The 72,089-nt window shown below is 36.3% G+C and overlaps 1 protein-coding gene and 1 pseudogene across 1 annotated transcript; one reads left to right on the top strand and one right to left on the bottom strand.

Annotated features, from left to right (window-relative positions):
- The first annotated feature begins 4,880 nt into the window (after window positions 1-4,880).
- On the top strand, window positions 4,881-8,927 carry LOC133871156 (probable LRR receptor-like serine/threonine-protein kinase At4g31250). Its single transcript, XM_062308536.1, has 3 exons — window positions 4,881-5,692; window positions 6,742-7,329; window positions 8,103-8,927. The coding sequence occupies exons 1-3, from the start codon at window positions 5,023-5,025 to the stop codon at window positions 8,768-8,770; spliced, it is 1,926 nt and encodes a 641-aa protein (XP_062164520.1). The 5' UTR covers window positions 4,881-5,022; the 3' UTR covers window positions 8,771-8,927.
- Window positions 8,928-30,970: 22,043 nt separating this feature from the next.
- On the bottom strand, window positions 30,971-63,630 carry LOC133871502 (mechanosensitive ion channel protein 6-like; annotated as a pseudogene).
- Between the last annotated feature and the right edge of the window lie 8,459 nt (window positions 63,631-72,089).

Here is a 72,089-nt window from a genome sequence, read left to right as displayed (position 1 = left end):
TTTCAATAAGTATCATAAATAGTACATTGGTTTTCTATTTTAAGGCTTTTTTCCCTTTTTTTTTTTTTTAAAAAAAGAATTTTAAAAAAATAAAATTGTAAAGCCACCCCCGTTTGGTGTGGGGGTGGTTCGGCCACCCCCATGAGCGAAAACCTAATTTTTTATGGGGGTGGCTGGCCAAAAGCCACCCCTAGAATTTTATTTTATTTTATTTTTAAAGTCCTTAAAAAACTATAGTAGGCACATCAGCCCATGAAAGTCCTTAAAAAACTATAGTAGGCACATCAGTCTTGACATGGCGCTGACATTGCATCTGGGGACATGTATCGCACAGGGACGCTGACACGTGTCCGATGACATGGCCAGACGTTAGCACAGGTACCTCCTATGGCACTATTTCCATATTTTTCATAGCACAGGTACCTCTTAAGAAAAAAAATGAATACTCATGGAGTAAAAAATAAAGTTTTGAAACCATATAGGTGTGTAAGGTATTTAACCTTCTTTTTTTTTGTTTTTTTTTTTTTCTTTTTTGAAATAAAAAAATTAAAAGAAAAGAAAATAAGAGTTTTTATTTTTTTTTAGTATATTTCCATTAGAATAGCTATTCCTCTAATTCTTTAGAAGAATCGATATTTCTCTTGGTAAGAAAATAGTTATTCCAATGGGAATAATTATTTCAAGAAATAGACCACTACCAAACAAAAGAATAATTATTATATAGGAATAGTCATTCCATTCTAGGGGTTTATTCTGCGAATTAAACGAGGCATACCATTTTGATTATGAGTGTGGGGGAAAGTTTGCCTACAGAAGATACCTGATGAGCTTAAATGTCTTTGAAAGGGGGCATAAATTCTCCTCCACCATTGGTTTGAACCAATTTAATAGGAAGCCCAAAAACTTTCTTAACAAGGATTTGGAATTTCATAAAACTGGAGAGAACATCAGATTTTAAGTTAGAGGAAAGAGCCATGAATAGCGACTGAAATCATTTACAATGCATAAATAATATCGTTTATTATTCAATGATAAGAGAGGGGTAGGGTCCATACATCAAGAAACAGTAATTGCAAAGGGAAGTGGACGCTGAAGAAGAAGCACCAAAGTGAAGTTGGTGCATTTTGCCTTGCTGACAAGCGGGACACACTTGAGCAGGTTTATTGGACAGCACAGGAAGAGAGTGCTTGGATAAGACATGACGAACAATATTGAGAGCAGGATGACCAAGGCAGACATGCCAAGAATCCATGGAGACCCGTTCACCCAAACAAGCGGAGGGAGGAGAAGACATGATGGAGGATGGCGGCCATGGATAGAGACCGTTTTTACTCGGGTCGTGCGATCCTTCACACGAAAATCATAAGGTTGAAACTCAATAAAAACTTGATTGTCCTGGGTAAATGGTTTGCAGAAATTAATTTTTCTTAATAGCAGGAACAAGAAGCAAAGATTTAAGAGGCAAATATATTTTGGCAGTTGGTAAAGAGGTTAAACCAATGTTAAGAATGTCCAAACCTTGATCATTTCCGACACGAATCTGCTCGGTGCCTGGATACTCCTAAGCTTGAAGGTTGATATTGGAGAGGTTATGGGTCAAGTGGTTGGTGAAGCCCGTATCCGGGTACCAATTCATGTCAGGAGGGTTGGAGGTGGTAGCAAGAAAAGCTGAGAGAGGAGGAGACATATATACATTGATAGGAATGATCCAACCTGTGAAAACAACGAGCAGCAGTGTGCCCTGGCTTGAGACAAACCTGACAATTGGGGCGGTTGGTAGAGCCCGAAGTGTGGGAAAACTGAGAGCCACGTCCACGACCACGGCCACACCCTCTGCCACTAGAGGGTCCATGATGGTGATACCGTTGCTTTTGTTTACCAAAGAAGCTGGGCTGACATTGGGCAACATTCATAGAGGACAAAGTCAAATGAGGGATTGAGTGATGGATGAGGGATTGAGTGATGGTGTTCAAGGCATTGCTCATACGTGAGCAGATGGGAGTAAAGGTCCTCCAAAGTAATGGGTTCCATACGAGTGGTGATGGAAGTCACTAAAGAGTCATATTCTGCACTGAGTCCTACAAGAATATAAGATATTAGCTCTGAATCCTTTAAAGGTTCAGCAGCAGAGGCTAAAATATGGGACATGTGTTGAGCCTTTTGGAAATAGTGAGCCATGGAGAGGCTACCTTTCTTCATGGTAGCCAGTTGGTAACGAGTCTACATGATCATGCGGGCTTGAGACTGAGAAGCAAACATCTTCTCAAGGAGAACCCATAGTTCATGGGAGGTGGAGATTCCAACAACGTGTGCCAAGACTCCTTCCGTGAGGGTGGAGATGATGGCACTAAGAATAAGCTTGTCTTGATGAAACCAAACCATATAGGCTGGATTGGGGACTAAAGCAGAGGTTGATGCAGAAGCTTTAGTGGTTGGGGTGGGGATGAATTGATGTGGGCCTGGTATTTCAACAGTAACATAGCTAAATAGGGAGTTGCCTTCAAGATATGGGACAGCTTGTGTGCGCCATACAATGTAGTTTTCTGTGGCAAGTTTGACATAGATAGTGTGATTGGGGGACTGCATAGAGATAAGGGGGCCTTAGGGGCTGAGGACAAAGAGGAGAGGGGAATTGGTAGCACTACAAATAAAAAGGAAATTCTGGACGGTTTTAAACCGTCCAGAAATGCAAAAAAAAACCGTCTGGAATCAATTCCAGACTATTTTTTTTGGACGGTTTAAAACCGTCTAGAATATAACGTCGTTAAATAAATTTCTGAACGGTTTGGGCCAAACCGTCCGTAATTCTAAACGGTTTTGCCAAAACCGTCCAGAAAAATTATGGACGGTTTTGCCCAAAACCATCCACAATTTGTTATTTTTTTTTTTTAAAAAAAATAATTTGTTATTTGTTATTTTTTTATTTTGTCCAGTGGTCAAAGCTTAAGCTTCTACGCGCGTTCTACCGGGAAATCCACCTGAAAATTCATCGGAGAATCAAGCTTCTTCGGTTCAGCTGCACCATATCTCCTAGCTCCCTCATTGCACAACCCAACAATTACAGCCACGGCTAAACACCCCCCCTTTCACAAATCAACCAAAAAATATACCAGCCCAAAACGACCCAGAGCTGGTTTCGGTCGGATCTGGCCAGAAACCCCAACGGCCTCGCCAGATCGGCCAGAAACCCATGCACCGATCTCTCTTTCAGAAATGAGGATGATTATTCTTGTGATGTGGGCAACCCATTCGACTCTGTAATAGACGCAGTAATTAGGGGAGAAAATATACCGATCCCTAATCGCTTTGATGGCAGAGGCGTGACTCTAGGTATTTATGGCGTGCTAGGCGGACGCAACGATCTTTCCTTCATAAACGAGGATGTTTCTTTGCGTGATTTGGGCAACAATTTCAACTCTGTAAACGGCCGCAATACGTAGGGGAGATGATATGCAGGTTTATGGCAAAGGCGTGATTGAGGGGATTTTTGAGGGAGGTAGCGTGAAGACAAGGATAGACGCAGATAGAGGGTTTAATGGGCCGGAGGAAGAAGAAGAACGAGAGAGAGAGAGAGAGAGAGCTAGAGAGAGAGAAGAGATCGATGGTTTTAAGAATACAGTGTGCGTGAAGGTTTTCAATACATCTAGTGTGCGTGAAGGTTTTAATCGGACGGTTGTATTTTGGTTAAGAAAGAAATCGGATGGATGTGGTGAAATGAGGGGTATCACGCGGATCGATGACATGGCATGTGAAAAAAAATTTCCAGACGGTTTGGTAAAAACCGTCTAAAAATTTATAGACGATTTTTATAAAACCGTTTGGAAATGAAAATTTCCAGACGGTTTAGTTAAAACCGTCTGTAATTTTATGGACGGTTTAATCAAACCGTCCATAATAAATTTTTTACAGATGGTTTTGCAAATTTGGTTTTCTAGACGGTTTTAGAAACCGTCTAAAAAAAACCGTCCATAAATGCCCTTTTTTTTAGTAGTGTAGAGGTGGTGGACAAAGAGGCCAGGGGGATCTGACGTAGGTCTTAAAAAAGCTCTGATACCATGTAATAAAATGACTACCCAAGTATTACAGTAATCAACCCACCGAATACGTTGGGCATTAGGTTCTATTTATATTGTATATTGAGGATTACATGTAAGGAAATTATACAATACGAGAAGGAAACAAATCATTCGTATTCTAGCAAATACAATCAATATGGAAGACAAAGTACACATAAGGAAGTAAGGAAGTAATGAAACATGAAAGGCAAGGAGCCGTCGGAGCCTAGCAGATTTTCGTGCAAGTCTTGGATAGCACGTAGACCTTGGACAGCGGGAGGATCTTCAGGCTTGGAGCCTTCAATAGTTTCCTTAGGTTTGACTTGATTATCTCCAATAATACAATCTGATGAACGGATCATTGAAAATGGGGTGTACTAATGATAATTGTGATGAGGCGATCAAATGGATCAATGGTGATCACCTTTACCGCTTCTTTGGACCCAAAAAAAAAAAAAAAAAAAAAAACTTTTAATTACAAGTTTCGGGAAAAAGAAAAAAAGAAAAAAAAAGAACCATTCCCGCTTCATTAAAGTTGGTGGCGATGGGGCAGCTCTTTATTATAAGAAGATCTGAAACTGGGGTTATAGAAGGAAGGCTGTTGGAGTGTATTTTTGTATGTTACGTTTTTTCCTGGCATACAATTTTTTTATAAAATGGTTTTTGTTTGAAGGCTGAGGCAACGACAAACATCATAGTCACTAATAATTTTATTTTCTTAATTAAATCTATTTGGTAGGCATATAATCAACAAGAAAGCAACTTTACCAGCACATACCAAGCTAGCTAGAAAATAATAAACAAAAACATCAACGGCAATGAAATCCAAAAACATTCTCTTCCAAGGCCGGCCTTCCATCACCAGCTCACCCTTGTTTGCAATGACTTCGTCAATTTCACCCAATCCCTACTAATATTCGTCCCCTTCCTTCCATCTTCTTCAATTCATTCTCATTTTCGCTTTTCAATGGCTCCTCCTCGCCAACTCCATTGGGCGCCTTTCATGCTGCTCATGTTACTGCTCGTCGCCGCACCGTCTGGCGGCGGCGCTACCGACGCCGACGTCCTCCTCAAGTTCAAGAGTTCCTTGTCTAATGCCGATGCTCCGCTAAACAATTGGAATGCGTCGATCCGCCCCCCTTGCAACGGTAGCTTCAGCAACTGGGCAGGTATAATATGTGACGACGGTGGGAATGTGTTCGGACTGCGGCTAGAGAACATGAGTCTCGCCGGGATCATTGACGTGGACACGCTGGTGGGGTTACGAACTCTCCGGAGTTTAAGCTTCATGAATAACAGCTTCGAAGGTCCAATGCCTAAGGTAAACGAACTTGGTGCAATCAGGGTGCTGTATTTGTCTCTCAACCGATTCTCCGGTGAGATTCTGGATGACGCTTTTCAAGGCATGAATTCTTTGAGGAAAGTTCATTTGGCACGAAACCAATTTACGGGAAAAATTCCCAGCTCCCTTGTTGCGTTGACTAGGCTTATGGAGTTGAGCCTGGAGGGTAATCAGTTTGAGGGAAATATACCGGATTTTCCACAAAGGAAATGGACACTATTCAATCTAGCAAACAACCACCTTGACGGTCGGATTCCAACAACTCTAAGCAACTTGAATTCAAGCTCTTTTTTGGGTAACTTCAATTTATTTATTTTCTTCGATCATCAACTTTAATCACAATGCTATTTTTTCTATTCCATTATTTTTATTTTTAAAATCTTGCCACTCACATTTCACATTAGGCATGCACTAAATCAAACGCTAATAGTATTTCCACTAGGTATAGAATATATAATATCTAATAAGAAGTTGAGAAATGTTATTTTGTATTATTCCATCCATCTTTTTTAAAAATCAATAATTGAATATATAGGATTTACATGGGTTAAGGTGTAACTCGTACAAGTTTAATCGTTGATTTTTATATTAAACTTGATTTATATACATATGTGTGTGTGAATACAAAAAAGCAAGTCCCAAAGAAGTTATCTTTTGGAGTTACATTCCATATATGTAGAATGGAAAGACTAAAAATTAAGATGTAGAAGTCTTTGTAAATTCCAAAACATACGAAATTAATTAGCAGATTCGATTTGTGTTGAGGCATGAGAATAAGGTTCCATATATAGGTCAATCCTAACACTACTCATTTAATTAAACGGGTCGAACCCCTTAAACTTACAAATTTCATATTAAGTTTGTGTTCGTGGATAAAGTGTAAATCCACTTGAAGATAACTTGGGTGAATTATATAACTGCTGTAATATGCTTAATTGCAACACACAAGATTTTTTGGATGATAATCACTTTATTTTTATATGTTTGAATCGATAAAAGCAGTAACCGGCCTGGTCAACTTGGAAGGATTAGGTGGGGGAATAAAATTGTAAACGACTAGAAAATATTCTTAATTAGTACGTATTTGAAATAGATCTATACATATAGAATCCATTTGATAATATTAAATTGCCGATCGAATTATATATTATATGCTTCTCTTCTGTGACCATATCTGAACCCCCAACAGAACACATTGTAAATGGCACGCACGTTGATACCAATGCTTAAAAAAAATTAAATCTCTTAATTAATCCCCACCATTTCTTTTCTTTTGAACTTTTTTTATTTGCCAGATCTTTGTTAATTTGGTCAGTAAAACCCTTTATTTATTTATTTGAGCAGGCAATAAAGACCTATGTGGAAAGCCTCTGGGCCCATGCAAGAATTCGAAGATGAAGGGGTACATTGTCATAATCGCTATCTTAGTTGTTGCCGTTGCTGCATTAGGCGCCATAGGTGCATGTTTGTTCATACGTGGCCGCCGGACCCAAACTTACGAATATGGAATGGCCGGCGAGAAAGAAGGCCGGCCCCACAAGAACTTTGCAGCCAATACTGTTGCGGGGCAAAAGAAGGGCCAATCAACGGACGAGTACAGAAAAGGTGAAAATGGGAAGCTCTACTTTGTGAGAAACGACAGAGATACGTTTGATTTACAAGATCTGCTCAGAGCCGGCGCTGAAGTTTTGGGGAGTGGGAGTTTTGGGTCTTCTTACAAGGCTGTTCTTTTGAGCGGGCCAGCCGTAGTTGTGAAGAGGTTTAGGCAAATGAACAACATGGGGAAGGAACAGTTTTATGATCACATGACAAGGCTAGGAAGGTTGTCGCATCCTAATTTGCTTCCTCTCGTGGCCTTCTACTTTACCAAAGAAGAGAAGCTTTTGATCTCCGACTTTGCCGAAAATGGCAGCCTCGCTAGTCATCTTCATGGTATGTTCTCTTTTCATCTCATCATACTTCTTCCCTTTTCTTTGACCCATCAGTTTGATTACACTTAAGTTTTGTGGAACACTCGGGATTGTAATATATCATCACGCTTTGAAATATGAAATTTACGATAGTCCACTCTATGTCTCTATTTCATAAATTGCCCTCTCCGTGATTCAAACTAACTGTGACATGATGCCTAACTTTGATACCATGTTAAATTATCATACATCCTGAAAGCTTTTAGAATGAGTACTAGTTATTTAATATGATATTAAAGCAAAAGTCATGTGTTCGAACATTGTCTCTATCATTCACATCTCATTTCAATTAAATAATTCACGTGTTGGACTTATTTATTAAAGAGAATTTGGGCCTACACTTGAGGGAGAGTGTTGGAATATTCATGAAAGAATAAATCCATTATTCACGCTCATTTTATCACATCCACTTCACACCGAATTAATAAGGTTAATTACATGAGTTGATTAATAGCCAGGTGTAAAAAAAAAAAAAAAAAAATTCTATTTCCATTCAGCTCATGCCACGTCAACAAGTACGAAGTGAGTATGATAAAATGAGTGTAAAGTATAGTATTACTCTTTATTAAATAATTAAATCCATCAATTTCTATAAGTTTAAATTTTTGAAATAAATTATGATTTAACGCTATGAACTCTCTCCATTGTTGTTTATGTAATAAAAAGTGCTCGCGGCTTTAATTACCATTTAAGCAAATTACTAAAACCTTGTTTTGGCTTTTGACTCTTTTTCAGCAAATCGTACTCCCGGGCAGCCAGGGCTTGACTGGCCAACTCGCCTGAAGATCATCAAAGGAGTAGCCAGGGGCTTAGCTTGCCTCTACAGAGAGTTCCCTGGCCTAACCCTACCCCACGGACACCTAAAGTCCTCCAACGTGCTTCTAGACCACACCTTTAGGCCACTCTTGTCAGAGTATGCTCTTGTCCCGGCGGTGAACAAAGAGCATGCTCAGCAATACATGGCGGCATACAAGTCCCCGGAGCTGGCACAACTTGACCGGACTACAAAAAAGACCGACGTATGGTGCCTGGGGATACTCATTCTTGAACTGCTGACGGGAAGATTCCCTGCAAACTATCTAAGGCACGGCAGGGGAGAAAACGAGGATTTGGCGACGTGGGTGAATTCAGTTGTGAGGGAAGAGTGGACGGGTGAGGTGTTTGACATTGACATGAAGGGAATAAAGGACAGCGAGGAAGAAATGCTGAAGCTCTTGAAGATTGGAATGTGTTGCTGTGAGTGTAATGTGGGGAGGAGGTGGGAGCTGAGGGAGGCTCTGGAGAAGATTGAAGAGTTGAAGGAGAGGGACCCTGAGGAAGGCTACTATTCATCCTGTGCTAGTGAAGGAGATATATATTCTTCTAGGGCAATGACTGAGGAAGACTTCTCCTTTCTCAGTTAATGCTGTGAATGAGTTTATATTTACAGTATATATATATAATTGAGATGACGTGGTGTATAAACTGATTTTCATTACTATGTTATTTCAATTATATGATGAGAAATGATCTTTTTATATTTCTTATAAATTTCTTTTTTTTTTTTTTTTTAAATTAATCATTGAATCTGAATAACCTATATGTAAGTTCTACAGAATTACTGGTTAATTTAAAAAATAGATGTACATAAGATATATGTATCATGTCTCATTGAGTGACAATTATATATATAACAGTTTATTAAATAACATTACTCTAATATTTATGGTGAGCATTGAAATTTGAAGAATCTGCGTATGCATTGGATTCTGAAGTTCGTTGGGATGGGTGGTAGGTTTGAGGTAGAAAATTGTTGGCCTTAAGGTCATTATTTTTTGCCATTAATTACTATGCCTTTCAATTTTATTTTTTATTTGTACATTATTTATCCTTGTCCGCAGTAATAATTTTGATAAGCCGAAAATATCTCCTGTAATTTACAGAGAGAAATAGATCTAAAAACAAAAAAAACAAAAAAAAAAACAAAAAACAAAAAGAAAAAGAGAAATAGAGGAAAAAGAGAGATTGATATTTTCATTAATGGTCAGAAATAAAACAAGGAAAGACAAAAAGGAAGAGACATACGTACAGTACTGCCCGTTGCCTGCGGCGGAGGGATTATGTATGTAGTTCACGTGTTGGAATCTTTTTTTTTTTTTTTGAAATGATCTTGTAATCAGATAAAGCAATCAAGAATACATCTCAGAGTTCACTAGATCCGACAAAACAGAAGGAAAAGAACCAAGCCAAACTCGGTTCTGCAACTGCGAAATCGCCAGCTTAGCTAAGGAATGGGCAATCTTGTTCCCTTCATGTCGAACATGCTTGATAGTCCACCGATCAAAGTTTTCCAGCAGTACGCGAGTCTCAGCTATGAGGTTAGTGGCAATACCCTCATCAACAACAACTTGGTTCAGGGCAGAGACAACCCCCACAGCATCTCCCTCAATAACCACCGACTTGAAACCCAGTGAAATCCCGAACTCAACACACAATTTAGCTCCAAAAGTCTCAGCCACCAGGGGGTTTGAAATATAACAGTGGCAAGAGCACTTAGACGCAATCACCTTTCCATAAGAGTCACGAGAAACAATTCCCACACCCATCCACTTCTGATTTCTATCCAAGGCAGCATCCCAGTTTAGTTTGAAAAAACCATGAGGAGGCTTAAACCAATGAGCTGGAGATGAAATAGGACTAGGAGAAGAGAAAAGATACATGGAATCAAGAGCCTTCCTGTACTCCTCCAAAGCCTCCTTAGCACTTTTGATTAAAAAACTGGGTTGTGTGACTATACCATCAAAAACGTACCTGTTCCGACTAAACCATATTCTTTGGGCAACCATGGCAACAAACTCTAACTCCTCCCTCTCCAACCTCCCTTTCAGTAAGCCAAAAAGAGCCAGGAAATCTGTAGCATCTGAGACGCATTTTTGAATCTGGGGTGAACATTCTGACCAAACACTTTTGGCAACCCCACAAAGCCACACAGCATGGATACTTGATTCTACTTCTATGCCACAGAACGGGCAGAGTGGATTGTCTACAATCCGTCTCTTCCATAGTTTTTCTTTGGTAGGGAGAATGTCATTACAAACGCGCCAAAGAAATAACTGCACCGATCTGGGAATCTTTAGCTGCCATAGAAGCTTCCAACGGTCTCTGGAAGAAGAAAAGGAAGAAGTACATCCCTGGTCCCTGGCTAATCGTTCTGTTTCGAGATTATAAGCACTTTGAACCGAGAAGAGGCCATTGTTAGTTCCTGCCCACACCAGCCTGTCCCTCATGTATCTGGGGCTAATAGGAATGTTACAAATTTGCTCCACTACATCTACCGGGAATGTTTGTTCAAGCAGAGGAATATTCCACCAATTTATCTCAAAATCTATCAATTCACAAACCCTAGCTTCCCGATTCAATCTCTGCACATGTGCTTGGATCTTGTGAGTTTGAGTAGAAGGGATCCATTTGTCTTCAAAAATCTTGATACTCGATCCATCACCGACTCTCCAAATGATGCCCTCACTAAGCACCGGTTTTGCTCCACAAAGACTCCTCCACACATAAGAAGGACAATATCCCAAAGAGGAGCCCAGAAAATCCCCTGAAGGAAAGTATTTCTCTTGAAAAATTCTACTAACCAAGGCTTCCGGGTGTTTTATGAGTCTCCAACCCTGTTTAGCTAATAGGGCAGTATTAAAGTTAACCAGATCCCTATAGCCTAAGCCTCTGTCCAGCTTATTTCTCCCTAAACCACTCCATGCCATCCAGGCCACTTTTGATCCATTCTCCTTGTTCCCCCACCAGAATCTACCCAACATAGAATTAATATCTCGACATAGGGTTTTGGGGAGTCTAAAGACACTCATAGTATACGTAGGCATAGCCTGAAGGACAGATTTAATCAAAATCTCTTTACCCGCATGAGACAAGAATTTCTCTTTCCACCCGTTCATACGTTTCCAAATCCTTTCCTTAATGACATTAAAAGTGGCTATCCTCGATCTACCTATGAGAGCTGGAAGACCAAGGTATCTTTTGAATTGGGAAGTGCAACTATAACTCGTGCCCTGAATAATAGAGTTCCTGATAGCTTCCTTGGTGTTTCGACTAAAGAAAACAGCAGTTTTCTCCCGGTTGATCTGCTGCCCCGATGCCTCCTCATATCTACGGAGAAGAGTATGAATATAGCCCCACTCAGAAAGGTTAGCACGACAAAACAAGAGGCAATCATCTGCAAACGGGAGATGCTGAATCCTTGTGCCTCCACGAGAAATAGGAACTCCCGAGATAAGACCCTCCCTGCCTAACTGCTTCAGCATGGAACTCAACACCTCCGCACAGAGAACAAAAATATAGGGTGAAAGTGGATCACCTTGATGAATTCCTCTGGAGGGTTGGATATCGCCCTGGGGCTGACCATTAATTAAAAGGGAATAAGTCACCGTCCAAATGCTAGACATGATGAGCTCAACCCACCTATCCCCAAAACCCAATTTCCGAAATGCCCCTTCCACAAAATCCCACTCAAGCCTATCATAGGCCTTGCTCATATCAAGCTTCAAAGCCATATACCCTTCCTTCCCCTTAAGCCGGGTAGCCATGGTGTGGAAAGTTTCAAAGGCTATCAAAATGTTGTCAGTAATGAGCCTGCCAGGGATGAAGACACTTTGTTCTGAGGAAATAATAAAAGGAGGCACTTGTTTAAGACGGTTAGCAAGCACCTTCGAAATTATTTTATAAAACACATTGCAAAGGCTGATTGATCTAAAATCAGATACCTTTGAGGGCGAATTAATCTTAGGGACAAGGCAGATATAAGTAGAATTGATCCCCCCTTCTATAAGACCCCCATTAAGTACGTTAAGAACAGTCCTAGTGACATCTGAGCCCACCACTCCCCAGGACTGTTGGAAAAAACTGGCAGAGAAGCCATCGGGACCAGGGGATTTAAAGGGATGCATTTGGAAGAGGGCACACTGAACCTCATCCCCTGTGAAAGGTCTAAGGAGTTTATAATGCCCGAAGGGGCTTGGGAATTAAACAAATGGGTATAAAACTCAATGAAAGTTCTACTAACCTCTTCTTTCCTCCTCCAGACTAGCCCTTCAGTATCTGAAATGCTGCGGATGGTGTTAGTTTTTCTTCTTTGGTTGGCCCATGAGTGAAAAAAATTTGGTGTTCCTGTCTCCGAACCGGTACCAGTGCTGCTTCACTCTTTGTTTCCACCTCAAGTCTTCCCGCTCAAGAATCTCATTTATTTCCGTTTGCATGGCCTTAATTTCTCAAACAGAATTTCCGTTTGCCCGATCCTGAAGAGCCCTAAGTTCTTCCTTCTTTCTCCTCAGTAAATCGTCTGCCTTCCCAAATTTACTTATACTCCACTGACCAAGTTCCTTTTGACACAAAGCTAATTTCGCTTGAAACCCTAAGATGGAATCTCCTTCTAAAGCATTCTGATCCCAAACAGAATGAACCACTCCCTGGTACTCGGCATCCCAAGTCCAAGCTGCTTCAAATTTGAATCCCCTATCAACATAGTTGCTATTCTCTCGGTGCTCCTTGAGGCTAATCAGGATAGGATTATGGTCGGAATACAAAGCCTCCAAGACAGAGACTGAAGCATTTGGGAAGAGCTGGCACCAATCTTCGTCCCCCAACGCTCTGTCCAATCTTTCCTGAACAAAAGAGTGATCAGAGTGATGGTTTCTCCACGTAAATCTAGCACCGTTGAACCCCAAATCACTCAAACCACATTCCTCCAATGTATTCCTAAAACCTGCCATCTGTGAATCACGTCTAGGACCCAGACCTTCTTTCTCTGATTGCTCCAATATTTCATTAAAATCCCCAAAACAACACCACGGCAGACAAGGACCAGTCTTCAAATGTTTGAGTAAACACCATGATTCCCCCCTTCTGGCCCGATTAGGGTGCCCATAAAAACCTGTTAGTTTCCATAGGTCTTTGCCTTCGTTATTCTTCACAACTGCCTGGATATGGAACCGAGAATAATTGTAGATCTCTAGCCTTGTAGAATTCCTCCAGAACAAAGCCAAACCCCCACTTCTCCCAACAGGATCAACCACAAACAGGGATTCAAAGCCCAGTCTACATCTAATCTTCTCCATATAACTTTTAGAGCAAAAGGTTTCCATAAGAAAAACAAAAGATGGGTTCTTTTCCTTCACCAAATGATGGAGGACTCGAACTGTCCGAGGGTTCCCAAGCCCTCAACAGTTCCAGCTGAGAATACTCATTGCGGCTGGCGGGGCTGTTGGCCAGCCTCCGCCACTGCCACGCTGATGGTTTTTGATTTCTTCTTCTCCACTCCATGAGCTCCCAATTCCAGAGGAAGACTTTCTGATCTCTTCCTTTTACCTTCCTGTACAGTGGTGAACTCCTGAGTTAATTCACGATCTCTTCTCGACCACGTGGAAGTTGCACGCTTAGCCACTTTATGTTCTTTAGCATCTATCTGCATGTTGTGGAAAACAGTATCTTTTGGGTTTTGGTGAGCATAGCCCATCTTAGTAACATCAACTGGGCCCTCTTCCAGATCTACATTGGCCGTAATATGGACCCCTTCGTGACCCACTAGAAAGGCCCTGGAAGAATAGTGCCTACAGCATGGTTCTCCCCCTGCCCCTGACAACTTTGAACACCAATATCCCTCCCAACCTTCGAGAAGCACTCTTCTATACCTTTCGTATAACCCTGTTCCTTACTAGAGTCCAGCAAAGCACCTTGCATCTCCTGTTCCGATTCCACTGCAATAAATGAGCCTTTTCCCATCAAGCTCTCCATCCCTTCCTTACGCCCCACGTCTGTCCCGTCAACACTGCTTTCCAAGCCTGGATTCTCAGCACAGTTTGACGCTATCTTCTCCCGAGAACTTGGCTTTGAAGGTTGAAAATGATTCTCAACCACTACTCTTTCTCCTTCCCCAACGTACTTCTTTGCCATCGTTCTGCCTGGGCTTTCCCCTCCCGAGCTTCCATCGTTCTGAGCTCCCTTTAGTGAATTGTTTCTCCGGAATCTGGAATCTTCCACTCTGAGCCATGGACCCCATGGTTTAATAGAAGAAGCAGCATTCAGACGAAATCCCCCTCCACTTTGGCAACTGTTCTGCCCATGAACGATTCTACCACAGTTATAGCAGAAATGAGGAAGTTTTTCGTATTTAAGAGAAACCCAGATAGTCTTTCCGTCAACATGGAGGGCTCGACCTCTTTCCAATGGTTTGGTGAGATCAATATATGTTCTAATACGTAAACATCTGCCCCAGCCCACTCCATCACCTGTTACATCTACCTCTTCCACTTTTCCAATAGACTCCCCAATTCTGTAACCTATCTCCCTTTTCATACATAACAAGGGCATATCATGAACTTGCACCCAAAATAGTGCATGGGAGAAATCCATTTGTGAGAGGGGAACATTCTCGTCCATCTCTTTTAAAACCAGCACGCTCCTATCAAAAATCCATGGTCGCCCTTCCTTTATTTTGCGCTTATCCGACTCATTTCCGAACTCCAGTAACCAGACATTATCATGAAGCTCCTTGAAGTTCACTGACTCTACCGTTCTCCATAACCTGGACATCATAGACTGGAGCGCTTCTTTGTAAACCCGTCTCTTCGTCATTAATTTTCCAATTAAACACAATCCACTCTTTACTCGGAGATCTACCGTTTCATCCTCAGTGATGATTAAGCCTTGCCTTTCCCCCTCCGTCAGAGAAATAGATTCCCCCAAAGACCTTATCAAGTCCTCCATCACGGGCCTCAGGAACAAGACTATAAACAGAGACTGAGAAAAAACTAGCAAAGGAAAGGGACAAACTCAAAAACTCCCAATTGTGAGACCATAGTAGGAGACTACTAACTCTCAACCTCTACGGTTCCAGAGAAGGCACCCTAGAGAGAGGAAACTTGCCCACACGTGTTGGAATCCTAATACTAAGTAATTCTTGTGTTCCAATTGTAATAAAAATATATTTTATTTACTTTTTTTTTTTGAGAAACTGGAGAGATATTAGAATTGGCGTTCGATTTTGCACCCAAACCTCTTTAGATATTTACATGGTAATCAAATTAATTGATTTGATTGTAACCAGATTTGATGATAATTAAAATTTATTTATTTAAATTTTTTTTTATAAATAAGAGTTTAGTGTATAGTGAAAATATTAAGAGAAATAAGAATATAATGTAATCCTTTGAATTTTACCTTATAGATGTAGGTCATCTCGAACCATATATGTAAAATCTCTTATTCATATTTTCTATTATTCTACTATTGGTTTTATATTTCTATATCATTATGATTTATTTTCTTCACTTGGCATATGTGCAATTTTCTAACATTGAATCTTTTCCTCTTTTGTTTTGTTTTATGTTTTTTTTTTTTTTTTTTTTTTTTTTTTTTTTTTTTTTATAGTTTTTTTTAGTTTTGTTTTTTTTTTTAGTTTTTTTTTTTGTTTTTCATATGTCGTTTACAAGCTCCGGTCATGGGGAAGGCTAATTAAGGAGAAAGCTCCAGATAGATGAACTAATATATATGTTTTTCCTTTTGTTTTTTGGATGAGTGAACTAATATGTTTATCTTCTCATCAACTAAAATAGACATATATATTAGTTACACTAAAAAAGAAAATAAATAGATTCATTTGTGAACAAATTAAATAGATTTAATACCCTCAAAATAATTAACATTTGGTTTAGATGATGTGGAGGACAAAGCAGAAAGCATTTCAATTTTCTTTTCAAGGAGCAAGGAGCAAGGCACATGTCATAATTTTCCTGTAGACGGTTTTTCCCTTTTTTTTTTGCAATTTCACTTAAAATAATACCATTTTATTTCAATGTTCCTGTAAAATACTAAAACATCAAAATTAGCCAAAAATATTAGAAAATAACAAAACTAAAGGCTTAACGAATGTAAATTAAGAGGCTCAATTATGCAATATTTTTGGACTCATCAACATGTCAAAGTCGCAGACCGCCATTACATTATGTGTGCAGTCATATTTTTTACCATGATAGAGGCGTTAGTGCTCAGCAGGAACCCATGCCTGTGTGTTCCATCGATTGCACCAATATAGTCCTATAAGTAATGTGATCATAATTCTTAGTCCATTGTTTACAAGTTTTATGCAATAAGATGAGGCAATGTGTTCAAGGTGAGCATACCTTGAACCATGGATAATATTTGGGATTGCCCTATACATGTGGGTGCACACCATTCCTGTGTCTCACCCTGATGTAGGTCTTCCCCAGATGGACCAATACTCACATTGCCCTCTTAAAGTGCCAATTTATTGTCTCTGTAAAGTGTTGGAAGCGATCTGCCGTTACCCATTGCCCTTGGCAATGTCCAACAATCAAGACAAAAATAGCGACGGATTCATCAACACTAACTTCTCGAATATTACTCATGAGACTGCCCGCCCTCAACTCACCGCATAAAGTGATAAATTCCACTAGCTCCATACGGAACATTTCGTAACACGGCCCTGGGTGACCGTTCAACATGTGCGTGATATATGCGTCCCTGCGTAATGGCAAGGTGCATGTAGGCATTTTGGTGTATTGCATTTGTTCACTTTCTTCAAGTGCAATCATTATCATAAACAGCTCATCAAACACGTCGTCGTCCTCTTCCCTCGTGAATACGAAATTTTGGTTAGTTCCATCCATCCTATCAATTGAATTAGTTTTCTTGTCAGAAGATACATATAAACAAAAAAAAAAAAAAAAAAAAAGAAAAAAAAGAAGAAGAAGGTTTACTGCAAAGTGGAAATGTAGAATGTGAGATTGTTGGTAGCTACTTCAATTCTCACCATGATTACAACTTAACTAAATCAAATGAAATTCTATATCTTATTCATTTTTTTTTTTTCAATTTCAATAATCCATTATAATTTTTCATTAAATCCTATATTTCCTTCAGAAAATACCCTGCGTTAATTTTGTTAAAAAAATTATAAAAAATTTCAAAGTTTTAGGCATGGGTATTTTTACAAATTTCGCTAGGTTTTAGGAGAAAAATCCTTCAAAGTTTGACAGCTTCTTGGGATGGATTTCTCTCTGGCAAAGACGATTTTCAGCTACTCCATGAGCGGCTAATTCATTCGTAGGGTATTGATGTTGCTCTTTCCAAGTAATTATGGTGTAATTGTGTTTTTCTTTAGAAATTTTATGAACATGAGTGATAGTTGTTTAATCTTGAGATTATGCTTTAATGTTTATATTCAATTTTAATAAACCTCTTATCTTCTCTAAGAAAGTTGTTTATTTCTATTGAACTCAACCTTCATATTTTCTGTAGTTATGTGAATGATGGTTTTACAACGGTATTAATGGAGACAAAATCAAGAGGCTTTGATAGATCATGCCTAGGAAGGATGAATTGTTCTACATCCTAGTTAGTTTAATTTAGGTAGAACAATTCATGCCTTGCCGAAAGATGAGTTATGATTATCCCTTTATTACGTGTATGTTAATTAAGAAATTTGATAGTTCATACCTAGGGGAGATGAATCATACCATATCTTAGTAGTTAAGTGGACGATCCATGCCAACCAAAGATGTGCTATTCTTATTTCTTAATAAAAGAAATTTCTTGACGACATCGTTGGGTGCTTGACAAACACGCACGAGTCATATCATTCATGTAAGTGAAGTTCTCATGTTAAATGCAATTTACCATTATTATGAGGTTAGTGGTGAAATCAATTCCCTATATCTTCTCCATACAATCTTACTTTTACTTTTATGCTCCCATTGCCCTTTACTCCCATCAACAGTGTTGATTATGGGATCCCACCCAAATCCGGTTTCATTAGTCAAGAGTTCTGAAAACTATTTATGATCAGTTCTAAGCCTATTGTATTTGAACTGCAATTGGTCCAAAGTCCAGTCTCTCTCCGTCATCGCTATCATAGCATTGTAAAGCTCGAAGCAAGTACCCTTGTCTATAGAGCCCCTGACAATGGAACCACCGTTCACACATTGGATAAGCAGCTAGACAAAAATGTCCTCCTCATTAGGGGCCCAGTTGTCTCCCTTTCTTCCTCCCATTGTCTCTTGTTTTCTCTAGATTGATCATAACAAGAAGGGGTATCACCTAAGTAATGAGAATATGATGTATGGAGTTCAACTATCTTATTCCAACCCAATAATTAATCATATTACATACACCGAGGAATTTCACATTTTTTTTAGAAGCTCTCAAGTGATGGGTTGGGAGTAATACCTTTCAAGTATAGTGTAGCTGAGACAAGTCCAAGAGCTGATGCTTGCTGCTTCTAAGATAATAGGGCTACAGATCAGGTATCCTAAATTAGTTAGCATTCCAAAATTGAACTATTGAAGAAATGTCTAAATAAAATTCCCTTTTTTTTAAAAAAAAAAAAATTGAAAGGATACCCGACTATGATTCCACAAGAGTAACGTGTAATTCAAAAATTATAAAAATATTTCCACGGGTCAAAAGAAATTCCATCGTTGCGGCCAGAATGGGTGTTATATATGGCATAAATTAATTTTATTAAGATAACAATTTGTTTTGGTAGAAATAAAAAGTAATAAATGCGATGCATCCACTTATGAGTTGGAAGAGCATGTGTATCCGTCCTATTATATCTTTCCTATGAAATGAAAAAGAATTTCATAAACAAAGTAGCTAGTTTCTACTTTTTTTAAAGTTAACCGCACCCACCAGATCCTTCTCCTTCCTATGATTTCATATAATAATTCTTTTATTCAAAGATTTCAATATAATCGTCCATGTTATTTGTCCCTTTATTTATTTCTCTCATCTTTTTCTTTTATAAAATTATTTGTTCCCAAATTGACTATGATTCGGGTAATAAACCCAAAGCACACCCCAGATAACAACCCATCTCACTTATTTTGTTATGCACGCATGTGTAAGAATTAATCTAGACAACAACAACGTGTGGTTGCTCTTGGCTAGATGATATCATGGGTACAAAGCTGAGCATATATGAAGTTGTTACACATATATCTTTTGTCCATCTATTGTCCATATCTTTTGCAAATTCACTGTTGAATCTGTTGAACTCAAATGTTGTCCATCTCTTATACGAATATGAACAAGAGATGGGTAAAAGTTGGAAACTAAGCATCTCTCTCTCTTTCTCTCTCTCTCTCTCTCCATGTGTGTGTGTGTGTGCGCGCGCGCGCGTGTGTGTTAATGCAGAACACTGTTTCAGATTTGACTATTCTTTGGAATTTTACCATATATGAAATCTTATGTAAAATCTCGTGTTCAAGTTTGTAACATTTCAAGTAAATAAACATCATGAATGAGTTTTATTAACCACCTACAAAAATATTCTAAAAGTGTTATGGCACTTCAAGATTTTCTAATTGATATTTATTGGTTGACTATCAATTGCATATCATATATTTGTGGCTCTTTTCTCATAAATGTATGACATTTAATTTCTTAAAATTTTGGGAGAGTATCCTTAATTCTTTAGGCACTTTTAAGATTGCCTATCAATTTAGAACCATCAACTTGGGAATAAACATGGTCTTCAGTATGCAAGTAAATACATGTTTATGTTGGGTTTCATGTTCTGAAATGTTGTTACTCATTTGGTGATCTAGGATGTTTTTGGAGTTCTGTTGTGGCTACTTACTACAACATGCTTCAAAATTGGAAGGCCTCAAGTTGCAAAGCGGGTAATTGAGCTAGTAGAAGAATGTCTTTTCATGGATAGCTGGCCTATGTATTGTTATAAAGACCGACCCACATTAAATCTCATGCTAAAGGATAACCAAATTAAAGGAATGCACCAAGCTCATCTTGACGCGTAATAAAAAGGGCCCACCATGGCTATCTTTCAATGAATGCGTTCACGATGGATAGATATGCGTCATTATTAAAGTGTTTAGTGAGTAACCAGGACATCACCAATGCATAGGCCTTTTTTTTTCGAAAATCAAATAAAGAAAAATTTGCACCAAACAAGCTCAAATGGTACATAACCCAAAGATTACATTTATCCTAATGATCATATTAGATCACATTTATAACATATATTGTCATAAATAAAAAATTAAAAAAAAAGTGTTTAGTGACAACTCCATATTTGTCTAATTCCAGTTGTTATGACAAATTTTGTCATACCACTTGACAAGTTTTTGTAAGAGATTTTATTTCTATTGGTTTAACATGCCTCATGCAAAACCCTGCATAATTTGAGATTGTTGTAAATTTCCTTCGACCCTTCACCTGTAAGTTTCAAGTTTTTTATTGACTCACATCATCATAACAATAGTTTGGTGGTAGATTTCGGGCAAGAGCTTATCACCACATAGATCTCAATAAGAGCTCATCACCAACGACATCTGAAGAAGAGCAATGCTCATCAGATCAAGATTTGAGCAATGGTAAAAGATCTAAATCTACATTAGATATGGTGATTGGCTTGTACATAAATTGTTCGATGCTGTAACACATCAATTGGGAGAAGCTGGAGCTGGAGTGTTAAGATATCTGGTCTGTTAGAAGGCAGCTAAGAATTAGTTAGTAGTTGTGGCCATTAGAAGTAGTTATGATAGTTGCTTCTTGTATTGTATAAATAGGAGGGAAAGGGATGGGTTTGGGATGCTGAATGTAATGGGTTCTTTGGAACTTTGGAGGCTCTCGACACCTCGAATGCCAAGCTTGTGGAGACTAGCCATCTCGAATCGGCTCTTTCAATAAAAGTTCATTCACCTTCTTCATCTCTTCTTCTTCATTTCTTCATCTTTCCCATTTTCTTGTTCCATTTCATTCTAGTATTTCCTTCGGTGGTAATAAAAGTGTTACAAGTGGTATCAGAGCCCACGGTCAACACACTTATGAAAACTCGATCCGCAAATATGGCAGAAGAGTCACAGTTGGCAAAGGACGTGAAAGAATTGGGCAATCATATCTCTCAACTGCAGGAGGTTTGGAAGACCGACAAGGTTGAAAGGAAGTCAGAAATGGAATCTTTGGTAATTGGTATGCAAGAAATGATTCAAGAAAACAACAGACAACTGGCGCAATTGTTCGGAATTCAGAATCAGCAAGGAAATTTGGTGGCGCAGCCCCACCCACAACAAGGTTTTAGCGCTATTCACGGTGTTAATGGTGGTGCTCCAAGAATTGACTCCATCAGGTTTGAGGGGCTGCATCCAGTTCCTGAGATAGTTGAAGCGGAGCGTGGCAGGGAAATCAAAGAAAGCAAGAAGGATAGCAGAGATAATTCATGTCCATTAAAAGAAGGAGAAAAACTTCAACCAGTAGAAGGAGCGAAACTTCAACAACCATTAGGAGTTCTTCCAAGAGAAATCAAGACCGTAGAAGTTCTTCCGAGAAAAATCAAGATTCAAAGTATGGGAACCAAAGAAGGACGAGTAAAGCTATCGGGAATGACACTCTGCAGGCCCATAACAGTCGCTCTTACCTACTATCCGTTTGCTGAAATTTCTCAATCAGGTCAGGTGGAGTTGCTTAGTCCAAAATCTATAAACATGCTTAATGGTGATTTTTTCCTTGGGTACTTGGGCTTTTGATCCAAGCAAAGAATGAGCTCTACAAGAACAAGGGAGAAGAAATGGGTCGTGCTGCCTGCGTGGTGTAGCTCCTGTGTGCCTCGCGAATCATGTATTTGAGAAGCTGCCTTGCCTTCATGGTCATGTTGCTAAAGTGTACAAGGTAGACGACTACTGGGTTTTGATCCCGGAGGAAAACAAACACTACAAAGTAGTTGTTTCAAAGTTCAAGTGGTTTGCAAATTAAAAAAGCTGCTTCACGTTAGCAAGGGGAGTGTCTTCCGTGCGTTTGTTAGTCAGCTCACAATTAGACACATGCTCACCATGCATGTGTGCCACACATGCAAGGTTTTTCATTCTGTCACGATTATGTTGGTGGGTTGGTGTGCATGTACATGTTCAACAGCTCACAATCAAGAAAATACCTTCACGTGTGTTGCAGAAGATTCCACTACTAGTTCAACGTACCTTTGGGTTACTCTTGGGCTTTGGGCTGCAATTGTGTGTTAATAATTTGGGTTCCCTTATAATGAGTATCTCTCTCACTTACCCGCACCTTGTGGGCAAGGTGCTCTAAAGGAGGGAGTATTGTAACACATCAATTGGGAGAAGCTGGAGCTGGAGTGTTAAGATATCTGGTCTGTTAGAAGGCAGCTGAGAATTAGTTAGTAGTTGTGGCAATTAGAAGTAGTTATGATAGTTGCTTCTTGTATTGTATAAATAGGAGGGAAAGGGATGGGTTTAGGATGTTGAATGTAATGGGTTCTTTGGAACTTTGGAGGCTCTCGGCACCTCGAATGCCAAGCTTGTAACACTCTTGTTACCACCGAAGGAAATACTTGAATGAAATGGAACAAGAAAATGGGAAAGATGAAGAAATGAAGAAGGTGAATGAACTTCTATTGAAAGAGCCGATTCGAGATGGCTAGTCTCCACAAGCTTGGCATTCAAGGTGTCGAGAGCCTCCAAAGTTCCAAAGAACCCATTACATTCAGCTTCCCAAACCCATCCCTTTCCCTCCTATTTATACAATACAAGAAGCAACTATTATAACTACTTCTAACTGCCACAACTACTAACTAATTCTCAGCTGCCTTCTAACAGACCAAATATCTGAACACTCCAGCTCCAACTTCTCCCAATTGATGTGTTACAGATGCATTTGTCAATATGTTCCATGAAAATATCAATATTTACTTTATGTCAATCAATAATATATCGAGATAGAGATTTCATTAGAAGTACAAAACAATCATCAATATAGCACATATTGTCATTAATACAACAAAGTGTTTATGAGTGCACCTTCTGTGGCTCCATTATCCTAATGCTCCTATCAATTCATATTTAGAACATAAATTCATTTTCTCCCAATTGCAGATCTTTGGCTTGTCTTATCACTGCTCACACCAAGCAGATGCAAAAGAGTTTGATGGTGACAAGGCAAGGCAAGCCAAAGATTTGCAATTGGGATAAAATGAATATATGTTATAAATGTAATTGATAGGAGCATTGGCATAATTGAGTTGGAAAAGGTGCACTCATAAACACATTTTTGTATTTATGACAATATGTGTTATATTGATGATTATTTGTACTTCTATTGAGATCTCTATCTCGATATATTATTGATTGACATTTTTATGGAACATATTGACAAATGCGTCTGTAACACATCAATTGGGAGAAGCTGGAGCTAGAGTGTTAAGATATCTAGTCTGTTAGAAGGCGATAAGCTTTTGCCCAAAATCCGTAACGAAACTATTGATGTGAGTCAATAAAAACTTAGAAACTTCCAGAGATCATGCATTTTTTCAAGACTTGTATATCAAAGGTGGATGGTCGTTAAAATGAAATTACTGACATTATCAAATTTTGCATGGCTTTGCATCAGACGAGTAAAATTATTAAGAATAAAATCTCTTACGAAAATCTGCCAAGTGGTGTGACAAATATTTCATTATAATTGGTATTAAAAACATATTGAATTATCACTAAACGATTTGTTTTATTCATGACAATATATGTTATAAATGTAATTTGATTGGAGCATTAGGATAATAGAGCTGCAGAAGGTGCACTCAAACATATTTTTTCTATTTTTGACATTATACGTTATATTGATAATTGTTTTCTGCTTCTATTGAGATCTCGATCTCGGTATATTATAGATTGACATAAAGTAAATATTGACATTTTCATGGAACATATTGACAAATGAATCGCACAATTTTTGTACAAGCTAATAATCATATGCAATGTAGGTTTAGTTCTTTTACTCTTGCTCAAATTTTGATCTGATGAGCATTGCTCTTTCATTAGATATCGTCGGTGAAAATGTCATATTGAAATCTCGAAGGTGATAAGCTTTTGCCCAAAATTCGCCACGAAACTATTAATGTGATTCAATAAAAATCTTGAAACTTGTAGGGATCATGCATTTTTCAAGACTTGTATTTCTAAGGTGGATGATCGTTAAAAGGAAATTTCTTACAATCTCAAATTCTGCATGGCGTTGCATCAGACGAGTAAAATTATTTAGAATAAAATCTCTTACGAAAATCTGCCAAGTGGTGTGACAAATATTTTATTATAATTGGTATTAAAAATATATTGAATTATCACTAAACACTTTGTTTTATTCATGATAATATATGTTATAAATGTGATTTGATTGGAGCATTAGGATGATAGAGCTGCAGAAGGTGTACTCAAACATATTTTTTCTATTTATGACATTATACGTTATATATATTATTGTTTTCTGCTTCTATTGAGATCTCGATCTCGATATATTATTAATTAACATAAAGTAAATATTGACATTTTCATGGAACATATTGACAAATGAATCGCACAATTTTTGTATAAGCTAATCATCATATCTAATGTAAGTTTAGATCTTTTACTTTTACTCAAATCTTGATCTGATGAGCATTGCTCTTTCATTAGATTTCGTCGGTGAAAATGTCTTATTGAGATCTCAAAGGTGATAAGCTTTTGCCCAAAATCCGTCATGAAACTATTGATGTGAGTCAATAAAAACTTATAAACTTGCAGAGATCATGCATTTTTCAAGACTCGTATACCTAAAGTGGATGGTCATTAGAATGAAATTATTGACATTCTCAAAGGCTGCATGGCTTTGCATTAGACGAGTAAAATTATTAAGAATAAAATCTCTTATGAAAATCTGCCAAGTGGTGTGTGACGACCCCTTTTTTTTTTTTTTTTTTATACAAAACATTTCATAAACATTAATCTCTTAAAATACAAATGGATCCTCACAGTGGCACGACGATGTGTCGCAAAGCCAACATATGGTACATACCCCATAATATGTACTTGGTAAATCAGAGTACAACATCTAACTACCATGAAGCGGAAAACATAAACCTAATAGCGGAAATCACATCTTAAACATCTATCATAAATTAATATCAACAAGAGCCATTTAACATATATGTGCTTAAGTCTTTCCTCAATATAAATACATAACAGAAATGACTTTTATACAATAACAAGTGACACAGGTGTCACAAGCTATCAAAAAAACTTATAAAATAGAGTACACCCATGGTCTTACAATTACGACCATCACGGCGAGCTTCTGTCATAATATCCCACGTTCACATCTATAACACCATCACTACGACCGGAGTACCTGCAGCCAAAGGAACATCATCTACACGGTTGTGGGGGTTTGCCACATCCGTATAGGTGAAAGAGTGAGTTCACTGTCTCTGTACACAATACTGAGACCTCAGTGATATTAAACTGAGTTTTCACAATGAACCAACTTTTCTTTTAGTCTCGCGTACACTATAACAGCTACCAATTTATAAAATTTTGTTTGAAAACCCCCATAGCTGATATAGCAAACACCAACTATCAGAAAACATTTAAAACATACTATGTAGTTGGATCCATACGTAGGAGTTCCATTGGCTTGGAAAGCAACTACGTACACACCCATCTACAATAATACTTTTATGTTGGTAGCTCAAATGCGCAAAGATCTAATGTTATTAACTGTGATATCACCGTGCCTCAGGGCATTACAACTTTATGTCTATGGCACATAGTTATCCATGCAGTTACTAGAATAAAACTCAGATATCCAAGCACTTCTTACTGATGTACCACGACAATCCATCTACCTACTCCCAAGTCACACTGATATCCCAACCAATAGCGTCATATCCAAGTACACCAAGCTTAAAACATGCCATCTCGCTCTTTAGTACGAGATTACTATCATTTTCCGAATATGGTTAACACCAAATCCTAGGGCATTACAACTTCATGTCTATGGCACATAGTTGTCCATGCGGTTACTAGAGTGAAACTCTGATATCCAGGCACTTCTTACTGATGTACCACGACAACCCATCTACCTACTCCTAGGACACTGTATTACTCATACCGAAGCAAGACAATACCCTTGCACCTCCAAGCTCAATGTTCTTAAATCATGCAACTAGATGATAGAAGTATACATAAGTTCTTTGCCAGTAAAACTCTTAGGCATACAAATATGTCTAGCATAAAAATCACAATATTCTATATCATGAAAACATTACACAATTTAAACAATGATATGCATGCTCATGATTGTCTGATCATTCCTTGTGAGGCTTACCCTCCCTTTCATTCTTATGTTCATGCTTTATGCTTTACAATTCAAACTCTATACTCCTATTCTTTGCAAATCATGCATTCTTCAAATACGATAAACCAATCAACATGTAATTTTATTATTTTACTTTGCATAATTTAAATCTCAACCGCATCTCATATTCAAACACTTTAAATCATTTCAACACATTTCATCCATACATCATCATTTCATAACATCATTGATATTATTTGAACATAATTGAAACTACTCAAATCAATCAAAATAGATATATTCAACATACAATTGGTTCGGATTTATAAAACACATATTTTGCAATTCTAATATACATAAAAATAATAGTTTCTCAGTGAGTAAAGTATCACCTGACTGCATTAGACTCTTGACTTGAACATCCCGTCGGATTCTAGTCACTTGGACTCTACATTGGAGAATCAATTGAAGTCTCCAATCTAGACACTATCCTGCAAACATTATAACGTTAGGCTATGCTATGAGACTCATTCTATGACACTAAAACTACCTGCGTGTTCACCCATTGCGTTACCCGTGTTTAAGTCTAGTTAAGTATCCTAAACTATTATTATGTTATCATTTAGGTTTAGGTTCATATTTTATTTCGCTTATTGACCTTAGGATGCGTTTACTATTTACTTGCCTACTCTTTATTATTACATCATATTATCATTGATAATCCTATTAATGGCCTGTTGATTATTTACTAACTTATTTTTACAAACTTAAGGTTAATTGAGTAATTTATAGCTCTTTAACATTCGATACCCATTCATAACCAATTTCCTTAATTAGAGCACCATTCAGTGCTCAATTTCACACCAAACCCCTACATATAATAAATCACAGCTCATAGATATAATCAAGTGATCTTGCTAACACACTAAACCACATGGCCATGTTCACAAGTTAATACAAATCTATAAATAAGTCTCTTACTAAATTTGAGCCTCGAAGCATACTTATAACATTCAAACAATTTCATCCCACTTAAACTTTTCTCAAATTAATAATTAACAACCAACATCATCAATCACTAACCCAAAACCAGATTTGGGTTCCACCAAAAACTCCCATCAAAATCACTCATCAACTCGTTCAAAGCCCATAACCATAAACTCCAAAACATCTCCTCATTCGCAACTAAAATCTCATCAACAAACCTCAGGAAAACATCATCAAATTATCATAACATAAACCATCTCTAGTAAACCTCCAAGTCTAACTGTCCTTAAGCATCAACCACCATGAAAACCACCCAAAATTCCAACAACAATACCCATTCGTTCAAGCTTTATAGAACCTAATCGAAATTCCGACATCACTAAAACTCCATAACTTAACCAATCAACCAATGTCCAATACCAATTTATCAATATTCAATGAAAACCAATTTACCAAAACACCACAAAATCACCATTCAAACACAATACCATGCAGCCATACTTTTAGGAATTGTTCCACGAATCCATCAAAACTCAAACCCAACCGGTTGTTATAAAAACTTCAAGAAACAACAACAACAACGGGTTCCAAAATCAGTCAAAAAAATACTAATTAAAAGAAATTAATCCATAATAACAAATCATATAAAACATCACCACATATTCCTCAACCCAATCGTCCATAGCCAACAAAAGCCACCAAAATCAACATCACCAATGCAAATCAACCAACTAAAGCTACCAAAACCGAAATCCATTTAAGAAAAAAACATCATTTCTCCTCCATTATCGGTTAGTATTAACCCTAAAACACAAGTCCAAATAATAACCAAACATTACCTAAACAGAAAATCCACAATTAAAACCCAAACCACATGTATCAATCACTGAAAATCAACCCAAAGGACTTCTAACCAAACACTCATGCATCTAGAATAATCATAACGGAAAATCCACACCCTGCCATACAACCATCAAAATCAACAAGAAACCCAACACAATCAAAGCCCGAAACCTCAAATACTCATCTTGCATAACATCAATAACCATTCGGTTATTCCAAAAATATAAACAAATGACAATAAAACTCTAGGTTTCTCAACAACACCCAAATCAATTTCTATTTTCGTTTATCATAACCCTAGAATTACAACCACAAACAATAACCCATAAAAACCCCAAGATTTCAATCTATAAATCCAACCCCCCAAAGAAAGACCCATTCAGTCAAACTAAAAATCACCCAAATATCAAATCTAAAACACTTAGAATAATCCAAGAATTTGCTTGAAAATTACCTAATAAAACAAAGCTCAAGAACCACCGAAAGTTTTACCCCTCCAAACCACCGGAATCAACCCCTGATTTTGTTGGAAAAAGGCACTCCGAGATGACCCACCAGAAATCAAGTCTTCCTTGGTCTCACGGCGTTGTCTGCTTCGGCCACCGGCGACGAACCAGCTTCGACCCATCAACAACCCACCGGAATTCGCCAGAGGATCGAGTCTCTCTCTCACTCGGCTTTGTGTGTGTGTGTGACGGTGAGTGAAGAGAGGAGGAAGATGAAAGGAAGAAGAGAAGGAAAAATAGAGGGATTCGGATCTTGCGTGAAGAAGAAAAGAGAGAAGAGAGGAAGGAGAAGAAAAAGAAAAAGAAGAAGAAAGAGGGATTCGTGCGTGAGGGAGGAAGAAAGGGGAAAAGAAAGAAAATGGATGAGGTGAGGTGGGGGACACGTGGCACAGGCTGAGTGGTTGGGAGGAGATAATGAAATCCTCCACAGCCAACCAAATAGTGACACTTGGCAATGAGAGATTTCTTTTATTTTTAAAACCTCAGCTTTTATTAATTACACTAGGACCCCCATAACATTAAAATCCTATCTTTTAACAATTAATATTTAATCCCCACATTGAGTCTAACTATATTTTTACCAATACAAATAATTATCTATTCTCTATGATCCATCATTATTATTATTTATTTTAACTCTATTATTTTATCTTGATATATTATAGATTGACATAAAGTAAATATTGACATTTTCATGGAACATATTGACAAATGAATCACACAATTTTTGTACAAGCTAATCATCATATCAAATGTAGGTTTATATCTTTTACTCTTGCTCAAATCTTGACCTGATGAGCATTGTTCTTTTATTAGATCTTGTCAATGAAAATGTCTTATTGAGATCACGAAGGTGATAAGCTTTTGCCCAAAATTTTCCATGAAACTATTGATGTGAGTCAATAAAAACCTTGAAACTTGCAGAGATCATGCATTTTTCAAAACCCGTATTTCTAAGGTGGATGGTCGTTAAAAGAAAATTTGTGACAATCTCAAATTCTGCATGGCTTTGCATCAGACGAGCAAATTTATTATGAATAAAATCTCTTACAAAAAATCTGTCAGGTGGTGTGACAAATATTTTATTACAATTGTTATTAAAAACATATTGAATTATCACTAAACACTTTGTTTTATTCATGATAATATATGTTATAAATGTGATTTGATTGGAGCATTAGGGTAATAGAGCTGCAGAAGGTGCACTCAAACATATTTTTTCTATTTATGACATTATACGTTATATTGATGATTGTTTTCTGCTTCTATTGAGATCTCGATTTCAATATATTATTGATTGACATAAAGTAAATATTGACATTTTCATGGAACATCTTGACAAATGAATCGCATAATTTTTGTACAAGCTAGTCATAATATCTAAGGTAGGTTTATATCTTTTACTCTTACTCAAATCTTGATCTGATGAGCATTGTTCTTTCATTAGATCTCGTCAGTGAAAATGTCTTATTGAGATCTCAAAGGTGATAAACTTTTGGCCAAAATCCGCCACAAAACAATTAATATGAGTCAATAAAAACCTTGAAACTTGCAGAGATCATGCATTTTTCAAGACCCACATTTCTAAGGGGGATGGTTGTTAAAAGGTAGTTTCTTACAATCTCAAATTCTGCATGGCATTGCAACAGACGTGTAAAATTATTAAGAATAAAATCTCTTACGAAAATTGGCCTTTGTGAATTCAACAAAAGGACAATTTGATTGAATTTCGTATTTAGATATCCTGAGTCCTTTACTCAGCAATACCCAAAGAAAAAAATGTCTCTAATTTGAAGTAATTTGTTCAAGAAATGCCATCTAGCCCATCATGCTTCTCAGCTCTTTGAACAATTGAAGGGAAATTTGATTGTATTGTTTGTGATGTTTTTTTTTTTTTAAAGGAAAAAACCAACGTGACTTGATGGGGAGCTACCATGTTTAAGCCGTAGGAATTTAACAAACAAGTAATGAATTTCACAAGAAAACATTTCCTAAATCCTTCAATTCTTGCAAGGAAAATTTGCGAACTCCTGTACAGTCTAAAATGTTGTTGTTGCATCACTATCAATTGATACAGGTTGCCCAATTTGAAGGAAGCCTATTTGATATTGGCATATTTCAGATGTTCATGTCAAGAGGTAGCATGCAGTATTCAATATCGAGCTCCCTGAACACTTTGATCATCTCCTCAATCAGAAGGGTCGTCCTTGCCCATCTCTCCCCCATGTCCTGATAGTTCATTTTGTGTCTAAACCACACTGATAGCATCAGTTCATTCATTTCTATCACATCCCTCAATATCACCATTGGATCTGTGTGCCAGTGCTTGATGAGTGCCAAAAAGTGTATATTTGGACCCCTTAATTTACATTAGTTAAACCTTTAGCTTTGTTGCTTTCTGATGTTTTGGTTAGTTTTAGTGTTTTTGCGTTTTGCAGGGCAATAAGAGAAAAATGACAATTTTCAAGGCAAAAATACATAGAAAAGCTGGATTTTCGGAAGTGCTGAAAAAGTAGATCGATCAAATATTAAATAGATCGATCGAAAAGTAGATCGATCAATTTTAAAATTGATCGATCGAATTTATGCGGAGCTGGAATTTCAGAAACCCTAGCTAACTCTATAAATACCATTCTTTTCTCATTTTTAGAGAGAGAGCCGCGGAGGAGGCCGCTTAGGAGTGCCCTAGGGGCCGATTTCACTGTATCTTAGGGTTTTTGAGTCAATTTTGACCTACAACTTCTATCTTTTGTAAGTTTATTCGTTTTTAATGCATTCTTGTAGTTTATTTATGCTTTCTTTGTTCATGTCTAGCTAATACTTTCATCTAGGGTTGAGGATGAAACCTCACCAGTGAATAGAAACTGAGTTTCATGCTTGTTTATGCTATTTGAGTTTATGGGCTTGATTTCTCATTGTTCTATTTCGGTTTTTGAGATTATTTTTGGATATCTCTTGTGATTTCCATATACAAGTGATGATTTGATATAGTTTCATTAAATTGATGGCTTGGGTTTTCATGTATGTTGGATATTCATTGTGTTTCATTCTATGGATACATTTGATGATTTAGTTGAAACTAGATATCTTTTGTGATTTATGGAAGAATGGATTCATTGAATGATTTAAACTAATTTTTGAAGTAAAGTAGAACATACCTAAGATTGGTTTAAAAGAATTCGAAATGTGTGTGATGAGCATGAGATTAGGTTGTTGTGATTTGGTGAGTGTGGATTCCGAAACCCTAGACCCCTTTATTTTCATTTATTTTGTTTATGTTTTCTTTTGTTAAAAATCCCTAAATTTGGAACTAGGTTAAAATATGATTAGTTTAAATAGAAATTAATTTTCGCAACACAATTCCCTGTGGGATCGACCTCGCACTTGCATAAAGCTATATTGCAAACGATTCGTGCACTTGCGAGTATTATAATTTGCACATCAAGTTTTTGGCGCCGTTGCCGGGGAATTGTTTAGTTTGTGGAAATTGATTTTTCTTTGAATTGATTTTATTTTTCTACTAGTTTAGGTATATTGTTGTTTCATGTAATTGTTGTTTTGTTTTTTTTTTTTTTTTGTTTTTTGTTCTAAAAAAAAAAAAAAAAGGAAGAAAAATTTTTGTGTTCCCGGTTCTGTTTCTGCACTTTCTGAGTGCCCTGCGAAGTCGATCGATCGATCGATCGAGAAAGCATTCGCCCTATATAAAGTCGATCGATCGAACTTTACTTCGATCGTGCAAATTTTCTAAGCAGCAGAAAACCAAAAAAAAAAAAAATTGGTTCATATCTTTGGTGGGATATTTTCTTGCTATATGGTGTAAGTGAAACATGAGTTTTTACTTTGATAATTATTGTGATTCTTCTACACAACATGTTTCACCTAGTGGTAGGACACTTGCTCCAACCAACTACCCTTACAGTTTCAACCCACATGAACCATGTTCATATTGCTCTGATCCTTATCATAGTGCTAGTAGTTGTCCCTCTTGGGGACAATTCTGCAATCTTTCTTATGAGCAAGTGAACACCAATTTCTCCAGCCCGGGATTTGATTCAAATTCCGATTTTTACAATTCGGACTGGAGCGACCATCCTGATTTCTCGTGGCAAGCTCAAGCCATGGGAAATTGTGCTCCCCAATCTCAAGAACTGCATCATCCTGATTATCCGCAGTTCGATAACCAATCTTCCCATCCTTCATCCTACAATTATCCAGCATCTTCTTCACAGTCCCCTTTGGATGACACTCTCAAGGTCTTCATGGAGCTCACAGGCCAGGCTATTAGTGACGTGAAGAATGCTGTTATGGAAAACACTCAAGCGATTGCAAGGATAGAAGGACAGCTCGAATATCTGGTTGCTGAAGTCACCAGAATAGAGGAAGAAGAGTTTCGAAGTCAGTTGATGGCTGAAGGGCACTACATGATTGATGAGGATGATGCTAGCTATTCTTGTCATGAGCATGTCCCTACCATCACCATGTTTGAGAATGAGGAAATTGTGGATAGCAATGAGGAGAAAGAAAATGAGGAGCACCTACAGCACATAGCGCCCCCGGCAAATCCAAATACGTCCAATGACAAGGAAATGAGTACTGAAGCTCATTCCTTCATCACCATCCCTCTTGAGACATTTCATAAGCCCCAAGTTTCAATTCTTAAATGTCTCAAAGAACCATCTTATGTCAAAACTGTCAAGGATCTATGCACACAACTGCGCAAATCTAGGCACCATCGTCCTAAGAAGATCCTTCGAAGCAAACAAGTTGGCTACATAAAATGGAGAAACATTCCACCAGAGGGATACCAAATTTTCAAGAGGAAAGGGTGGAAGGGATTGGTTGGAAATCCACATGATCGGGGAAGGCGCTGTAAATTCTCTTTTCCCTTTTTACTTTCTGTACATTTAATTTCTTTCATTTTTCATTTCATTTCTTGTTATTTTATTTTTGTTTCTGACAGCAATTAACCTTTTGATGTTTGTTTCTATGAGAAAATATTGCTGTTAGTTTTTGTTGACAGGTGTTTTGGTGTTTAAGTTTGGGGAACGCCTTGACCTTTTTCACACCTTGATTTTTCCTTACTTCTGGTAATGTATTTCTACACTACACATTGAGGACAATGTGTAATTCAAGTTTGGGGGTATGGAAAAACACTTGTCTGTTTGTTTGTTTATTTATTTTTTCTGTTTGTTTAGTTATTTTTAGTTGTCTTTTTGTTCTAAAAAAAAAAAAAAAAATTTGTTGTCAAGTTTGAGTTAAGCCATAGCTGTGGTTTGCATTTCATCGGCTTGCTTAAATTTTTAAACACATCATGTCATTAGGAATCTGAGTCTTTTGACTTATTTTTGGGCTAGTGAGACTTCACTTGTTTGAGTTGAATTATCACGAGCACATTAGCATGTAATCTGTGGGGGATGAATTTGTGCTTAATTGTGTATTTTGAGAATTGTTGGATGACTTATTGATAAATAACCTTGGTTTGCAAGATATATATATATATATATATATAAAGAAAAAAAAAAAAAAAGAAAAAAAAAAAGAGATCATTTTGAGTTTTTCACTGAGTAGCCGGACATCTTGTCTCACTAAGCATTGAATGTTCGCGTCAAAAGGTCAGAATTTCAATTTGGTTAATTGTATGGCTAGTTTGGCTTCGTAGCCTTTTTGACTTGAGTAATTAAGCCCTTAGGGATGTTTCTACATCTAGTGCCCTAAGACCATCTAGTTCGAGAGCCACTGGCTCAACACTCGTTACATGGGTCAACTAGAAAGCTTATGGGAGCCGAGCATTGCATAGCCTACACAAAATATATATATATATATATATATAAAATAAAATAATTTGCATATCTTGCCTTGGTTGTTTCATTTGATAGGGAGTTCAACGATTTTTGAGGTACTTATCTTGAGATTAAAATGAAACCTCATAATTGCATGTTGATTTCACTCTACACTTTTGAGAAAATGTGATGTCTTAATTGTCCATTTATGAGTGATTTGATGTTGGATACCCTGTTGATGTTTATGATGGGGTTTGTCTTTTTAAGCATGCCAATGACGTATGAACCGTGGTTTGTGTGAAAATTCTTTCTTGTTGACAACATAGTGTTTCCATGTTTATGGGTATCATTTCTGGCAAACCCTCACGAGACTTCACTCGTCCACTAGGGAGTCCTAGGGGTTTAAAAGGCTTGTTGCACATGCTAAATGCAATCGTTTTTCTCACGAAAGAGGACTTATGTTTCATGCTTTGTTTTTGTTTTTCATTTTGTTTTGCTAAGGGACTAGCAAAATGTAAGTTTGGGGGTATTTGATGAGTGCCAAAAAGTGTATATTTGGATCCCTTAATTTACATTAGTTAAACCTTTAGCTTTGTTACTTTATGATGTTTTGGTTAGTTTTAGTGTTTTTGCGTTTTGCAGGGCAATAAGAGAAAAATGACAATTTTTAAGGCAAAAATACATAGAAAAGCTGGATTTTCGGAAGTGCTGAAAAAGTAGATCGATCGAATATTAATTCGATCGATCGAAAAGTAGATCGATCGATTTTAAAATCGATCGATCGAATTTATGCGGAGCTGGAATTTTAGAAACCCTAGCTAACTCTATAAATACCATTCTTTTATCATTTTTAGAGAGAGAGCCGCGGAGGAGGCCGCTTAGGAGTGCCATAGGGGCCAATTTCACTGTATCTTAAGGTTTTTGGGTCGATTTTGACCTAGAACTTCAATCTTTTGTAAGTTTATTCGTTTTTAATGCATTCTTGTAGTTTATTTATGCTTTCTTTGTTCATGTCTAGCTAATACTTTCATCTAGGGTTGAGGATGAAACATCACCAGTGAATAGAAACTGAGTTTCATGCTTGTTTATGCTATTTGAGTTTATGGGCTTGATTTCTCATTGTTCTATTTCGGTTTTTGAGATTATTTTTGGATATCTCTTGTGATTCTCGGATACAAGTGATGATTTGATATAGTTTCATTAAATTGATGGCTTGGGTTTTCATGTATGTTGGATATTCATTGTGTTTCATTCTATGGATACATTTGATGATTTAGTTGAAACTAGATATCTTTTGTGATTTGTGGAAGAATGGATTCATTGAATGATTTAAACTAATTTTTGAAGCAAAGTAGAACATACCTAAGATTGGTTTGAAAGAATTCGAAATGTGTGTGATGAGCATGAGATTAGGTTGTTGTGATTTGGTGAGTGTGGATTCCGAAACCCTAGACCCCTTTATTTTCATTTATTTTGTTTATGTTTTCTTTTGTTAAAAATCCCTAAATTTGGAACTAGGTTAAAATAGGATTAGTTTAAATAGAAATTAATTTTCGCAACATAATTCCCTGTGGGATCGACCTCGCACTTGCATAACGCTATATTGCAAACGATTCGTGCACTTGCGAGTATTATAATTTGTACATCAGTGCTCATTCTTGCTTTCAATGTACCTACAAATGCAACAGCCACAAGACCCACAACAATAGAGTTACTTGGAAAAGGATTTTGTGGCAAAACACATTGCTATTTATTCAAATTAACAAAATATTTACTAAAAAATAAAAAAGGCTATAGCAGACTTTAACATATGTTTGAGATGAGAGTAATGCTACTCTTCACACCCATATTACACCGGCTTATGTGACGTGTTTTAAGTGGCGAACACTTTTGTTTTTTTTTTAAGTGCTTGACACGAGAATAGTAGCATTAATCTTGGGCCAAAGTACATATAGTTTTTTGAATGGAGAATAACCCTACGCGACTTTATAGAAGAAATTGTATTTTAGAATGAATTTCAAATTGTTATAGTTCATAGTCCATAGGAAGTAAATAGTTATGTGTTTCGGCTATGCTCATTGTAAAAGTGTAGTGGAAGACTAGCTAAGTTAGTGTTTGTTGGTACCATGATGAACCAAAATCAACAATCAAGGAAACAAAGAGCTCTTTTTGGTAGGAAAAACCACAATTGTTTGATAAAATTTCTCTATGCAGAATTCTTATTATTAAGCTTCCTTAAATAAGCAAAGTAATGCAATTCTAAAACAACTCTAATCCTAACCCAACTAACATATCCAAATCTTAAGACATAAAAGTCCTAAACTAAATACTGAGGGGTAATTACCTTTTCCCCCCATGAACTACCGGCCTGTGTCATTTTGCCCCCACGAACTACCACTTCGACCAAAAGAGAGCATCAAACTACCATTTTTACACACTTTGCCCCCTTCCATCAGTCTAATTCATGCAAAAACTTAAATGCCCTAACTCAATTTAAAAAATGACCTCAATACCCTCATCTTAAAAAAAAAATGAAGGAAAAGGGCGCCACCCCGTGAGGTGGCCGGGTGGCTCCGGCCACCTCTGGGGTGGCTCGCGGCCACCCCGGAAGCTAGGTGGCCGTGCGGCCACCACTTAGGCCGGGGTGGGCCGCGAGCCACCCCAGAGGTGGCCGGAGACACCTCTGGGGGTGGCTCATGGCCACCTCAGAAGCTGGGTGGCCGCGCAGCCACCCTAGAAATGACCTAGGGTGGCCACACGACCACCCCAGGTTCTGGGGAGGCCGTGCGGCCACCCCTCAGGCCACCCGGCCACCTCAGAGGTGGCTGCCGCCACCCCTTTTCCTTCAAGTTTTTTTTTTTTTTTTTAATTTATTAATTTTAATATTTTTTATTAATTACTGTAGAGGGCATTTTGGTCTTTAAATCAAAATCAACAGTAAAAAATGACATATTCCATCCAAGTTAACTGGATTCCTGACGGAAGGGGGCAAAGTGTGTAAAAATGGTAGTTTGATGCTCTCTTTTGGTCGAAGTGGTAATTTGTGGGGGCAAAATGACATAGGCCGGTAGTTCATAGGAGGAAAAGGTAATTACCCCAAATACCTATTAAGAGTCCTATATTTTACTCCTCTTGCCCATTAGTAGACTCCTTCATGGCTTCTAACATACCACTAATTCTAACATGAATGTGTTAATTCTAAACGTATAATAGAGTCTATATCTCAAGGAATTAAGTTGCTAATGATGGCAAAACGAAAAATTATTAAGAAAAGAAAGAAGATAGATGTCATTAAATACCATGTTATTCTCTCCTTCATCATGGCAACCTTCTCCACTAGGGTGGAGATATGGATACAGAAATCAATTTCATCTTCTATGTTTGGACTACGATAATAGTTACCAATGGGCATGGAAGCTAGAATACTGTTAGGGTATGTGATCTTTTGATTATCATATCTTAGAAAAACTGTAATTAGTATGTTCATCTCTTCAACTACCATCTGAGACCCAAGGAAACATAATTTAGAACATAAATGAAAGACATTCTTATATGAGAGTGCATGATAAAAATCTTATCAAAAATCTCCTTTTTACTTGGACTCCTCCATCTTCACAACGATCACCAACATCAAATGGATGCATTACGAACAAGAAAATTATTGCTTCAAATACTGATTTGCAGGTATTCCCAAAAAAAACCCCACCAAAAGAAGCTGTGAACTTAAGAAGACAAGAAAGTGGACGATGGGAACTCCAAGTATAATAATTTATATTATCAATAGGATGATAGCTACAAGGACGTTCAGCAAATTATGGATTTCATCAATAGCTGTTTTTGTGTCATTGAGAGACAATGCAAGTCCCATTCTCTCTCTAAATGCATTAACCTTAAACAAACAATAAAGCACTCTTTATTCCACTAGGAGATGCAGCCCATTAAATCAACAAAGAGCATAACTATGTTCTACTTTACGATTTCCATAGCCAGAGGCCAAGAAAGGTAAGAAAGTAGTCATACCATCCAGTCTTTAAGGGAGGGCTTGCTGATTCCCTGGTTCTCATTTACTATTCCACACAAAGTCATTGTCTTCAAAGATTTATCTTTACTCATAAAACGCATCATATCTTGGAGGTAAATGTATCTTATACAGTGGTTCACATTTACATAACAATATATCAGGATCAATGTCAAAGGTGTACATTTAGAAGACACAATTCAAAGAAAAAAAAAAAGTAACAACTTCGATCTTCATTTGATTAGAAGAAAAGCGGGGGTAAAAGAACATAAGAACTTACTGTGATCCTGGCTTTGCCACATTTTGAAATATCCTCTTGGCTGCCTCTTTTGCCTGGCATTCACTTGTAATCTACAACAAAGCTTCATCCTCAATATTAGAATTCTGTATCTGCTCATCTAGAGTGGATAATGCCCCATGCTGAATAATATTAACAATCCTCCTCATATTCCAAGCTGATATATTCTTCAGATTCAGCCTATGCAGGTGATCAATTAGGATCTCCTCATCTTTCCTTTTAGACATTAACCTCGAAAATCTAGAATTCTTCCCAACCGCAGGAGATTGCGGTCCATGTCTTTTAAATAATGGCGGACTGAAAAGCGTTTCTATTACATACTGATTGAACAAAGCCTCCCAGATTTGTTCAAAGAATGTGTTTACATGAAAGTTCAAAGCTAGGACCTTAACAAGCAAAGTCTTTAGAAGCCATATCAGGTTACCCACAAGAAAACAAACAAGAACCCTATTTACCTTAAGCAAAATCTTGCTCTTGGTCTCCTTCTTCACCTTGTCATCGAAAATACTATGCCACACAACAAAAACCAGACCCAACCAAAGGCAATCCTGAACAGATTTCCTTAACCCATAAACAAAATACAAAACCCTTTTCCGCAGAAGAAAACTGCGCTCTATAAAGAACACAACCACTTGAATTTCCCAACCCGAGACTAAACGTCCACAGATTAATGCTAAAACTACCATTCCCCATTTCCATAATGGAAGATCCCACACTGTTTGCCTACGCAAAGGCTACAAACTAAAGGCACAATGATTGAAACAAAAACAACCCATTGAAGCAATGTCAGTTTGCTGAATTTTAGTCTCTTATACTCCTGTGGGATGTCTTCAATATCAAGGTCCTCATAATCCTTATCTTCTTCGAGCACTTTTCCAGAGTTTACTACTCTTTCTGAACTTTGACATGGCTCATCTGGTGGGTTTATCAGCCTAGACTTGGTATTGCTTATCACTGACCTCCATGCATCTCGTGATCCTCGCCGAAACGAAGCACTTGATCTACACCTCAGAACCTCTTCCTTGCCCAATCTCGAGTACCTTTGGCGGTTTTCTTCATCCGACAGGTATTTGTTTCTTCGGGATCTAGACCTCAAAACCTCTTCCCTTCCCAAGCTCGAGGACCTTTGGCGCTTTTCTTGATCCGACAAGTCTTTGTTTCTTTGTTGTACAGATCAACTTCCTTTTTTTCTTGCAACCATGAATGTCTTTGAGGAAGCTTAATACTCGTTAAATGAACATTCATTGCTAATCTTGTTTACTTCAATGATTTCTTTGCTACAACCACTACTACTATCATCAACATTGACCACTACTTCTCCTTCTCTTAGGGCCATTTTATTTCAATGATACATGAGAGCTTAGCATTCCTTGCTGTGGTTTTTGGCAGGGGAAAAGCTTGGTTTCAAGGACTTTCTGAAAGATTCCATAAAAAGAATTAGATGCGGTTCTGAAAGTATAAACAACATCCCTAATGAGCTCTCTAAATTTTAGCTCAAAGAACCTCTTTTTTATTTTATTTATCACTTTTAAAAGGCTTCCTACATCAAACTCTCTAAATATTTCTCTATTGTAAACATATATTATTTTCTATTAATTTTGAGAGCAACCACTTGAACTACCATGAAAAATTGCTTGAAAATGAGTAAAATAACACACTGATTCAAGTCAAAGAACAATTACGGTTAGTCGAACTAAACATCGTTTCTTTTAGCTCTTGCCCAATACGATTAAGAGATTCTTGTTCCGAAACTGAAATAGAATTAGAACACAAATCAAACAAACAACGCGAATGTGTGTGGCGACAATCACATTTTATCAAATACTTGGAAGAAACAAAAACTCATTAAAAAATTTAAGCCTAGGAAGGGATACAAGCAGGTGAACAAAGGGCGACAACGGAATTGGGGATCCAAAGGCCCATTATGTAATGGATATGAAGAACAAACTGACCAACTCCTTCAGTATCTTCTCATTTCTTTATGAATTGCTATGCCATATATCTTCATATCCATTGCAAATCATTCCATTCCACCATTACAAAACCATTAATATATCATCAAAATGGATACGGCAGTTGAAGAAAGGAAAAAGTCAATTAAATCAATCCAAGAAGGTTACGATAACAAACATTCAGAATCACAAACGACTCGTACTTTCGAATTGAATAAGACCGTAAGAAGGAACAAATTGAATATGATGCAGCAATCAGCAAGCCCTAGCGGGAAATTCAATCAAAACCTAAAACTGCCAGCGAAAGAGAATGAAAATAGGAGAAAACGTAGAATGAGGGGTATGTATTGTCGATCTGTGTGTGTGTGTGTGTGTGAGAGAGAGAGAGAGAGAGAGAGAGAGAGAGAGCAGTTGCGGCGGCGGCAGCAGGTTTGGTGTGCTTGGGGTGGCGGTGGTGACGAAAGGTGAGGCAGAGTGAGAGGAGGAAGGGGAGAGGCGATAAACAAATAAAAATGATAAATGGACGGAGTTTAAAGGCATTCCAGAAAAATAAAAAAGCTAATGGACGAAGCAAATAGGTTATGGGCTCGTATACTGGTTGTCCATGAGCTCCAGCTCGGCTCGGCTTGGCAAGAGTAAATTCTTGTCCAATCTCAAGCTCGAGCTCGAGCTCTATTTTTTTTTTTTGGAAGAATGAGATGTTGCCATAGTGTAGCAGCCCGGCTCGTCCTCCTCGAACGTCCATGGCTCTCTTTTCAGCCCCACCTTGCTGCAGCATGGCGTCGTCGTCGACCCAGACCCACTTCTTGCCTTTGCTGATGCCTGCTTTAGTGCTTTGAAAGGCAAAAAATGAAAAAAAGAAGAAGAGGACCTTCACAACTTGGAAGGTGTAAGAGAAAGGAACAAATAAAGAAGCAAACATAATATATAGAAAGAAGGAGGAGGAAATATCAAAAGAAGCAAACATAATAGATAGAAAGAAGGATGAGGTAATATCAAAAGAAGAAAGAAATAGTGTACGTTTGGGTAGCTCAAGTGGTCTTCATCGAGCAGTGCGAAGCCTTGCATGAAGTGGATTGAAGTGACTCGCCTCAGTAGTCAGTAGACAGCTGGCTTGAATTAGAAGAGTCTGGAGACTTAAAGGAAACACACTATTTAAGTGGAAAAATCAGTATTCTATCTTTTTCTATATGTAGAACTCTCTTTTGTATGGCACAAATTGTGTCGATTGGTTGGTTGACTTCCCTACTAAGTCATGGTGGGAAATTATTATTACACAATTTTTTTACACAACCCCTACCCATGTTGTGTAAAAAAGTTGTGTTTGTATCATTCCTCAAGTCATGGTTGCTGTCTACATAAAAAGTTTACTAGTACAGTTTGCTCAATTAGAAAAGAGGCATGCCAATGCAATTATGGGACTAAAAAAGTAAATAATGGGACCAATAAGTGCAGAAAAAAAAAAAAAAAAAAAAAAAAGAAAGAAAGAAAAGGAAAAATACTAGAATATTTAGTGTTTTTTTTTTTTTTTTTTTTTTTTGTCTTTCTATGCTGACATGACATCTTATTTTTTTTTAATAAAAATATGAGAGAAAAATTAAGTTGTAATTTCTAGAATTCCACACCAAAACGCAGTGTTTTGGTTGAAATTCTTAACTTGTTTTTAACCAAAACACTGGGTTTTGGTATAAAACATACCATTTTCTGCTATAAGTTAATTAAACATTTGTAATTTATACCTAACAATAATTAATTATAAGTTACATATTGATATAATTATACATTCATAGTTAATCTATTAATCATAAATTCATAATTAGTATTTACCCTTAATCATGGAATAGGATCCTCTCTATTTCAATTATATTAATAATAATCATACTTAATTATTATTTTATACTTAAGCTAAAGGGGTAATTATTTTATAGTAAATTTTTTTTTTTTGGTCTAAATTGAGGCCATTTATGTAATTTTCGAATTTGAGTTAGGGTATTTAAGTCTTTTCACGAGTTAGACTGACGGAAGGGGGCGAAATATGTAAAGTTGGTAGTTGTATGCTTTATTTTGCTCGAGTTGGAAGTTCATTAAGGCATCGCACAATTTTTGGTAGTTGATAGGGAGAAAAGGTAATTACTCCTAAGCTAAAAGTATTAGTCAAAATTATGTACTTGGAATCTTACATATTTAACCATTGTATGAGTATCTAAGCAACGAAGTACTTATTCATTATATTAGTATGAATTGTATATTAAAGACTTATGTCATTATGTGCCTTTAAATAGTTATAGCATAATTTTTAATTTACATATATATATAAATTATGATTCATAGCTTATGATATGAGATTATTCATAATTAGATATGATAATTAGGAATCAGATTTATTCCGAATATCTAATAATAATACTTAGATCATATAATATAATTATGTAAGCATTATCATTATAATTTAGATACACAGAATCATATGATTATAATTTAGATACACGGGACCATATGATCATTAGACTATATAGTAAAGATACATTGTGTCATATGACCAAAAATTAATTTAATAGCATATAAATTGTTAGACCATATGATCATTTGATATAAGATCTAATGATAGTACACATAATCATATCATCTTATGATATCAATTCTAATAATAATAACACTTGATTTATAATTAGAGGAAATGCATTGTTGATTCTAATACTAATAACTTTTTTGGGATTATACAGTATATCAATCACGTTGTCATTGTATATAATTATATGACTAATAATAATAATCATGCTTACTAATTATTTTATACTTAGCTAAAATGAGTTATAAGTATTAATCAAAATTATGTACTTAGAATTTTAAATCATACTTAAATTTAATCAAATGAAATGTTAGATCACATCACCTATTATTGTTAGGTTATAATACATTGTTAGATCATACTTAATCATACAATGATTAAAAAAAAAAAAGTATTGTTGATATGATTATTACATTATATAAGTATATAACGTTAACATAAATTATTTATATACTTAATAATTTAATATGAATACAAATATAAATACTTATACCCATAACCATTTAACTATATTATACACACACACACACACACACATGACACAACTAATTTATTAGTTAGTTAATTATGGTTAAGATACACTAATTAACTATAAATAGTATATATTAATTAATTAGCTATTTAGTTAACTATGATTAATATACACTGGTTAACTATAAATACTTACACACTAGTCACTACATGACTACAATCTTAATATCTTAACTATAAAATATTATTATTTATGCTAATTAGATACTTAATCATTATATCTAAGTATCTAGATACTTAAATCATTGTATAAATATGAATTTCTATACTTATGTGACATTATATGATTATATGACATTTTTTTTTTTTTTTTTGAAAAAATGATCTAAAAATTCCCAAGTATACTTAAATCATATGATTATACGCATCTAATAATAATACTTTGATCTAATGATAATATGATCATATGGCACAATATTATATTATATTATTATACATTTAAATTCTAATGATAATACTTATGATCATATGGTTATATGATTTAATTAAGTATTATCATTATAATTTATATCTTATAATCACATGATTTAACATTGTGCCATATATTATAATGTCACTTAATTTGAAATTATAAGAAACACGTTGATTCCAATACTAATTACTTAATTTGAAATTATATGAATCACATTATTATTGTATATATAAATAATATGATTAAGTATTGAAATTGTTATTAGATCATAAGATATAACATATACTTAATATATGTTTATTCAACTATCATTAGACGCTTTATAATTAGATTATTTAAGATATGACCATATGATTAACTTTTATCATTAAATTATATATTATATAGATACTTATAGATATAATTATTTAATTATAGTTTATACTTTATAGAAATAATTACATGTTGCATGTATACCAATCAATTATTAATTTATTGTTACTTAATAAGTAATATATTATATAAGTTATTTTTAATAATTATTATATATACATATATTTATTAATTAATATGTATATATATAAATATATACGAGTTGTGCTAATAAGCGAGCCAAGCCCTTATACAAGTATGTTTGCGAACTTTAAACGAGCGAGTCGAGTTTTATACGGGTATGTATCGTTTAATAATCAAATATGTTTCATATCTATGAATTGCTCATTTAATAATCGAGTCGCGCATGAGCTGAGCCTGAGCGAGCTCGCGAGTAGCTTTGCTTCATTTACATCCCTATGTTCAAATATGGGCAAACCAAATTTCATTCAAGCAAATATAGCTAATCCAAATTTCACTAACCAAGCTTATAAAATAAATCGATAACAATGAGAACTAGTTTCTAGACAGTTTAGTAATTCTCTTATTAACATATGGTGTATGCGTGTGACAAACTAAACAACATTTCCATGGTCGGACTGACAGAAATGTTAAATCACCAGTTATCCTAAAAACTTAGGCTGATAAGATGAAGTAAATTTAATCATTTAATAAATACTTTAACATTTTTCCTTACGTGTAAGCTCAAACTCCCTTTTAATAGCTGAGGCTCAACACATAAAATATTTAATTGAAATGAGAGGTAAATAAAAGAGACAGGGTTCAGACTTAAGACATCTGCTCTAATACCATGTTAAATCACCACTTATCCTAAAAACTTAAGCTGATACGATGAGGTAAATTTAATCATTTAGTAAATACTTTAACAAGAAGTGTTTGGATGATACTCTCTGGTCATAATTAGATTTACAAAACTATGTACCAAATCAAGAAAATATAAAGTGAAATAAGAACGTTAGTGTTATAAACAGTCTTCTCACTTGTAGCTTCAATGGCTGCTTTGCCCAAAAGCAGATACTCTTCTAGATGATTTGCGCTTTTGCCGTTCCGTTCTCTCATCCTCAACTTGTTACAAAATAACAAAAGTTCCTAAAACCCCAGAGTGAAAGAAAAATGACACAGAATTTTTTATACCATCTTGGCCATGTGCTGTAAAATTCTACAATTTCTAAGAATTCTAGTCTCAAAGATGGATCTTGCTGCCAGTATCTCTCAAGCAGTTCCACAAGCTTTGAACGAGTATTGGTCGGAATTGTAGGCCTCAAACCCTGAAATTCATGTCACCAAATGCTTTTCTTAATTGAAAGTGCTCCTAATAATTTCCATTATCTGCAATGCCAACTACATTCACTAGTAATTTTTAAATTATCTCAAAAAAAACTAAGAAATAGACTAATCTAAACTCTTATTCATACTAGTAGGCACACATTCTTCAGTTTGGACCAAAAAATGTCTTTGTAACCATGGAGGTTAAGCAGTTGTATCACTCTCTTAATGAACAAAGGTTCATGGGCTAGTAGCATTTATTATATTATTGTTGGTTATGGGTGAAAAGGGGAGATGAGCTAAAATTTTCCATAGACCACAAATAAATAGAAGACCAAAAAAAAAAAAAAAAAAAGAAAAAGAAAGAAAACTCCTTGTTGGGGTAGACGAAGATTCACAAAATTTAATATACAATGTCAATATTTAGTGGATAAATACCTTCTGGACCACACCAACTGCTACTTGGCACATATTGTGATTTTGTAGTAAGGTAACAATAAGACAATTGCCGATGAGTTTAGAATCTGGATTACAATTACAATTAAATAAATAAAATAACATTACATTTAAACAAATACAAATAAAATTACAATTTCCTAAGGCAAGTGTGATTGGAAATGTTTAATTCCTTCGTATGCTCCCAAATAAAACCTGTAGACTATAAAATTATTAATAGTATTATCATTTGATTTTTGGCATTAAAAAAATGAAACAATAGTCAGTATAAATACTAACTTATATTAAGTTAAAGCATTAAAATGATAATTATTATATTATCATATGATTCATATGATACTATATATATAACAATAATACTCTATTTTTAAAGTCTATTGATAATACTAATTAGACCATATCTAACGGTTATATAGCACAATGTTAAATCATATAATCTAAATTCTAATAATAATACCTAACTTGTGATTATAATTAACATATTGGTGATTCCAATCCTAATAACTTAATTTGAGATTATATGAATCACATTGTCCTTATATATAAATAATATGATTAAGTTTCAGAAGTGTCATTATATTATATGATTAATGTGAATTCAAACTTACGTATATACTTAGTCATCGTATCTAAATATTACTAATAATTATTAAATACTTAAAATCTTAAATCATACTTAATGAGTGTATCTAAGTATCTAAATACTTAACCATTATATTAGTATGAATTTGTATACTATATGACATTATGTAGTTATAATTATATATGTATACATATTTATGATTATGAATTATAAATCATATGATTCATAAATCATATCATATCACTTGATTTATGAGATTATTTACGAATTTATAATAAGTAATTTGTATGATCATTATGAATATATGAGTCATAAATCATACTTATCATAATTCATAACTATCTGCTAGTAATACTAATATTATTTGATCATACGATCTAAGTATTATCATATAATAACATGTTTAACATATTTAATATATTAACAAGATTTAACAAGCCGTATAATCTTAGATCTTGAACCACATGATGTAATGATTATTAAATATCTAATGATAATACTTATAACATATAAGTAGGTCATTATATTTCATATGACATAATGTTATATTATTATATGATCATATAGTCCTATAATATTACATGAATAATATAATTAAGTATCTGGATTGTCATTATATTATATGACTAACAATTAAATATTGATATTATTTATTTTTACTATTTTATACATATATAACCAATTAATATATACTGACTAATGACTATAGTTATTTGTTACTTAATTTATGCTTACATATAGTATATTGTTTATTAATATACTACATTATAAAAATAAGTTATATATTAACAAATTAATATATAAATTATTTTTATGTTATATATATCTAGTCATCGTATCTAAATATTACTAATAATTATTAAATACTTAAAATCTTAAATCATACTTAATTAATGTATGAGTGTATCTAAGTATCTAAATACTTAACCATTATATTAGTATGAATTTGTATACTATATGACATTATGTAGCTATAATTATATATGTATATGTGTGTGTGTGTGTGTGTGTGTGTGTGTGTGTGTGTGTGTATTTTGATTATTAATTATAAATCATTATAATTCATAAATCATATTATATCACTTGATTTATGAGATTATCTACGAATTTATAATAAGTAATTTTAATCTGATGAGCATTGCTCTTTCATTAGATCTTGTCAGTGAAAATGTCTTATTGAGATCTCGAAGGTAATAAGCTTTTGCCCAAAATTCGCCACGAAACTATTGATGTGAGTCAATAAAAACCTTGAAACTTGCAGAGATCATGTATTTTTCAAGACTCGTATTTCTAATGTGGATGGTCGTTAAAATGAAATTTCTTATAATCTCAAATTTTGCATGGCTTTGTATCAAACGAGTAAAATTATTTAGAATAAAATCTCTTACGAAAATCTGCCAAGTGGTGTGACAAATATTTTATTATAATTGGTATTAAAAAAAAAAATCTCTTACGAAAATCTGCCAAGTGGTGTGACAAATATTTTATTATAATTGGTATTAAAAACATATTGAATTATCACTAAACACTTTGTTTTATTCATGACAATATATGTTATAAATGTGATTTGATTGAAGCATTAGGATAATAGAGTTGCAGAAGGCGCACTCAAACATATTTTTTCTATTTATGATATTATACGTTATATTAATGATTTTTTTTTGCTTTTATTGAAATCTCAATCTCGATATATTATTGATTGATATAAAGTAAATATTGATTTTCATGGAACATATTGACAAATGAATTGCACAATTTTTGTATAAGCTAATCATCATATCTAATGTAGGTTTAGATCTTTTATTCTTACTCAAATCTTGATCGGATGAGCATTGCTCTTGCATTAGATCTCGTTGGTGAAAATGTCTTATTGAGATCTCGAATGTGCTAAGCTTTTGCCCAAAATCCGCCACAAAACTATTGATGTGAGTCAATAAAAACTTTGAAATTTGCAGAGATCAAGCATTTTTCAAGACTTGTATTTCTAAGGTGGATGGTCGTTAAAAGGAAATTTCTGACAATCTCAAATTTTTCATAGCTTTGCATAAGACAAGTAAAATTATTAAGAGTAAAATCTCTTACGAAAATCTGCCAAGTGGTGTGACAAATATTTTATTATAATTGGTATTAAAAACATATTGAATTATCACTAAACACTTTGTTTTATTCATAACAATATATGTTATAAATGTGATTTGATTTGAGCATTAGGATAATAGAGCTGCAGAAAGTGCACTCAAACATATATATATATATATATATATATATATATATATATATATATATATATATATATATATATATATATATATATATATATATATATATATTTTTTTCTATTTATGATATTATACATTATATTGATGATTATTTTCTGCTTCTATTGAGATCTCGATCTCGATATATTATTGATTGACAAAAAGTAAATATTGACATTTTAATAGAACATATTGACAAATGCATCGAACAATTGCTTTACAAAATAATCACTATATCTAATATAGATTTAGATATTTTACTATTACTCAAATCTAGATCTGATGAGCATTGCTCTTCCTCAGATCTCATTGGTGATTAGCTCTTATTGAGATCTTGGTGGTGATAGCTCTTAACCAAAATCTACCACCAAACTATCCTTATTATGGTGAGTCAATAAAAACCTTAAAATTATCAGTAAAGGGTAGTTAAAAGGAAATTAGTAACAATCTCAAATTTTGTAAGGTTTTCCATCAAGCAGGCTAAGCCAGTATGAACAAAATCTCTTATGAAAACCCATCAAGTCATGAAAAATATTTTATTATAACAGCTGGAATTAGACAAATACAAGGTTGTCACTAAACAATTTGTTGTATTTATGAAAATGTGTGTTATAAATGTGATCTGATATGAGTATTAGGATAATAGAGTTGCAGAAGGTACAAAATGGCTCATGATATGTCAAGAGATAAGAATTAAGTCCGCAACCACTCCTGCTCATAGTAATTGCCACAAAAAAATCTCTACAATCCTGTCAACATCATAAGAGAGTCAAAATACTCTATTTGGTTGGCCATCCTATCAAATTAAGTATTCAAAAGCCATAACAATGTGATTTCTATGGTTTCCAAAAGGTTTTTTTTTTTCATTAGTTCATTTAAAATTTTATATATTTAAAGAATTTTTATGAGAAATGTGGTTGAAAAAAACAAATAGAATTGTTGAATAACATATTTTGTCCACTATAAATGTGTGCAATGCATTGCACAAGGGTTGGTGAAAAAAAAGAAAAGGAATAGAGATAACATAAAATCAATTAGATTACCATCCTTTATTGATTTAACACATGAAAATAATCAAATTGTGAATTCAGCAGCATAATCAAGTCTAAGAAAAGCACGTTCTTAAATTGTACCGGATTGTAGTTCAAGGCCTCAACAAGGAAATCCATAGCTGCGAGTGTACCACCGGTTCTCCTTTGTAGGATATATAGGACTTCTTGAGCCCCTCCCATGCCTTTTCCATTAAGAAATTCTGGACCTTCAACTTCGAGTTTGAGCCGGAGGCCTCAAAGGTCAAGAATTACACAATGGAAGGGGCTTGGTGGCAGAGTTACTAGAGTTGGTGTCGAACATTCTAAAGGGAGAGAAATTGGTTGTGCGAATACATGTATATATATTTATATATGTTTGTGTGTATGTGTGGGTGTGGATTTTCAGAGAGTCTCAAAGAAAATGGTGGTCTGTTGCACTTTTGAGTTATGGTTGTTGGAGGAAGAGTCTCATTAAATGTGTAGAAAACTACTATGAATTGAGTCTTTTTCTTAAGGTATTTTACTTTGTTACCACCGCATGCTAGGTGTGACGTATTAAGACATCTAGTTTGACAAAGGAGGGGGGTTTTGAGAATATCCGATTGTGTGACCCACCGTTAGGACTCATTTTAGTTTTCAAGGCGAGAGTAGGGGTATTTTGGGAATGGGAGTATTATATACAAACCAATGATAAATGTACTAATCAAACATGAGTTATGTACCATTTGATTTTTTTTCTTTTTCTTTTTGCTGGGTTATGTACATTTGAATTGGATAAATGATAGGAGGAACAAAGATTTTATCAAGATATGGGTAACAAGATGATGTGGAGCTTATTCATTGGAGATGATCAAAACAATTAACAAAAAGATATGTCATGGGTATCAATGAATAAGTTTCAGATCATCTTGATACTCATCTCTCAGTAAAAGATTTGATACCTCTAGCATTTTTCATAGCTGAATAAAAATGTTAAGAGTACCAAATTTTTTACCGAGAGATGGGTACCAAAATGATGTGGAGCTTATTTATTGGATATGATCAAAACAATTAATAAAAAGAAATGTTACGGATATCAATGAATAAATTTCATATCATCTTGATACTCATCTCTTGATAAAATATTTGGTACCTCTAGCATTTCTCATAACTGAATAAAAAGTTAACTTGGAACAAATACAAGCACCTGCTAAACAAATTGGCCACAAGGTTGTGAAGGGATCCGATCCACATTAATTAGCCTTGCACATTATCTAATAATGGGCCATAGATTTGGGGCAAAACTTGCCCAATGCAATCCCGACCCAGGGTAAAATAAAAAAAAAATAAAAAAGTATTGATAATTATACCTTTTTTTTTCTCAAAAGACTGTAACCTGGGACTTTTCTCTTTCATATTTGCCGCTATTGTTGCCACTCCCCCCTCCTGCTTCCTTTTGAGTCGATCTACTTGTGAGCTGCTTAGTAATGTTTTGACTCCTACCCTTTGTATTCATTAACAACAGCAACATACTGGCAAAGTCATTGATGTTACCGTGCATAACAATGATGAATAATATGGAATCGAAAAGAGAGAGAGTAAGAGAAAATCAAGACACAAATTTACGTGGTTCGGCAATGTGCCTGCGTCCACAGAAGTTCGGCTATATTCAATAATTGATTTAGAGTTATAGCATAACATGTTTATATCAAAACCCTACTGTCGCGATACTCTGCCAATCGGCCACTATACTGGTACTCTCGTATTGCTCTCTATGCCCAAGAGAATATGAGTCACTTGTTCCAACAGTTATCATAACATTTTCATTAGTAACACCAATGGACAATAATCTTTTATATGTTTTGATAAATAATTTTCTTACCTTTTTCCTTTGTTTGTCTATGTTGTGACGCTCTAATTCATATGCAGTTTCTCTCTCACCATAATCTTCTTTCTCCTTTTCTTTTCCACTTGTGATAGAATTTTCGCAAGCTTATGCTTGGTATATCTTTATTTTTTTTAATACCCATATTATCTTCAACGAGATTGCTATGATTGCTATGCCATTGTGATTGGATTTCTTCTTTGGTTGTCTAATCTGGATAACGGGGGGGGGGGGGGGGTGTTTCTGTGTAACATTTCAGAGTTGTTTGGCAGTCTCTGAGAATTTCTGTTTGTAATTTAAAGGTTCATTCTTGATTTCTCATTTGTTTACATGAGTTTATGTGCGTTAAAAAGGCAAATCACCAAGGCACTGCAAGAAATATGATCTTATACTGTTTCTTTTTAGATATCCTCTATTTTAGAATGACAACTATTTTCAAGTGCACCGTAGTTCCAATTTCAATAATCAGCAATGACTCATCTTCTTACAACTGAGCTCCCCAAAATTTTAGAAATTAAAGTAGTCAAAACCGTAATTAATTTTGACAGGGATCCTTGTGAATTGGTTATGGCTCATATTATTGTGGTTTATCAAGTTGTATTCAATGTTAAATTGCCTCCTAATTCTTTCAACCAGTCTCTTTTTTGCAAATGAAGATTTTGTTGCCCCTTTTTCTTCCCTATATGGCCTTTTCTACCTAATTTTTTTCTATTTCATAGAGTTTAGTTGATGATTCTAATTTGCAGCACTGCATTGATGTCCTTAATTCAAAAGTAAATGAAAAAAATTGTATGTACCCTATTGTCCTTGTGAAGGTATGCATGCCTTATTATTTAACATTGATGACGTGATGTTTTCTCGAAATAACTTTTTGGAAAAATTACACATACCCTTCTCAAATTACCACCACATTGTCAATGTCCTCCCCCCCCCCTCCCCCCCCCCCCCCCCTCCCCCCAATTAATCCTCCAGCAAAACTACCAATTATGTTAATGTCTCAACCTCAAACTACCAAAAATATTCAATGTCCCCCTTCAGTTAAATAAAACTGTCAATCCCTAACGACAAGGGTATAATTGTCATTGATAAACGTCGAATGTTGCACATTCAAGCCCCTTGACTTGCATATGTCAATTCTTTAGCATTATTATTTGTTTGATTTTGTGTTGTTTTCAGGTTTTCAGGTTTTAAATAAACATGCAATTAATTCCATTGATTTTAGGCTTAAAGCACACTTTGATAAGACCTAGAAGATATGTTTAAGCTTAATCAATCATAATAGAAGACTTATATGATGTGGTTAAGTTTAATCAAATCAAGGAAATGATTAAATCGGAATTTCTCTCATAAGAGTTAAAATTGAATTGGATTCAAATTTGGATTCTGCACGTCTCAGTGTTTTGATCACAACTTTCTGCTCAAGTTTAGTATTGCAATGAAATTGGTGGTGTTGCAAAGCTAATAAAAAATTCAATAACTATGTCTGAAATAGGTTTTCCCTAATTTGGACGTTTACTATGTACAAATTTTTCTGCAATAAAAGACCACAAATCTTGACGAATTTGGAATCCTTTTCCTACTTGGATTGAATTTTCAATCTTCTACTTGGACTAAGAGACTAAGTTCTGATTTTTCTTGGATTCTTATGGATTTTAGGCCTCTCATAGTCTATATAAATAGACTCCTGAGCTTCAAGAGAAGGTGTGCTTAGCTTTAGACAGGAAATTCTTCTTGGAGGCTTGACAAGTTGAAGAGGAGAAGAACATGGCAGGAGGCCATCACAGCGCCACGATGAGCGGCTAAATTCGTAATAGAGTGTTGATGTAGCCATTTCCAAGTAACAATGGTTTAATTGTATTTTAATTTTGGATTTTCTATATGCATGATGGTTGTATAACTGTGAGAATTGATTTTAATGTTTATATTCAATCATTATGAATTTCTTATCTTGTCTTAGAAAGTCTTTTATATTGATTGAACTGAATCCTTCATATTTTCTATGATTATGTGAATGATTGTTATACAACAATTTTAATTGATATATGATCAAGAGGGTTAGATAGGCTATCCCTAGGGAAAATGGATTGTACTACACCCCAGTTTAGTGTAATTTAGGTCGACAGTTCGTACCAGTTGAAGATGGGTTATACTATTCCATTGATTGTGTGTATCCTATTAGAGATGCAACTAATCCATACCTAAGGAAGACGGGTCATACCGCATCTTAGTGGTTAGGTGGACGATCCGTGTCAACCAAAGATGGATTATACTTATTCTTTAGAGGTAATTTCTTGACTACTTGAGTGAGACAAGCCATATATCATGCATAGTATAAATTTTCCTTGTTAATTTATAATTAACCATTGTTATGCGGTGAGTGGTGAGTGGTGAAATCAACCCCCTATTCTTTCTCTCACCACTAATCTCTTTACATTTATGCCTTTTACTTTTATGTATTTATTTTTAGAAAACAAAAATCAAATCAAACATCTTTTCAATTAAGTTAAATTTAATCTCAAAAAGCTTGATAACAACACCTACGTAGTCCTTGAGGTTCGACACCCTCAATATAGCTCTATCCTACAAGGATTCATACTGTTGTGAGTGGTAATTTTATTATTGATATATTTTGGTAAACAATAAACCATATCAGTCATTTTGTCACATTCTAAATGTTTGAAATAACCTTTGAGATTTAAACAATTCCTTCGAAAATTTTAATCCGATTAAAAACATCAATCAGCAACACGAGGAGTCACTCAGAGGGAACAAGCGAAAAAACCTTTGTTTTCTCTCCTCTCCTCTGATAAGCTTTCTGTGCCGATCACCATGGGAGGGAAGCTCAAAGCTTCTCCCCCCCCCCCCCCCCCCCTTTTCCTCTTTCCTTCCTCTTTTCCTCCCCTTCCCTTCTGCTAACGCCTCTTTCAAGGCCCCTATCCAGCTGGAGTTCTCTCTAGCCCTATCTGTGTCCTCTTCGGAGGTTATACCCACTTGTTGCAACATCATCCTCGAAGGCTTTACTACAGATGGACCGGTCTCAAGCTCTTCCTTCCATTCTTAGTAGTGCATCCACCGGTTTCTTAAAGTTCTTAGACTTGATTTTCACAAATCATATCTACTCACTTTAAGAAGCCTCTCCATCACACAATCCAATCGATCGAGATCCAGGCTCTCTCCGCTTTGCTCCGCCGTCAGCCACTTCTCCATCCGGTCATCGCGCGCAAGAGTGTGCACTACACGGGCATGTGAATAGATCTTACTTGTGGGTCCGTGATTCACACACGACGACACGTGGTCAGCCTGATGCCGCGCGTGCTACTCTCCACCACCTTCCTCCACTGTTGCCGGTCTCTAGCTGTGGTCCGCATCCCTCAAACATCCATTGTCGTCGCGTGGTCTTCAAGCGCTAGCAATTGGATCTCTTCTGCCGGTCGCCTCCACTGTCCTCCGCCCAGCCTGCCGCCGCCGATGATTTGTTATGAGTTTTTTTATCTTATGCTTTTACGAGCTTTTTACTTTCTGTTGTTGGGTTTTGGTCTTTGAAAAATAGATGACTTCTATTTAACCATGTGTGTGTGCACAATGTGTTAACCAAATAATGTAAAAGCGAAATTTAAATGACACAAATATTTTGTTAACGAAGTGGAAACTCAATTAAGAGAAAAACACTTCGGGGCAGCTAAACCCAGGATATCCACTATTCAGAAGATAAAGCTAGTTACAAAGCAGTAGCACTCACATACTCTTATGCAGTGGTCGTAACTTGAACTCTGACGTGTAACCCAACACAAACGCCTCCCAACCAAGTCTCCTACTTGAAGGGGTCTTCAATGGAATCATTTACCTTAGGGCTCCTTTCTAAGATAGACTTCACACGAACACATCAATGACACTTGGCAACAGCTAGAAAGTAAGCAGATTAGCACAACGACTCCTAAAATATTCTTTCTAAGCACTATGGAACTTACTACCAAATTCTTACAAATTAAATGCCTAGAGGCCTCTATTTATAGGCTACAGAAGACCTAAATCGCCACTGATTCGGTTTTCTCTAGGTGGCATCCGGACGGTAGCTGAGGGAGTTCGGATGGACAACTGTGCAACTGGCTTTCCAAATTCATTGATATTCTTTCCTGAATAAGGCCGCGTCCGGACGGTGTTGCCCTAACGTCCGGACGGTTGCACTTCTGCTGCACGCAATTTTCATAATAAGGTATGAGCGTCTGAATAGTGTAGACTGACGTCCGGATGATTGAACGTCTTTTGCACGACATGCCTTATCAAGGATAGCGTCTGAACGGGAACACTACATCGTCCGAATAGTTGCTGTTGTCTTCCCATATCTGTGTTTGGAAAGAAATCCTTTTACTTGTATAACACTGAAGGTCGTCCGGACGTATTGCTGAGACGTTCGAACGGATGCAACCTGGAACAGTTCAAAGCTTCTGGACACAGAAGGGAGTCCGGACAGAAAGTTCTCATCGTCTAGACAGATGATGCTTGAAAGATGAGCGTCCAGACGGAATACCACGTCGTCTAGACGGATGCAAAAGACTAAACTTCACTGTCTTGAAATCTACACGGAGTCTTCTTGAAGTATATAACAGAATTGTAGACTTTAAATATAATTAGCATCCCTGTCTAATAAGCATAATTACATAGAAGTGTTTTTGTCCAACAAAATGCAGTCAATTACTAACTAACAAACTCCCTCTTTGGCCATTCTAAGACAAAAATCACTTAACAAGTTAAAAATACAATTCAGGTCTAAAAAAAATATACTCCCCCTTTTTATCTCAAAAGGATAAGGGTAAAACAGAGTATGAGAAAAACCACAATATAATTACTCCCCTTCAATGTCACAGTAGGACAAGGGTAAACAAAATAAAAATAATCCAGGAGTTATTAAGTGTTTACAAATTATTCAAAACAGAATAATAAAATGTTTGAAAATAAATCAAAACACCAAATAAAATCAATCATCCTCAGCCATGGGTGGATGATCCTCGTCATCACTGCTAGATGGATTATGGTGCTAGAGACACTCTTGGATGTCCAACTGGCACTGCTCCACACGGAGATTGATAGAGTGAATCTCCAGCTGCATAGAGTGAATACCCTGTTGCATAGAACTCATACCCCCCTGTAGAGATTCCAAAGCAGCTAAAATCTGAGCATGACCTGCATCATGATGTGGAGGCAGAGGAGCAGTCTATGAAGATGATGCTATATCAAGCATCTCAACATGAATAGGAGGAGGCTGAGGAGCTTCATCCTGATCTTCGCGCCTCGGCTGGGCATTGGATTTCATCAGGGTCTGTTTGCTTATGGGGTCTTGAATTTTCATCTTGGGCTCTCTAGAAACATTTATGCCAGACTGTAGAATGATCTGAGTGATCAAGCAGCCGAAGGGAAGATCGGTATTATTCTCATCTCAAGCCTCCAGCATAACATCAAGAATATGCTTACACAAGCAGAAAGGCAATCTTAGACAGATGGCATACAAGAACTAAGCCATCTTCAGCATTAGATCAATTCTCCTAGCAGTAGGCCAGAGGTTGTGCTAGATAATCTTCACAAGCAGGCGGTGCGGGGAAGACAAAGAACCGATTCTGATAGTAGTAGCTTGCTCCTCGCCCTGTGGAACAGCATGAAAGAATTATTGAAGATCATCCAAGGAGGGAGCAACCACAACCTCATTAAAAGGGCTAGCTGAAATCTGAAGCATTGGCACCCCAATGATCTGGCTGATGACCTGAGTATCAACCATTATAACATGCCCCTCAATGGTAGACTGAAGAACAATGCCACTGTCCTCATTTTACCCAACCTCTAGATGAGTATAGAACTCTCTGACTAGTCTGGTGAGTATGATGCAAGCGCAATTGTGGAGGTAGCCCCAGATATATGTCTGAAGAATCTTACTGATAACATCCAGGGGAGCTACCAAAATATTAGGCCTGACTACATTCCATTCTGGAATGACCGATCTGTTGGCAATTTTGGCTCTAAAAGCTGTAATGCCTTCCTCTGTCCTCTATCGGACTCTACGCTGAGAGTTGCTGGCAGACATGATTCTGCAAAGAATAACTACAAATATTTGCCGAAAATAACCTCTAGGATATTAGGTAAAAAAAAAATCTGGCATTATAACAGCAGTGAAATGGACTTCACAAAAATTACAAACAAGCAAAATAATCCAACACAGTCCAATTATATGTGCAAACTTTATCTCAAGAATATTCCATAAAAATATCTTATAAATTAAAATAATTGAAAAGAAGATAAAGTATAGAGCAACATACCTGGAAATGAGATAAAGGACAAAAAAAGACAAAAATAAGCAGAGAATATGCGAGAAACTACGAGAAAATCACAATAAAACGATAAAAGACAAGAAAAGTGAAATGAGGTGTGGCGGCTAGGGGAGAAAACGATACTTAACCTTGTACGGTACCCATCCGGACGCATCACTAACCCGTCCGGACGTGGGATGCCATATGGGCATTCGGCAGAACTATGCGCGTTCGGACGTTTTACCTAACCGTCTGGCCGTCTAAGCCGCACCCATCAGCTTAGGCTTCACATTGAAAACCAGTTGCTAAAGGAAAATTTGCAGGAAAATTATTTTCCGTAAAGTCAGCTTCAGAACACGCATGTATAATCAATTGATATAGTAATCAGATAGCATCTCAAAAATACGCAGAAATATAAAAGAGAGGTAAGAGCTCAATCAGCACAAAATTCCCTATAGATAGAAATTTTAAATAGATTCCTCAACTCATGCAATGCATGTGTATGTGTGAAGACTTTCTCAATACAATACGAAGTTCATTGATATGACTTAAAGCAACTGAATTTTCTAAACAAGAGGGAAAATTAATGAAGATTTGTCAAAAGTCAAACCTTATTTTACTAGGGCCTAGCAACCCTCATCTGATACACCCCCTCTAAGATGCAGCACTTTTCTTTTACTTAGTCCTTTAGTGACCGTCTATTTCCGCAATGATTTGGTCACTGACTGTTTCTTTAGGAACAAGTTCAAGAACAGATTTATAGCAAAATAAGCAGTGGATCCTTTTAATTATCCATATTTACTAATTTTTTAATGCTTTTTATCACTTGATGCTGCAACCTAGAGAGAATGCTAGAATTTTTTGGTTCTAGATTCAACTAGCAAGTTAGTCAATTTGACCATCTTACAAAAAAATCTCTCTCATAAGAATCTTCAAAAGCAAAAAGTCAGAGAAAAAAAAAATGTACCTTAGGGGAGCCTTGGATAGTGCACAAAATCATCGCATCAGAAGAGTAACTATCTAGTTATTAGATTCACAGGAAAAACTTGGCAAATATTAGGCATAAACTCTCAATCATATATAAGTATAGTCAATTAATGCGCAAAGAACTAAGCTATCAGGCAAAAATACATGCAATATCTGACATACCAAGAAAAGAAAAAATAAAATTCCTGCAACTTCTCCCCCAATTTTTTATTTTTATTTTATGAAAAGCAATAAAAACATGCTATAAAGGTAAACAGCCATAAGACTAGAATATAAGGCAAGATCAAACCTGTGAAGGATCAAAATTACCAATACAGGAAAACAGTTGCTCGATATGTTTTTTCTGTCTTCCCCAAATAGTACCTGCAAAGTTCTCTCAAGAGCAACAAAAAAAATAATGCAAATAACAGTGGTTCCTAAATTGCAAAGCAAACAAAGATATAACAAGTAGAAAATCATGCAATGCAATCAAACCTGATGCTCTAGAATTAGGAACCAAATCCTAGGCATGTGTACTCTCACTAACTAGGTGAGTCCATTCCCCCTCAAGGGGTGAATGTCTGCCTCTTTTCTAATCCATGCCTGCCTTTTTTTTTGTGGTTGTTGACAGGACTTCATCTGATGATCCATCCACTGTATCATGCTCTGCATCCAAATAGGCAGCTCCCTATAGAATTGATCATCCTCCATCTTTGGTGGCTTCTTCATGAAGTGCCTTGATTTGTTAGCCTTGGGTTTGCCATTCTGATTGGCAGGAACAAATCTCTGCTAAGGTCGCTGATGCTGGGGAGCCTGGCACCGTGGGGCATAATGCCTTAGAGCTTGATGCCATGGAGCTTGATACTTGGGCCTGATGCCTTGGAGCCTTATGCTGGGTCAGAGGTCTTGTGCCAAAATTTGCTTGCCTGGGCATCTCTTTCTTGACCTTTGATCTTTGAGCCTTAAGAAGGGAGCACTAAGGTTGGACATGCCCGCTTAGGCCACAATGATGGCATATAGGAGGTCGTTTAATGGTAGGGAGCTTCTAAGTGACCAGAATATCTCCACTGATTATGTCCTTCCCTTTGTCCACGACTGTGAGTGGAGGCTCGGGGACTGTGAGCTTGACAAAGACAGTACTAGAAGTAGAGGGAATGTCAGAGGGAGGAGCTACATACCCGAGTTCAGTCTTGTCTGTTGGGCTCTTCTAGATTGACAGCATATGGGTCAGCTTCTCATCGGTGACCCTCTCCAACTGAAGTTGTGTATGTAGTAGCTTCTCCTCTAGATCTTGTATTTTGAGCAGCAGTGAACTCTTCTCGGTCTGTAAACTATTCAGCTCATGGATATACTGCTTGCGAGTCTCCCTCAGCTTCTCGAACTCTACATATAGGATTTTATATGCCTCATTGAGTTCTTCCCCGTCTTCATCACTGTGCTTTGAGTAATAAGAATCCTCCTCTTCTACATGTGGAGCCACAAAGGCTAGAAATTTGTCTTGATCAGGAGATTCTTCTTCTTCGGACTCATCACTAAGAGTCGCATTATATGCCTTCCCTTTTCCCTGCTTGAGATTCCCACAATCAGCCCTTATATGCCCAAAGCCTGAGCATTCAAAACATCTTGGGCCTCTTGGGTCTTTCTTTTCAACTTCCTTAGGTTCAAACTCTCTGGGGGCCTTCTTTAGTCTTTCAAAGAATTTCTTTTTGAACCGATCATTCCTCATTAATCTTCTAAAAGTCTTGGCCAGCATAGCCACAACATCTTCTTCTTTCTCAGAGTCTTCTTCAGATGAGACATTGGCTTTCTTTTTAGATGCCTTGAGTGCAATAGTCTTCACCTTTTTGACTAGGGGCAGGGACAGTTCATAGGTTTGAAAAGATCTTACCAACTCTTCAATCTTCATCTCTTTTAAGTCTTTGCTTTCTTCAATGGTAGTTACCTTGATTCTGAAACGCTCATGCAAAGATCTTAAAATTTTACGAATGAGTTTTACATCCGAGACGGTCTTCCCAAGACTCACCATTGAGTTTCTTAGGTCGCTCATCTTGGAGTAAAACTCTTCGAATGTCTCATTATTCATCATCTTAATTTCTTCAAATCTAGAAATCAGAATTTGAAGTTTGGCAGATTTAACAAGTTTTGTACCTTCATATGCTGTTTCTAAGATTTGCCATGTTTCTTGAGCAATTCCACAGTTTGAAATTTTAGTAAATTCAAACGGTGAAAGTGTTTGACATAGAGCATGGAGGGCTTTATCATTAGACAGTTGTGCATTTCTTTCATTTGCAAGCTCAATATTTGCACCCATTGGCTCAGTCCAACCAGTTTCAATAGTTTTCTAACAATCAATGGATTTTAAAAAGAAATGCATACGAGCTTTCCAATAACCATAGTTTATGCCATCAAAGGCAGGAATAGATGTAAGATTTTGAGACATTGAAATAAAAATAGAAGTCAACAGGAAAGATAACACTCAAGAATTAAATCTAAATAGAGTGTACCAAGCTCTGATACCAATTGAAAATATATATGATTTCTATTTAACCGTGTATGTGTGCACAATGTGTTAACCAAATAATGTAAAAGCGGAATTTAAATGACACAAGTCTTCTGTTAATTTGTAAGAAAAGACCTAAATTGACACTGATTTGGTTTTCTCTAGGCGGCATCTGGACAGATAACTGTGCAATTGGCTTTCCAAATTCGCTGATATTCTTTCCTGAATAACGCCACGTCCGGACGGTGTTGCCCTAACGTACGGATGGTTGCACTTCTGCTGTACGCAATTTCTAAAATAAGGTCTGAGCGTCAGGACAGGAACACTACATTGTCCGGACGGTTGCAGTTGTCTTCCCATATCTGTGTTTGGAAAGAAATCCTTTTACTTGTTGAACACTGAAGGTTGTCCGGACGTGCTGCTGAGACGTCCGAACATATGCAACTTGGAACAATTCGAAGCTTCTACACACAGAAGAGAGCCCGGATGAAAAGTTCTCGTCGTCCGGACAGATGATGCTTGACAGATGAGCGTCTGGACGGAATACCACATAGTCTGGACCGATGCAAGAGACTAAACTTCACTGTCTTGAAATCTACACAGAGTCTTTTTGAAGTATATAACAAAAGTGTAGACTCTGGATATAACCAGCATCGCTGTCTAATAAGCATCATTACATAGAAGTGTTTTTGTCCAACAGAATCAAGCCAATTACAAACTAACAGTCTCTGTGGGAGACCCTTTCTCTAGAGCTTTTGTTTTGATTTTAGCAATGCCTATCCCTCTTCAACCCCTACAAAGGGGCTGTTGTTTCCATTTCCAACTCGGTGCCCGCCTCTCAATCCCTGCAAAGGGGTTGTTATTTTTCATAGGGTGGAAGTCTTTTTCCAGGGTCATGCCCCTTCTCTTCACTGTGTTGATGTTATGTCCGCTTTGTGTGGACCAACCCTTGGCTTTGTCCAAGGTAGATAGGACCGAAATTTTTTTGATTCCTTTGGAATTAAAAAAACACCAATTCCTTGCTTGGTTACGAACAACATAAAGCTCATAACAAACAGCTAGATGAAAACCAGACATAGAAGCAAACTTTTCAGACGTCTCATAAGATTTTGATTTTACCTCGCTGTAAGTGCCAGTGTGGTGAGTTTACCGTTCTCAGTAGAAGGCCACCCACCACCAAGCTCAACTCCACAAAATTAAATAAACCCTCTTTCGACACTGCAGAATAGAAAGCATCCAACAACGCATAGTGGACTAAAAATAACAAAGAGAGAGAGAGAGAGAGAGAGAGAGAGAGAGAGAGAGAGAGAGAGAGAGAGAGAGAGCTTGGAGAAATTCCATAACACATCACCTTGATCTTGATCTTGGAGAAATTTCATAACCGCCAAGTGGTAGTAAGTACAAATCAGCTCGAAGCTCTTGATCTTGCACAACCAACTTGACGTTTGAGCACTTACTCTTACATGTCAAAGTACTCCCATCTGCTAATTTGATTTCAAATCGCTCACAAGGTTCCATATGCATTGAGAGTTTTTGAGCAATACCTTCATCAAGGAAATTATTGGTGCTACCTATGTCAATTAACACCATAACTGGCTGGCGTTTGAGGAGACCACTAACCTTCATGGTTTGCGGGTTGTAATAGCTAGCCAAGGCATGTACAGTGTAAGTCACCTCATCTTCGTTATTGTCAAGTGTATTGTCTTTTTACTCAGACTCATCAATATTTATTTCTAGCACCATTGGTTCAATCACCAATAGTTTTCCTTGTTTGCACATGTGCTCTCTATGCCACTTCTCATCGTAGTGCCAACAAAGCCCCATCAGTGACTGGTCTACTTGACACCCTGGTTAGCCTGCATGCCTCATCACTAATTTTTTCTTCTTGAACTCTTGCAAATGAAAATGCAGCTACTATGGCCTGCAGTCTATAAGTCTTGACTTCTCTCCTGATATTAGGTCGAAGTCCTTCGACAAATGTACCGATTAGTTGTCTCTCCAACCAATCGTGGGTACGGTTGGCCAAGCTCTCAAATTGGCTATGATATTTGCTAACTGTGGGGGTTTGTCGGATCTTGGCTAGTTCACCATCGACGTCCTCAAATGCGGAGGGGCCAAATCGTACTAGAAGCCCTTCCACAAATGCCGCCTAGGTGGGCAACCCATGGCTTACTTCAAACCAATTATACCATTGAATGGCTTCACCTTCAAAATGGATGGATGCAATGTCAACCCTAGACTCTTCTGGCATTCCATGATAACGAAAAAATCATTACGCCCTTGACACCCAACCTGATGGATCATCTTCATTCCATCGAGGAAAGTCCATCTTCATGCGTGGAAGGTTGTAGTCATGATTGCGATGTTGTTTTGCAGGTGGGGTTTAAGTTGGAGATTGGCCCGTGCTACGTTCTTCCTGGATGACTTGCGTAATATGCTCCTTTAACTACTTTAGAAATCTGGAGTCGAACTATGACTCTAGTGGAGTGTCCTCCTTGTGTGTCGTATTGCTAGTAGAGCCCATTGAATGAGCCGTTAAATAAAAAATTCCTAGCATGCGCTTCTAGTTACATGTGTAGGGCATACACTTTTTTACTTCTTCTTCTTCTTCCTTTTTTTTTTTTTTTTTTTTTTTTTTTTTTTTTTTTTTATCCCTTATCTGGAATAGGCTATTCGCGGAATAATAAAATCTGAGCTAAGATTGTCTTAAACCCACAACCAAACATGTTCAGGTCCAAGAACAAAACCAGAATAACATAAGCCAAAAACAGGAATAAGTGTATCCTTACAATGGAATAGGTAGAAAAGAAAGCACACCAAAATTGGCTAAACCTGTAGCCAAACAACAGTTGTCTTCTTCAAATAAAAATTCAGCAATGACTTCGATTTCACCGCACAGACCAACAACTCGTGCCCAAAGCTCCGCGATTGACTGGGTAACGAACTACCACATCACTATTCCACTACCACCACAGCGGTGGCGCAAGAGCGGCAACAGGGAAGAGAACCACCAATAGAGAAGGGGGAAAAATTGTAGGCAATAGCCCAAGGACAAACACTCTGATACCAAATGATAGGATCCAATGGATTCTATAAAGAGAAATTAAAGAAATAGAAAAAAAGGAGAAAGAAGAGATCACTTCGAGGGGATCAGGCCTCCAATATTTGCTTCAAGCAAATGTAGTTTTTCTTGAATGTCCTTGCAATATGGCATCTACAGCTTTTTATGGGAAAACAAGCTGAATTGAGTTTAATGAGAACGTTGCAATTTGTAGAAAACAATTAATGAAAGACATTGTATCTTGCAGAAATTAAACAATCAAAAGCATAGGGACTCAACAAAGGGAAAGGTTCAAGGCATAGGGACTAAACAAACATAGGGACTCAACAAAGGGGAAGGTTCAAGAGGTGAGAATCCTATCACAGAGAGAGAGAGAGAGAGAGAGAGATGACCGAGAGAGTGAGGTGAGAATCTCTCCCATGTTTCCTCTTCTTCCCTTACCTGTTCTTTCTTTCCCTTTCTTTTCCTCTTTTACGAGCTGTGTGTGTGAGAGAGAGAGAGAGAGAGAGAGGGGGGGATCGATGAGGTTGGGTGCTGACCGGTTGGAGCAATTGGTTTCATCAAGGTAAATTCTCTTTCCCTTTAGCTTTTGGTCTTGATTCTCGATTGGTTTCAATTTGGTATTTTATTTTGGGGATTTTTATGGTGATTTAATTGGGTTGATGCTTATGGGTCTTGATTTAATGGTGTTTTTATGGGTGTGATTTTAGTTGGCCCATTTTGGTTTTCGGTTGCTTTGGGTGTATAGGTTATCATTGATTTTGATTCTTTGAAGGAAGAGATGAATCTCTTGTATTTTCAGTAGGTGTTTTATGGCTTTTTTTTTGGTTGTATTTTGTGTTTTTGGTGGAGGGCCGAATGGTGTGGTTGACTTTTGTGTTGGTTTATCCTTGAGTTTAAAGTTGGTTTATTGCTCTGTTTTGGTGGATTGGATGGCCTAATTTATGGGTTGTTTTGTGATGGCGGAATGATGGGTGTTTGATTTAGGATTTTGCCTAAATCGGTTGAAGAGAGATTGGTAGAGTTTGAGGCTTTAAATGGTGGTGTTTTGGGTTGTGTTGATGGCTGGTTTTGGGTATTCATGTTTGAAAATAATTTATTGACTTCTAATTTAAACCAAGTGTGTGTTCGTGTGCAAACAAATATCTTAAATGCGAAATTTAATGAGACAAGTTATTTGTTACGAAGTGGAAACTCTATGAAGAGAAAAAAACCACTCCAGGGCAGCCAAACCCAGGAAATCCACTATCCAAAAACAAAGCTAGTTACAAGACACTCGTACTCATATAACCCTATGCAGTAGTCATACCTTTAACTCTGACGTGTAGCCCAACACGAACGCTTCCCAACTAGATCTTCCACCTGAAGGAATTTTTGATGGATTCCTTTACCTTAGGGCCGACCCCTAAGATAGACTTCACACGAACACTTGAGCACACACTGGCACCGGCTTGAGAGCTAGTGGATCTTCAATTCTCCCAAAACACCCTCTCAAAGCACTATGGAATTCACTGTTGAATTCTGTACAAAACACTAGCCTAGAGCCCCCTATTTATAGGCTTCAAGAGACCTCAAAAACTACTGAGATTCGGACTCTGGTTGGCGAGCGTTCGAACGGAAGTTAGCCACGTCTAGACGGTTTTCTATGATATCCTTTCAGAAACAGCGTAATTTTACCTTTATCGAGTTCACGTCCGGACGGCTTGATCGAGCATCCGGACGGTCTTCGCTAAAACCTTTCCACGTTCGAACGGAACTCTGGAATATTTTGAACTACTGGACATCGTCCGGATGTGTTGCCACGTCGTCCGGACGGCTTGTAGAGACTTTCCAAATTGTGTCGACTTCTGAAAATAGACTCCTTGTTGAATACTGATTGACCTAACATCCCGACGGTGTTGCTCTGACGTCCGGACGTCTTCAATGTTTATCTGTAAAACACTGTGGGGCATTTGGACGCCTTCAAAGGCTCATCCGAACGGTTGCACAGGAATCGGTTGTTTTTGTCTTGGATTTTGCAAGGACTCCTCATGGGCATCTTTAAGCAGCTTGTGATCAGTTATTGTCTTTGATTTGATCATTGTCTAAATAACATGAAGATTCTGATTTGAAAACCGATCATCCTGTTAAAACGCAACCATTACATAAAGTGTTTTTGTTTTATCCAGAATGTAGCCAATAAAATACTAACAATGTTAATTCTGAAGCTGGAGTTAATTCTATCGATGTAGAAGTTGATTGATGTGAAAATTTTAATTACTCGCAAGTGCACAAATCATCTGCAGTTAATGGATTGCAAGTGTGAGGTCGATCCCACAGGGAATTGCGTTTTTGCAAACAAAATTTAATCCAAATTAATTTAATCCTAACCTAGTTCCAAAAATTAAGAGATTGTTTTTGTGAATAAAAATCAAAAGCATAAACAAAATTAACTAGAGTGAATGTAATCAAATAAAAAAAAGGCACTAAGGTATCGGAATTCGCACTCACAAACTCATAGCAACATATTCTCATGATCAATAATATTTTCCAAAGTTCTCACAATAAAATCTTAAGTATGTTTTACTTTTGCTTCAAATAATTAATCAAAATCATCCCATGTATCTATTCTTTACCCAAATCACAAAAGAAATCCAATTTAAATTAAATCATTAAGTGTATCTGTAAATCACAGCAAGATATCCAATTTAAATCAAAACATCAATTGTATCCGTAGAATAAATCACAAGGGATATCCAATTTTTTTTAAACAAAGAAAACCAAGCACAATCAATTCTATGGAACTATCCTAAATTATCAAATGTATCCTTGAATCACAAAAGATATCCAAGAATCATTCCACAAAATTGAATTGAAGTAAAACAATTGAAAATCAAACTCATTAAAATTGGAAAATATTACATCACATGAGAATATTGTTGCTAATCATAAGTGAGGCTTCATCCTCAACCTTAGTTGAGGATTTAGCCTCTCATGGCTAAAAATAACATGCTAACTTGAATTGAAAACATTAAAAATTAAAAGAACTTACAAGAAAAATTGTTGCCAGAAGACACCAAAATTTTGCTCTAGCCTTACACACTTTTTTCTTGAAGCTTAGAGGTCTATTTATAGGGAGAAAACAAATCCTAGAAGCCCTATAATTTCTAATAAAATCGGAGGTTAGTCTCCTAGTTTGAGTAGGAAACTCAAAACACAATCCAAGAAGGAAAATGACTTCAAATCCGTCCAGATTTGCGGTCTTTTATTGCGAGGCAATTTTTGCATAGCATAAATCCGAATTAGGAAAATTCTATTTCACAAGGATTTGTATAAAATTGAGCTAGCTTTCCAACGCAGCTTGATTCACTTCAATAGGATATTTGACATGAAAGTTATGGCCAAAATACAAAATACTATAACATATGCAGAATTTGAATTCTAATCTGATTTTGACTCCAATTAGAGAAATTCCGATTTAGTCCTCTCCTTGATTTGATTGAACATAACCACATCATCTAGTTCTTCTCAAAGTGTGCTTTCTTTCACCATAAAGCTATTGTTTTTTCTCAATGACCTGCAAAATACTAAAATACCAAAACTAACAAAAAACATTAGAAAATAATAAAATTAAAGGTTTAGTAAATGCAAATTAAGAGGTCCACATATGCAATATTTGACACTCATCATTGATCCTCCTGAAACCAACGCTACAACTCTGAGAGAAATTATCAGCTGGTGCAGTAGTCGAAGACTTTGCAGGTTGTTGTTTTTGAGGGACATCAAACTAAACTTTATTGGCCAAGCTTCTCGTAGAAGCAGCAGGTTCGTGTTTTGGCTATGGATGTCGAGTAGTAGCAACGTTAAAGAAAGTTAGGGTTTGGACGCTTTTAATCAGATTGGGCTTTGGGGATTTTTAAAGGAATTGTTTAAATCTCAAAGTTTATTTTAGACATTTAGAATATGGCCTTGTTTGGTAAGCAACACAAAAAATTTCAACTTTATTTTCACATTTTCTAAAAACAATCAACATCAAAACATTCTAACTTTTTTCATTTTTTATATTATATTAATAATTTTTTATTACTATTCAAATAAAAAAAATCAACTACAATACAAAACCTTTTCACTTTTCTATAAAAAATCATTTTACTTTATATCACATCTATTACTTTTTACTAACTCAAAAAAATTTTCTCCACTATTCTCTTCTGTTCCCTCACTTCCCAAACATACCCTGTAACAAAATGACAATAATACCCCTGTCGTTAGGGATTGACGATTTTATTTAACTAAGGAGGGACATTGACAATAGGGTGGTAGTTTGAGAGGGTATGTGTATTTTTTTTTTCTAATTTTTCTTTACTTATTTGATAGAAGGTGAATAAAAAAAGGGGGAAAATTACACATATCCCCCTCAAACTATCACCCAATTGTCAATGTCCCCCTTAAAACTATCAATTATGTCAATCTCGCCTCTAAACTATTAAAACAATGTCAATGTCCTCCTTCAGCCCAACAAAAAGACAAAAATGACATTAAAATTTTTTCGATAAAACAAAAATATTCTTATAAATTCAAAAACTAAAAACTAAAAAAGAAAAAATTGTTTGAAAAATTAAAATTAAAAATTAAAAAAACGAAAAAATAAAATAAAATGAAATGATCACCTTGGTTTTTCAATTTTTTTAAGAAGTTTTTTTAGAAAACAAAAAATTTAATTGTCTTGGTTTTTAATTTTTAGTTATTAATAATTTTTTTTTTTTTTAAGTTTTTAGTATTTTTATTATAATTTTAAGATTTTTTTTTTAATTTTATGAAGGGTATTTTGTCATTGGGGACATTAACATTGTTTTAGTAGTTTGAGAGAATATTAACAATTGAATAATAGTTTGAGGAGAATATGTGTAATTCATATATATATATATAGTATTACTTCATTTCTTTTTTCTTTCTTCTTTTTTTTTTTTTTAATAAATTTTTAATTTTAAGGACTAGCGTCGAGGGTTGAACACAGCCTGAGTGAAATGAAAATAGTAGGGGTGTACAAGTGGGGCGGTTATTAATCGAAAATAACCGGTAACCATTAATAACCGCTAACCAAAAAATAGGAAACCGAAAAACTGAAAATAACCGCAACCGGATAACCGGGTACCCGATTGTGGTTATCGATTATTACATTCTGCGTGCGTCACACAACAAATGTGCTTTCCGATTGCCCTGCAATTCTCACAGTACTTGGGTGTTTGCCGCTAATGATGTCATGGAAGAAGAAGTGGGAGGTGGGTCGTTTTTCTTCTCGCTCTATTACCATGGCTTCTAAGAAATCCTCAATGAAAGCCCCACTGATGGTGTTCAGTGAGGCTGAGAAGATCAGGAATGAGTATAGGGTGATAAAAGTAACGAAACAAGCCATTCTGCAGAAATTGTCTGTAAGAGATCAATGATAGCTATTTCTATGTCATTTTATAGATTGGACAAAGGACAAAGTTGATGGCCCGCTTTTGTTTGTCTTTGCATTTATGCTTTTTAACAGTATTTTTGAAGGAAAGATAAGTATCAAAAGTATGATTAGGTGAAACTCTGATACACATGTTTATGAGAGCAGACTTATTGTTGTTTGTTTGGATTTTTTTTTTTTTTAATTTTTTTATTTGTCTTTTTTGGTGACTCGGTGGTAGGCATGTATACGAGCCGAGCTTGGGCAAGTAGTGGTTGTCCAAGCTCGGCTCGAGCTCGTGACGGGTATTAGATATGGAGCTCGGCTCGGCTCGCCAAGAGTAAAATCATGTCCAGGCTCGAGCTCGAGCTTGAGCTTGGTTTTTTGACGAGCCGAGTGTCTTATCGGGCACTCGGCTCGCCCGACTCGCGAGTAAAACGGCCTCTCAGCTTCTTCTCCTTATTTCACCATCTTCTTCTTATTTTCTTCTTCTTTGCAACACGGCCTCTTAGCCTCGATCTGCATTTTCCGTTCGGTAGCTCCCTCTTGATTCTTCACTCTCGAGTGCGTGTGAGACGAAGAGAGGAAGAAAAGGGAAAGGGGAAGTCGGGCATATGAGAGACAGAGAAGAGAGGAGATCGAGAGAGACAACTTAGAAAAGATAAGGCATTAGGTGTAAGGAGGAAGAAAGAAGAGAAGGAAGCTGGACAAGTGAAGACGTGAAGTGTTCAACCTTTGGACAATGTGTTCAATCCTTGGACAGTGTGTGTGACGTGCGTGAGAAGACTAGTGTAGAAGTAGAAGCTAGACACCTGGCATGGATAAGCAGCTGGACATGATATGGAGAACAGCTAAGCAAACTCACTAAAAGTTTGCTGTAAAAGTTTTAAAAGCAATCTCCTGTTAAAATAATGGACGGGTCAGATTTAATTTGGATAACAAAATGCTTGTTAATTTGGACGGGTCAGATTTAATCTCTGTCATTTTCTGCGAGGGAAGTTCCTGCTTCTCCAATAAGTAACGCTTCATACTGTCTAAACCCTCTCCCTCGTCCTTGGGTTTTTATTTTTATTTTTATTTTTTTTATCCTTTTCTACTTTTCTCTCTGTGTAATCTGACTCTTCTTTTTTGCAAGCTAGGTTTCTTGTTTTCTTTGTTCTTTTTTCTATTCTCCCTCACATTATGTATGCAGGATATTGGGGTTCCTTTTACAGGGAAAAGTCTCGATGCCCTCTTCAAAAACAATACCTCCATCTGGAGAGATTTCTTTGGTAGGCTTAAGATTTTAGAGTTAAGAAATCTCTCTTGTATGAGTTGCAATTTGGTGGGTCCGTTACCAAGTTTTCTGGGCAAGATTTCTTCTTTATCAAGCTTGAAACTCTGTACGAACAATTTGACCAGTGAGATTTGGGCGAATTTTAGCGGTACGAGCGAGGTTGCAGATATTTTCTGAGAGTCTTTGTAATGTGAGCTCTGTTTGTCTTCCAAGAAAACATAGCAAGATGAAATAAATCCTGGGTTTGTTTTCTTTCTTTGGAAGAAATTGGGAACAAATTCATACCCCCGGCGGTTCCAAATCAAAAACATGCCATCCATTTTTAAGTT

Source organism: Alnus glutinosa, chromosome 6 (assembly GCF_958979055.1).
Source record: "Alnus glutinosa chromosome 6, dhAlnGlut1.1, whole genome shotgun sequence".
Classification (NCBI taxonomy): domain Eukaryota; kingdom Viridiplantae; phylum Streptophyta; class Magnoliopsida; order Fagales; family Betulaceae; genus Alnus; species Alnus glutinosa.
This window is presented reverse-complemented; position numbering and strand designations above follow the sequence as displayed.

What these genes read in the sequence shown, in the direction of transcription:
- LOC133871156 (XM_062308536.1), top strand. Translation starts at nt 5,023, where the DNA reads ATGGCTCCTCCTCGCCAACTCCATTGGGCGCCTTTCATGCTGCTCATG. An exon ending in GAATTCAAGCTCTTTTTTGG is followed by an intron (nt 5,693 to 6,741) that starts GTAACTTCAATT and finishes TTATTTGAGCAG; the next exon opens with GCAATAAAGACCTATGTGGA. An exon ending in CCTCGCTAGTCATCTTCATG is followed by an intron (nt 7,330 to 8,102) that starts GTATGTTCTCTT and finishes ACTCTTTTTCAG; the next exon opens with CAAATCGTACTCCCGGGCAG.